The 67894-nt window shown below is 32.9% G+C and overlaps 1 protein-coding gene across 1 annotated transcript; it reads right to left on the bottom strand.

Moving 5' to 3' along the window:
• Positions 1-18175: 18175 nt before the first annotated feature.
• Positions 18176-66279, bottom strand: LOC128551396 (uncharacterized; the record flags this gene model as incomplete). Its single annotated transcript, XM_053532243.1, has 5 exons — positions 18176-18333; positions 22544-22648; positions 60854-61259; positions 63579-63692; positions 66094-66279. Coding segments are annotated over 5 exons (969 nt in total), but the record flags the coding sequence as incomplete, so codon positions are not given.
• Positions 66280-67894: the final 1615 nt, after the last annotated feature.

Raw genomic sequence — 67894 nt, 5'->3', positions numbered from 1 at the left:
GATCACTAATATGCCTCTATTTCAGTAGGCAGTTTGAGTCAGAGTTTATTTCAATGACTATGATTTAATAAACAATCACCTACATTTAGTATTTTACTGTTTTCAACATTGTTCTATTTTAAACTTGGCTATACTGTTCTCATTTTCATAATTTTAATGTGAAGTTCCCACATATTCATGTTAAAATAAGTTCGCGCTTTAATTCTATCTAGTCAACATTCATTTGAACATATATTCTAGTTTATGTGTTAATGCTGAGTTGTCTTGTGTTGAAATCTGTCATTATTTAAAATGATTCTGCCACTGCATTGAAATGTTAGATTTCAGTAGTGTCTGTAACCAAATCTATGTATACTGTAATATTACCTGTTACCAAAATTTATGGTTCTTTAGGACAGAATTGATGATTTTGTTTGTGTTTATATTGTTCTTGGTGTTAGATAAATGCCTAACTTTACCTTCTGGTGGGTTTTTTGTGAAAGTTAAAGAAAAGTTTCTTGGCTTATATTTCTTTTGTCTGATACCAGCTTCATTAATGTTCTGAAATTTTTGGTCAAGATGTTTATCACTTCCAGTTAAGTTTTTTACTTTCAATGTTTATAATCTGTTATTGATGTTACAGTGAAAATAATCAAAGTTTTGAAGTATTTGTTTGTTTTTCTTGTATGTTATACACCTAGTGTAGTGTCTGTAACTTTTGTTATACCATATGATGGAAAACATCATAAAACAGTGATGCATGCATGTTTACTAAAAACTAAAATTGATTTAGGTAGGAGATAGTCTAAACTTTGAAATTTACACAAAAGAAATATTGTATGTAAAAATTTAATTTTTCGAGAAAGTGGGACTACTTTCAGCACCAATACCGTGTTTCAGCCGATATATAACAGTTAAAATGTGTAATTTGCATGCAGATCAGAGTAGAAAATGTCAAAACAGGGCTAAACAAGGCTGAATTTAGGGTAACTGCTTCAAAATTATGTTGCGACAGCTATTTTTGACAAAATCTGATGCTTTGTCTTATGGTACTGAAAATGCCGTAAAAACTTGGAAACTATTGATATCAAGCTAAAACCTTGTATTTCTTCATGCATTTGGGTTTCTTGTACATTTCAAATGAAACTGGCACACTGTCAGAGAAAAAAGTTTTTCTAATAGAGAACCTCCTTTTTGAAGAGTATTCAATTCCTACCATAAACCTACTTTTACTGCAATTCTTAGTGGGGCGTAGGTTCAAGCCCTACTGGGACCAAATTTTTTCCCCCTTATTTTCCTTTTTTTCTAGTAAGTTTTTACTTCTTTCAAGACTTATTATTGTTTTTTATACAAAAATGGAAAAAGATTAATCTTATAAGCGATTTCTTGCTGTTCAAAGTGAATTTACTACTTAAACAGAAGGGGTAGAGTTACACATCTTTAAAAATATTGAGTTACACGCGGTGAAAGTTCTCTGTTTTGCTTTCACTCTTAGATTATATATTGTTGAAGAAATTTAGGTAGGTTTTACGTCTTCCCTAAGGTTATTTTTAAATGGAGAAAGCAAAATTCAAAACAGAAACACAGCAATCGACCTTATTTTTTCAATGTTGAAGTATGAATTCTGTCTCACTAAATCCGTTTACTTGAGGCACCATAGAAAAAATGATATTGACATTTTTATTTTGTGTTTTATAATTGTTTATCAATAGTTTGATGTTTTTTTTATTAAAATTAATGGTAAAATGAGTTCTCTGCAAATGTTTTGGATAGTGGCTATCACTTTGAAATTTGTCTCTACTTGAGCTTGAGGAGATACCATAAGTTATACAAAATTCATAAAAAACGGCACGGTAAAAGTTGTTTAAATATTGCAAAATAGTGCAAAACACGGTTACCTTTCAGAATATACCAAGCAAAGGCCATTTTGTAAACGTTACTATTAGTTATCTAATACCTTAAGTCTTAAATGACATTGATTATCAGAAGGTACATATTAATTCGAACATATTTAGTAGTTTTGTTACCCTAAACTAAAATGATATATTCTAATTTAAAGTTTTTAGTAATTTATCACCGCTAGAGAAATCGAAAGTAAACTTCTTCCCCCGTTGCGTACCTCGCTTATGGATGAATGAGTTGTGGCTGGTTATAACTGTAGAGTCAGTGTACCCGGTGTCGGACAGTACGCGGTTTTGCACACACGGCAAATTCATGTTCTTCGTGAAAATAAAGCAGAAAATTTAACAATTCTTTGTTATTATTTTACGAAACTGAGTTATTCCCTACATAATTTGACCACAGGGGTATTTCGCCACTGGCAAGTGCAGACAAAAACAATAACAACACCAATGGAGGCCAGTAGGTCAGCTGAAAAGTTTTTAATTTCATGAAAAAAATGACTATGCAAACAGCAACAATGTGCAAATTAAATTTAAAAATCACTATTCCATCGTATATTATGTAAGTATTTACCTATTACTTTGCCCAAATAAAAAAGATTTCAGCATTTTTTGAAGGTATCTCAATCTGCAAATGTTTGATTTTTTGCTTTAAGTTTTTTTTTTGTTTTTTTTTTTTAAACTGGGAACTTAATCAAGTTATTAGAGTTATGGGGGTCACTACTAATGATTTAAAAGCTAGCTTTTTATTTTCATGTCAACTGCTTTAGCCTTTTCCAGTCCAACTAACTGTACGCTGGTCGACATATTGTGCTAGTGGGTTACTTATGGGGGATTCTGACCCAACACAAAATTATTACAGAATCAGCCCAGGACGTCAAATTATTTTGACCTTATATCACGGAACGGATATCTCTTGATCATTTATTTTTGCTACTTAGTTGAAATATTTGCAAATGAACAATGAACAACTGAGTCAACATCAATCTCTTCTGGAGTGACATTGTGACCAAGATGGTATTGCCATTGGCAAAATGGACGTCTGTACCATTTTCCCTAAAATATGCAATATTTAACTGCCGTGTGGCGGCTGTAAAAAGTCTCCCCATACTTCGATTCAGTGTTGTTATATTTTCTGGTCTTTTGGGATCATGGAGTCCATTCAACATATGTATAATAGAGTTACGCTTAAGCCGGTGCTAGTGGGCGCGATAGGTGTTGCACATTTCCTTACCTTTCATGAACAGACTCAATCAAATAGAGAAAAGTTTAAACTTCACTGGTCGCTCAACATAACTAAAACAAAAATGTTGCAGGTTTGGTTTTAACTGAGCCTGTTCATGGACGGTAGTGGAAATGCATGCTACCGTCCACGCCCTCTAGCCCCGGGTTGAGCAGAACTCAACATTTACACATGCTAAAAGTACAGAAAGCAATTTAGAGACATCCGCAGATGTATTTAAACGGCAGTGCACATGGACCTTCAATGATACACGTGTTGAGGCGTGTAATTCCATGAAGAGCGGCGTTTGGTCCCCAGATAAAGAAAAGGGTTTGCCCCAAACGAGAAAACAATGGGCAGAACTAAACTAACTGGAATTTAGGAAGGGGGTCTGAGGTTATGGAGCCTGCGTATCACAGGAACTGTCAAAAGACAAAATTTAAAAGCAGGCACCATATCCAAGGGGTGATTATACAATACCCATAGCTATGAAACCGAGTCTGCTATTATTCTTCTTGGTTGCATTCTTTGCTTCCAAAGGATCTTTTTACAGATTTTATTTCGTATATGCATATCCAAATCTTTTCAGTCTGTACATCCTGTTTAATTCTGAATTGTTCATGCGCCAAACATTATTACCTCTACGCCGTTTGTCTTTGTAAAGACATTTCTTGTTTCATTATTAAAGCTTTGTTATTGTGAATTTGTCGAGGATGACCTACAATGAATACGCTTATATGGGGATGTATCGAAATGTTCATATCATTTGTATTTTTTCTAACATTCAGGAACAAAACACGTATTTGCCTGCCGCCACTTAATTTTCTCGTTGTAAATGGATAAATTAGTGTTAAGATATCTCGTAATTTCGTCATACAGGTACTCACTTTAACAGATCGGTCACCGTTGTATGCAGTTTCAAAAATACTAAGCCCGGCCGTCGGCACAGGTTTTGTCTTACGTCCGAGTCGGTAGTTCACAGAAATAAAAATGCGTAAGTACGATCAAATTTGAAGTGGAATTTATGAAAAGCGTTATTTTCACGAGATTTCGATTTCAGGATCCGACAGGGGACAAAAGTCATTTTCATCAATATATAAAATAACATTTCATGTTTCTTCATTTTGCACAGTCATTTTAAAACATTTAGATTTCATACTTGAAGCTTATACTATTCAAATCTTTTTTAAGAGCTCGTCTAATTATTTCCATTGGATAAAATTCTATGAAATGTATGTGTATAAGAAGTGTAATGTAAATATTTTGAAATAAATGATAATAAACAAACTGTCCTCATTCGATTGTTTGTTTTGGGTTTAACGCCGTTTTTCAACAGTATTTCAATTTACAGAGAATCAAGTAACGTTCTCACCAACCGCTTGTTCGAAGATTCCGTTTCATAGAATCTGATATCTGATCATCGCCTCACAAATTAATGATTGAAAAAGGCAGACATATTGGTTTAGCCAAAGAATAACGTTTTGTATACATTGTAAGAGTTGGTGAAGATGAATATCACTTTACGATGAAGTGTCCACTGTACGATGGTATTCGCAAAAGATATTCCGCAAAAATATTATGATAAACCAAGCCTTAATAATTTTTTTCTGTTGATGTCATGTAGGAATGAAAACACAATGAAGAATTTGGCTGCATTTATCTATCATGCCTTTGAACTAAGAATAGAAATTATAATCCAGTTACCTCTTGAAATGTACATTGAAAAAGTTTGTTAAATTAACTTTTGATAATTTTATGAAGATTAACATCAAATTGATGCGTAATTAAATTGTAATTGATATTGTGCATGTTACATGACTAGTGTTAAAATATGCTATTTCTATGTACGTACTGTGTCATGATGATGTATACGATGTAAGCTATTGATATGTATATATGTTATGTGTATGGACCGGAGGCCTTAATGCAAAAAAAAAAAATAAATAAACTGAAATAAATAAACTGATGTCTAAAATAATATGACGCCCCAAGTCTCGGATTGAAAATAATTCATCGATTGGGAGAAAAGTAAACCAAGTACTATATACGACCCAAAATTAAATAAATATACCGAACTCCTACATGTGAGATGTGTTCAGTTTAAGTATATACATATGCGGTCTTATTTACAGATTTTGTGAACCATCCTGACTAATATTTCCATGTGCAATTTAAAATTCATTTACTGTTGTAAAATGATTTCAACTATGTTTATTAAAGCTGTTCGAAAGAGTCCGAAGAAGGTACCGAAGAGGGACCTATTTTAAATGTTTATAATGTTATCAAATTTTGATTTACATATAGTAGTCGCAACTTGACCGCTATGGTTGGCCTTTTGGCTGAGTATTTATATCGATTGTTTCAGTGTAGAAATAAGGGGTGTAGCCGTATATCTAATTAGTGTGTTAAAATATGTACTTACGTTGGATCAGTTAAAATTTTCCAATACGCACATTTATTTTCATTTTCTCGTGCAGCTCTTGTTAACAATATTTACTCGACAATACTGTGTTTATAAGATGCGTTACCGTACAAGCGTTTTACGTACACTCCTTTTCAGTAATTATGTATTATAACACAAAGGTCAACCACCGGGGTCAAGTTGCGTTCACTATATGGTAGTTTTGCAAGTTTGATGAACCGGAAGTGATGGCGTAACGTCAGTTTTCCGGAAAACGTAGAATAAAGACTGGATTCGGCATACGGAAATGAAAATCATTTTATGGATCATGGTCAGCTTTTAACAAGAATTTGCAAGAATTCTCTCCCTTAATTATTGACTGTGTTAAAGCAATTCGCTTCAAATTGGATTGCCTCCCTTACATTAGATAAAGTCATGTCATTCATGACCTAAATCAATAATTCTTTGTCATGGATTTTGCATTGATCTAATATTTTGCTTTAGGTAATAAACGGAAATTAAGCTCGCATGCTACTCCATAGAAAGCAACAAAACATGTAGCCAGTTTTTGATATAAATCCTTTTGTTTTATAGATTCATATAGAAGTATTATTCATGTAAAGATATAAACGTTTCTGTAAAAAACCATTATGTTAGCTTATGATATTGCGAAATTCGTGTTGTCATGTAACAGAAAATGAAAACATTTAAATAAATTTCTTTTTTTTTGAAACTTTGAATCCCGCCAAACATTGAAATCCGAAAATTATTTCATAAACGAGCTTTCCCACAAACACATGTATACATAATAGTTTTCCTCGAGAAAAACGAAACTTGTGTGAAGATACATGCATTCCCATTTTGACTGATTGTTCTTGTCCATATAACGGTACTTTTGTTTAACTTTCATGCCTAGAAGTTTACTCTTTAAAACATGATAAAATAAATTAATAAACTAAGCAATACTGTATTTGACAGGCAATGGCAAAGAAAAACCCGAGCAATTTAACAAACTTACAAAACATACATGTTACTAAAACACGCACACATGTTTTATTAACTGGTCTTGATCCAAGGTTTTTCATAGAATATCAAAGAAAGAAAGAATCTCTTGAATTTTTTTTCAAGCTTGGATTTCATTTCTAAAATAGACATGATATTGCGCGTCTGTTAATTTCACCATTTCTTTGCACATCGTGGAAACCATGCTGTGTCTTTTGTTTAAATAAATGTACACATTCTCTTGCCCCTCTCACCAGCTTTCAATGAGCGCCTAACTTGCAAATTACACTATTTCATTAGAAAATTATTCTTTGAAGTAGTTTTTCTCCTGTCGTCGAATGTTTCAATATTCCAAAGATATTTAGCTTTCAGTCAAAAAATATGTAATTTATGTTGATTCGTATTGTTCTCATTAACAGTTTGGTGAAAAATCAAAGCTCTGTTCTATTCTGTTCTTTTCATTTTTTTTTCTATTTTTTTTTTTGACTAGTTAGACAATTATGAACGTTATTATTTCAAAAGACTATATTGAATCGTACGTCAGTTGTTGGTATATGCAGTTCCGTAAATTAACACGATTTAAGTTACATCAAAACTTTAAGAAATCCACAAGTTCTTTATTTCTTGATATACTTTGAAGTAAAATGGAAGCACTATATGTTCAATCTGGAACAACCTTCCTGCTTCAATATAAGCGACGGTAATACTTTTAAAACAAAATTGGAAGCAAGAAGATGTTCAGTTACAATAAATATTTTCACATTAAATTGAAGAGAAGAAATTGTTTACTGTCATATCTGGAAAATATTCACAAACCAAAAGACATATTTGAAATTAATCATTAAAACTAAATTTCCTATATAATATATTGCTCAAAGTAATATCAATAGGGAAACCAATATTGATTATCGGATAATTTTCAAGGGGGACAACCTACTATGATAAGCCAGTCAAATATAATAAAAGCTGGGGATGTAATCACAACCTGTGAGTAAATTTATTATAATGGCACAGTTGCTATATTTCTAAAGTCAAAATATGATATTAAAACATATCACACGTTAAATAATTCAAAATAATGTCTTAAAATTAGCATGAAATGTCCGGTTTACTTAAAACATGGTCAAATATCTCCAAAATAAGCACATGGACCTATACATTGTATTTCATCTAATTATAAGCCATATCTTCATTTACAACTGTGAGAAGTTTCATCAAAATCTACATTGTAGAAAAATTTCCTTTCGCGAAAATGTCATGAAAGTTATGATTTTCCCATAGACTCCTATTACAAAATATTGCGTGAGGTCCCTATTTTTCAAATCAGTTTAACAAAAAATCAAGCACACGACCCTATCTTTTTTTGCTGATTTTTCTAGATATATTCTGAAGTTTTGAAAAATCAGAGTTTAATCAAATTCTACATTGTGGAAACAATCTACAATAAATACTTTACTAAGGTCCATTTATCAAGTACAAAAAAGTTTGAGTGTCCAGCACCAGCATGCAGTGCTCTTGTTTTAGAATTATTGTCATTCTTCGACTTCGAGAGACCACTTAATGAATAATCAAAATGACTTTGTTTCGATTTAAACTTTTCAAGATAATTTATATCAAGAACTGGCAATAGTCGAGTACGCTCTCTGCGGGCATGACTGTTTCTTTTTTCTTTTAAAATATTATTTAACAAACTGTATATGGCATATTCATTGATCTATCGAATATTTTGTATAGATCTATTAAGAAACGATGAAGACATTTTGAACATTGATAAATGCCTACGTTCAAAAATATCGACTAAGATTCTATTTTGCATCAAAACGGTCTTTAGAATCAAAACGTTACTGATATATGAACATCTAGGGCCTACTCCAAATACCCAGAACAATTTTCTAGAGGGGCCCGTGTCTACCAGGCCAGATTCCAGTGGGCGGTGTCCATGCTTGTACGAATGTTCACTGTCTGAGACATTAAAAAAACCTGTAATCTGGAAATCCTAGTGGATGGGGCCCCTGCCATCTTCCAACTCTAAGGCAGATATAATTGCAATCTAAATGCATATAATATGTAAATGTCGTTCAGTATGGACGACACAGCCACGTTCAGTTTGATCGTTTTACTTAGATACATGGCAAATGACTGAAATTCAAACATAGATAAATTTAATTCAGATATCTCTATCAATAATCTTGTTTTACGATGTTGGCGTCATTATCAAAATGACCTATCATAGTGTGACAATGTCTTAATGCCATAATGTATACATAAAAGCATACAATTAATTCATAGTACAGCTACTGCGACCCTATTGTAATTCATAGTATAGACTTCAAGTATGAATCCTAAATATTTCAAAATGACTGTGCACAATAAAGAAACATGAAATGTTAGTCTATATATTGATAAAAATGAATTTTATCCCCTGTCGAATCCTGAAAAGTCGTGAAAATAACGTTTTTCAAAAATTCCCAATAATAAAGCTTAAATAAAATGAAAAACCTGCGAAGGAAAACATAACCTTGACTGGTGAAAACCACCATAAAAAGCGCCTTGCTCGCACGTAATTATGCCACCGGCCAACGCTTACGTTGGGACTCGTTTTCGTTTTGTTGGATTTAACGCACCGACACATGATAGGTCATATGGCGACTTTCCAGCTTTAATGGTGGAGGAAGACCCCAGGTGCCCCTCCGTGCATTATTTCATCACGAGCGGGCACCTGGGTAAAACCACCGACCTTCCGTAAGCCAGCTGGATGGCTTCCTCACATGAAGGATGCAAAGCCCCGAGTGAGGCTCGAACCCACATCGATGATGGGCAAGTGATTTGAAGTCAGCGACCTTCACCACTAGGCCACGGAGGCCCCACGTTGGGACTCGGTGTACATGTGAACTCTTCTTTTAATAAGACAGATTGGAGAAAAGAAGCAAATGCATCAATGTTTTGTACAAATATAATTTCAATTAAGGCAGGAAAGTCACGGTTTCAGTTGATTTAAATTAGATTGTCTAGCTACTTGTGGAATGATTTATGTGAATACCTCTTCATAATAACATGCTTACCGTAATACATTCAGAATATACAATTTTGTTATTAACCAATGAATTTTTATGAAATCGTATATTACACTCGCGACGGATATGGAAAAAAATCAATAATTTGACTACATAGTCTTGACGTCAAATATGACGTCAGGAATAACGTAATGATGTCATCTCGACGTTCCAATCAAACTCCCAGCTGTCTGATGCTCATAAAGCAATTTCTTTTTCCACGAGTTTATGTTAGGATCACAATACAGTCTAATACCCATGCAGAGAATACTTCATCGGTTATTTAGCTAAACCTATTTGGTAAGCGGATAAAAAAAACAAGACTATTTAGATTCCTTTGATTTGCAGTGTATTAATCAAATCTTCCAGGAGCTTGACTATCTTTCAGAAAATAACAATGAGTGTGCTTCCTCTATTGATAATGTTTTGTCTGATATTTCTGATGTTATGTTTTTCTTAAGCAGCAAGAAAATGTAATACAGTGTAATATGACAGCAAGAGTGCCAGAATATCTCAATATACGCCCGTTACAGCAAACTTCTTTACATTTGCACCTGTATTTGCATATGAATTTTTTGGCCAAAAATAAAAATGTTATAATCTAAGTTATTTAAAGTAACATCAAAGGGAAGTTAACCTTTAAAAAACAAGTGAATGAAGTATTGCCATGTAATTTAAAGTCCCCTATTGGAAGGCATCTAATTTTTTCTACTGTTATTTATAGTAACTTCAACATAACATAAGTCCACATAAAACTCTTTACCGGGTAGAGATAAGTCAAAATACACCTAAGAATTGGATGTAACATGCATGTTGTACTACAGAAAAGTGGTCTCGGTTTTCATTACGGCCAGTAATAAAAAGTTACGATATAAGTTATTTATAGTAACAACATAGGAAAGTTATTCTAAAACTAGCTTGTCTCATAGTGGTGAACATTTGTGCTCAGTTACTTACATCAAAATCCCTCCGTGCAAAGAAAACATGCTCCGGACAAAGTCATTTTTGTATTTGACCTTTGGCCTCAAAGTGTGGCCTTGATCTTAGACCTATGGACCTGTTTCTTACGCATAGCACTCCGTCTCATTGTGGTGAACATTTGTACCAAGTAATAACAAAATTACTTTAGGGATTGTTGAGTTAAGGACGAGACAGTAAAAAACCTTTTGGCCTTTGACTTTCAAGAGTGACCTTGACCTTTCAGCTGGGGGGCCGGGTTTGTGCATGACAAGTTGCCCCATCTTGTGAAGATCTGTGCGAATTTAAATCGTGTTTTGCATGACAAAGTTATAGAGCTGACAGGAAAAGAATCCTTTTGACTTTTGATCTCAGGGTGACCTTGACCTTTAAGCTAGAGTTCTGGGTGTTGCGCATGTTACGTCATCTCATCGTGGGGAACATTTATACCAATTAATATTGTCATCCCTTGAATTGGATGATATAGTTATGGTCCGTACAGGAAAAATCTCTGTTGACCTTTGACCTCCAAATGTAACCTTGGCCTTTGAGCTAAGGGCCTGGGTTTTACACATGACACGTCGTCTCTTCATGAGATTTGTTCATGCTATGTCATATTAAAATCACTTATTGAATGACAGGGTTATTGACCGGACACGAAACAGACCCTGTTCATGCCATGTAAAGATCTGACTGCCATGAGTGATCTTGACCTTTGAGCAAGGGGTCTGAAAGCTGTGCATTGTCTTATTATGAGGTACATTTGTGCCGAGTCAAAATCCCTACAAAGATGGAAGAGTTATGGACTGGACAGGAAAAAAAAAAAGCCATGTTGATCTTTGACCTTCAATTGTGACCTTGACCTTAAAGCCAGTGGTCCGTATTTTGAGCAGAACATGTCTTCCTATCATGGTAAACATTTGTGCCAAGTAATATTAAAACCCCTTCATGAATTACAGAGTTATGGACCGGACACGAAAATGTGGACGGACGGAATGACAGACGGAAAAGCGCATTCCTATAATCCCCGAAACTTTTTTTCAACCAGTAGGGGACTAATAATAATAATAATAATAATAATAATATTAATTCTATGTAATGTAAGTCAGTCCACACAAAACTCATACCCAGGTGGAGATAGGTCAAAATACACCTACGAATTGGATGTAACATGCATATTGTACCGGAAAATTGTGTTCTCGATCTTTCCCTACGGCCAGTAATAAAAAAAAGTTACAATGTAAACTATTTATAGTAAAACAAAGGGAAGTAATTTTAAAGTCAATGGTGCCTCAAGGTGGTGAACATTTGAACAAGTTACATCAAAATCCCCCTATGCATAAAGAAGAAATACCCCGGACAAAGTCATTCCTGAATTTGACCTTTGGCCTCTAAAGACCTTAGACTTAGGGATCTGCTTTTCGCGTGCCATTTTGTCTAATGGTGGTGAAAATGTGTGCCAAGTTACATAAAAATCCCTTCGTGTATGAAGAAGAATAGTCTGGCTACCGACCATAAATTTTTTTATTATTTTATGAAGAAATAATTCTGTAAAAAGTTCTGACTTCATCAGTCATGGCTCTGATTATCTCGCATGGTTTGAGAAGACAAGGGACATAATTATACAAAATTTGAATAGCTTCAGGAGTTATCTCCTTTGAACAAAACATATAATCTGACCACAGACTAGAAGAAGAAATCTTCATACAAAGTTTGTGGACGCCGCCATTCCGCCCGCCAGGGGCGTTCCTATAATACAGACAGGCGTATAAAAAGAACATTGAATGCATAATGAATGTTTCAGATAATTTCTTGGTTGCAAAAAGAAAAGCAAAAATGTTAGAAATTAAATACTTTATGATAAATAATAACTAATTTATCTATCACATTTTATTTCATCATGCTTTAAGCTTTAGTTATATCTTATTTATAAATAATTATGTAATGTATGTTACATGCTGATTTCTCCTTCAAACAGACGTTTAAACCACAGGGGTACATCACATAAAGGTTTTAGGATGGTTTTGGGTATAGTAACCCCTATTTATAGACAAGGGATCCAGCTGTCAAAATGGCAATGTTGATATATGGTCATTATCAACAGCTGTAAAAGTCTCATTTGTTACGTTAAAATACCAGCTGATACGCTCTCACACTCCTTAAATATATATATCCACAAAAAAAAAACATTCTCATTTCTTGCTGTCATAAACCGTTTTTGCACAGTAAGATGCGAAACTCGTACTTTTTAATAAAAACGTGTAGTCTTACACGATCGCGTTCACCGTTCGATCATGGAAAATCACCTGTAAAACTCGTGTACGGCAGGCGAACAAAAGGAAATGAATGATGCTCCTTAAAAAACGATCAAAATGTATCTCACAAACCTCGGTATTGAACCACAAGCGGGTCTATAAGTCCTGCAATGCTTTATTATTTTCATAACCGAAAAACAAATCTCGCCGGCTCCACCACTGCGTCACATGTGAGTCACGTGGACTAGGTGCTGTATCATCTTACCTGATTGGCGAGAACCAGTTGTTATAGCCAATCAAATAAGCGTGTACAGCATCTAACCCACGTGACTCACATGTGACACTATGGCGAAGTTGGCGAGAATTATTTTTAGCTACGAAAATAACAAAGCATTGCAGGACTTATAGACCCGCTTGTGGTTCAATACCGAGGTTTGTGAGATACATTTTTATCGTTTTTTAAGGAGCATCATTCATTTCCTTTTGTCCGCACTCTAAGTCGAATATTTCTCATTCGATTTTCACCAAACTTAAACAAAATTTGTTTGACCATTAGACCTCGGCCAAGTTCGATAACTAGCCAAATCGGTCTAGGCATTTTGGAGTTATGGCCCTTGAATTACCAAAAATCGGCCCTTTTACTCTTGTCCGCACTCTAATTCGAATATTTATCATCCAATCTTCACTAAACTTGAACAGAATATGTTTGACTATAAGACCTCAGCCAAGTTCGATAACTAGCCAAATCGGTTTAGGCATTTTGGAGTTACGGCCCTTGAGTTATCGAAAAATCGGCCTTTTTACTCTTGTCCGCACTCTAAGTTGAACATTTCTCATCCGATCTTCACCAAACTTGAACAAAATGTGTTTAACGATAAGACCTCGGCCAAGTTCGATAACTAGCTAAATCGGTCCAGGCATTTTGGAGTTACGGCCCTTGGATTACAGAAAAATCCGCCTTTTTACTCTTGTCCACTCTCTACGTCGATTATTTCTCATCCGATCTTCACCAAACTTTAACAAAATGTGTTTGGCCATAAGACCTTAGCCAAGTTCGATAGCTAGCCAAATCTGCCTGGGCACTTTTGAATTATTGCCCTTGAATTACTGATTGGATCCACTCATCCAGACCATCTAATTGGATCCACTCGTCTAAACCATCTAGAGAAACTAGACATTTTTCATAGGGGCAGTTGTGGGAGACATGCGCTTTTCTCAAAAGCATCTCTAGTATTGTAACATTAAGTTGAACTGTCAAAATATGTTTCTGGATTTCATGTTTATCTTATATTGGCTGTAACAGAATATAATGAAAGCCGGGAACAAATTTTGACAGGTCAAATAAATTGTACAGTATTCATGTGCAAGTTAGTTTCTTAACATAAAATACAGCTATTGAAAAGCCAATGTCTCAGCTCTTTTTTTAATACTATTTTTAGCTCACCTGTCACATAGTGACAAGGTGAACTTTTGTGATCACCCTTCGTCCGTCGTCCGTCCGTCCGTGCGTCCGTCCGTCAACAATTTCTTGTCTGCACGAAAGTGGTTTCATTTATGATTTTATTTTAACCAAACTTGCACACCACTTGTATCACCATAAGATCACGGTTCCTTTCTTAAACTGGCCAGATGCCGTTATGGGTTCAAGAGTTATGGCCCCTGAAAGGGCCAAAATTAGCTATTTTGACCTCGTCTGCACAATAGCAGCTTCATTTATGATTTGATTTTTACCAAACTGGCATACAACTTGTATCACTATAAGATCTTGGTTACTTTCTTGCACTGGCCAGATTCAATTATGGGTTTCAGAGTTATGGCCCCTGAAAGGGCCAGAATTAGCTATTTTGACCTTGTCTGCACAATAGCAGCTTCATTTATGATTTTATTTTAACCAAACTTGCACACAACTTGTATCACCATAAGATCTCGGTTCCTTTCTTGAACTGGCGAGATTCCATTATGGGTTCCAGAGTCATGGCCCCTGAAAGGGCCAGAATTAGCTATTTTGACATTGTCTGCACAATAGCAGCTTCATTTATAATTTAAATTTAATCAAACTTGCACAAAACTTGTGTCACCATAAGATCTCGGTTCCTTTCTTGAACCGGCCAGTTCCCATAATGGGTTCCAGAGTTATGGCCCCTGAAAGGGCCAAAATTAGCTATTTTGACCTTGTCTGCACAATAGCAGCTTCATTTATGATTTGATTTTAACCAAACTTGCAAACAACTTGTATCACCACAAGATCTTGGTTCCTTTTTTGAACTGGCCAGATTCCATCATGGGTTCCAGAGTTATGGCCCCTTAAAGGTCCAAAATTGGCTATTTTGGCTTTGGCAGCCATATAGAGACTTCATTTATGGTTTTATTTGATACAAACTTCCAAAATATCTTCAACAACAATAAATCTGGAATTCCATGACAAATCAGATCCAATCATAAGTTCCAGAGTTATTTTATATCTGATTACCTCCCCTGATTGTAATCTCAGTAAGTACTTACAGGACTTATTTGAAATTTCATTATTGTTATTAGTTGGACTGAGACAATCAGGGTAGATAACTATGGACTGATTTTATGTCAAATTACCTCCCTTTATTTCAAATTAAAATTGTTATATCTCCATAACTAATGAAGATACTGATCTGAAATTTCATTTATGTCAACAGATTTATTTGGCAGATCCTTCTTTTGTCCACTTACAATATTTTTTTTAATTACTTCCCTTTTACGTTACTATAAATAGCTTATTTTTAGTAACTTTTTTATAATTGGCCGTAGGGAAAACACGAGACCAGTTTTCTATGGTACAACATGGATGGTACCTTCAATTTTAGGTGTATTTTAACATATCTATACCTTGTAAGATTTTTTTTTCTTTTTGGTTAAATTTCTTCCCTTTGCTGTTCCTGTCCTTTGGACTTAGATATTTTTTCTGAGGACCTTCTTGTCCTCAAGTGCAATGATAACAGGTGAGCGATATAGGGCCATCATGGCCTTCTTGTTATAGTTTTATGACCAAAACTGACCAAATATGACTGATTATTATCTATATGGTTATCCTTTTCAAAAATGAAACAGTGAAATAATATAAAGTTCAAAATAGATTTTTCATGGGAATATTTGTTATTTTGAAAGAGTTGGTCCTGCTGAACATTTGTTACCTATGAAAAAATGTCTAGAGGAGGTGTGTGTGTGTGTGTGTGTGTGTGTGTGTGTGTGTGTGTGTGTGTGTGTATATGTATGTATGGAGGGGGGGGGGGGCTATGGTAGATGCTTTTAGGCCCCATATCTATTAAACCATTCCTCATAATTTTCAATTATTTTTAATCCAGACCAAACGATTTTCATTTGTTTGAATCTATACAGGAAATTGCCAAATCTTTCCAATTAATTATATTACGTAGTCTAACGTTAGACATACATCATGGAGGTAGATGCCCAAGGCTGCTTTACAAAACAAGAGGGTCATGATGACCCTGGATCGCTCACCTGAGTAATTTTTGTCACATGTTTCAAATGGCAAACTGATGCTAAAATATTAAAGGTAGGTCAGTAGAGTAGGTCACATTCATGGTAACTGAAAGTCAGTTCAAAGATCAGTGTGCAAAACTGTACATACCATTCAAATTTTAAGGCTGTATCTTAAAAAAAAAGTAGGTCAGTAGGTCAAGGTAACAGTCAAGTGATCCCTAATCGCTTGAGATCATTAAGTACTTATAATTAAACAGTCTAAGAAATATGATCTGGTAATTTTTGAAGTATTTCTTTTCCTATATAACACATAATTATAACAAGTGGCCCAAGGGCGGGGCCCCTTTTCACCCTAGAGGCATACTTTGAACAAACTTGTTAGTGATCCACCAGGCAATGCTACATACCAAATATCAAAGGCCTAGGCGTTGAACTTTCAGACAAGAAGATTTTTTATTTTCCTTCACAAGTCTATGTTAAACTTGTTACCCCCAGGGCAGGGCCTGTTTTCACCCCAGAGATATAATTTAAACAAATTTGGTAGACAAATTCTAGGAAAGGCAACATACCAAATATCAAAAGTGTAGGCCTTACAGTTTCAGGCAAGAAAAGATTTTTAAAGTGTTTTACCTATATAAGTCTATGTAAAACTTGAGACCCCCAGGACAGGGCCTCTTTTCACCCCAGGAGCATAATTTGAACAATTTTGGTAGAGGACCACAAGGCAATGCTACATGAATATCAAAGACCAAGGTCATGTGGTTTTAGACAAGATTTTTAAATTGTTTTCCTACATAAGTCTATGTAAAACTTGTAACCCCCGGGGCGGAGCCTCTTTAAACCCAAGGTGCACAATTTGAACAATCTTGATAGAGGAACATAAGATGATGTAACATGCCAAATCTCAAGGCTCTACGCCTTGCAGCTTTGGACAAGAAGATCTTAAAAAGTTTCTTTTGGTTGCCGTGCAGTTCTGCATGGAATTTAATTCTTTGAACAATTTTAAAAGGGGACAACCTAAGGATCATTCCTGTGGAGTTTGGTGTAATTCTGCCAAGTGGTTTTCAGGAAGAAGATTTTTTAAGAAAATGTTGACGGACGCACGATGCGCGACGGACATTGAGCGGTCACAAAAGCTCACCGTGAGCTAAAAACAATGAATGTACTTGTAGCAGTCATGGAGTATTTATGGATGCAAATACACAAAAATTTAGTACATTTTTTTCTTTGTCTTATTTATGCAGAGCTGAATCATCAGTAACAAATCGGGATAGTAATAATTTCCGTTCAACTGTTTTACTGTCAGTGTCAAATATTTGATCGTTCCTATAAATGGGTATACAATGCCAGGTATACTGGGTAAATGTTGAAACAATCCAGACGTATCTGTATGAAGATAATTCGTTAGATAATAAAATTGCTGGCCCAAAAGCCTATTTTATATATACCTTAATACCACATATATGTCGAAATGCAGCTTTACACGCCTAAATATATTGAGACTAATATAACATATAAAATCTACATATTCACAGAGCACAATTGCATTCCATTGAAAACGTGTTTAACTTACTTTCAGTTGAAGACAGGATGCCTTGGGTCTGTAAAACACAAGACCGTTCTTATATATCAAGAACAAGTAAATGTAATCGTGAAAGGGAAGTATCACTAGAAATGGAGAAATGAATAAATACAGATCAATCACGTGCCGTTACAGTGGGTTCATTTTGAAATAAATGAATATTGTGTAGACTTGAAGATATATAGAATAATATATTTTCCGGCAAGTGCCGTTCGAAGCAGATATTTATCCAATTTATCTTACATTTCAATATCTTGTTGATCTTGATCATCAGCAATGTATAAGAAAATCCTAAAACTATGTCGTTTGCGGCAAACTAGTTATAGTGTAGAAATATTTCGAATTTTACCTGATGAAAAGCAGTTTCCAGTTCACTGTCTTGTTGATCTTGATCATCTGCTCTAAAATGTAATGGAAGCTCATAAATGTTTCTATATTTCCGTTCTTCTGTGTTTCCTCTGGAATATATTACTTTGTCAAACGGGCTCAGTTGCCTCTCATCCATTCCTAAAACAGAGGAAACAGTTTTGGTGATGGTAAAGTTTTCTGACGGGTTTAGCTATTAGCTGTTTGCTTTTCGTAAGAGGATAAGTTACCACAAATACACGCGTGTATGCTCAGTTATTATTTATTCATGCAGGTACCTTAGGAAAACAAATTTGACTGAGTTGTGTAACTAACTACAAAACGAACACAGCAAATGCGAATATTAATAGCAATTGATCTTTCATGAAACGTCAGCTCTACAAAGATTGTTCCGGTGTAGTTTCAGTAATTTTACACTTGCTCGCGGTAATTGAAACGATCCATTAACATGCAATTCATTAAAATACAATGCTAGATAAACGCTTGTATCAGTTTTTATATTTTATATGTTTTTAACGCTACCTCGTTATTTCAATCATTTTGATTTCAGAGCAGACAATTTTCATTTGTTTGAATCAATACTTGAAATTACCAAATCCTTTCCAATAAACGCATCTGTAAAATAGTATTGAAACTCACATATACGATAGTATGTTTTCAAAACTAAGGCATGTATATTATTAAGGCAGAAGCCTTAGACTATTTTACAAAGAAAATAAACATAGCAACCGTATCACACAGAATGTATCAATGCTTTTAGCACATTTCTCTTTTGAATTCTCTACCTTTTTTTCTGAAGGGATGAATCAATTCATCACACGGGATTAGTAAGAAGTTAACAACTTATTTACAATGTATGTAAATCATTACCATATATCATATAATTCATGAAGACGTTATGAAGTCTGAAATGTCTGGAAATTTGTAATTGGCGATTGCTTTCAAATGCTAATATATGCGTTTTAAAGACTACATTTGATTTGATTTTTAAATTAATAAGGAAAAATACATAAAAATAAAATGAAATATTTTATCATAATAAAGGGAAGTAATTAATAAAGAAATGAAATACATGACACTTATTTGGTACTACAAAAACTTTTCTTTTATTACACATCTGAAAAAAGATGATCCTACTGGGGACCTTGATATTGGAGCCATGGGTCATGGTCTTGCACATGACGCATTTACTCAATACGGGGAACATTTGTGCCAAGTACTTTAAAAATCCCATGATGAATGGGAGAGATACGGATCGGACAAGAAATAGATCATGTTTATCTTTTACTTCTAAGGGTAACACTGACCCTGGAGCTAGGAATGCGAGTGTTGCGCATATAAATCATCTCATTAAGGTCGATATAAAATGTTTGAGACCACCCCTCGGGTAAATTTTCAGTTTGGAAATTATATCCGACAGACCCATAATATTCATAACATATATATACGGAGTTGTTACGAAGAAGTAGAAAATACTTTATGTAGAGGTCACCTTGTTTGGTAATATGAATTTTGTCAAGGGGTGGTTTCAAAAGACTTTACTTGAACCTTAAAGGAAGCATTTTTGTCAATCAATGCTTTCAAGGGACCTTCTTCTCTGAAAGATTTATTTAATATTCGATCAGTTTTCTTTTATTGCCATATGGCAGCCGTACAATATCATTTCTAGACCACTGGAATCATAGAGTTCATTCGATAGTTTTCTAAAGCAAAAGAGCTTTAGACCGTATCCGTCTTTCCTTTGTTTGGTAGAATAAATCAACATAAATTTCACAGACCTTTACCACAGCAGCCTTTGAGTGACATTTTGGTGGCTGTAGAAAGTCACCAAGTACTAGAACTCGCTAATTCATTATTATTATTCCATTATTATCTTTTTTGAGGGGGGCGGGGTGGGGGGTGGAATCACGAAGGCCCTTAGGCCCATGCTTATGTGCTGGAGGGGTGTTCATCGTTTCATTACCTTTTATGAATAGACTCAAACCGAGTTTGGTATTACTTATTTTCTTTTGTTTTCTTTGCATGTTCTCGTATATTTGATTGCATTAATGTTGAGAAATAATGTTTACACTGAAAAGTTAAGCTTTGAAATAAGAGAAGACATCTGCGGCCAATTGAAAAGAACTTTTGTAAACGTACATTATTTCCGGGAGAATTATTTCATTCGGCTTCAGTCCATTAAATACTGTTTTCAATTGCTCAAGAAACTTATAAACTCGTTTCTGATAGTACCTTTTATTACTTCCAAACGTGTATTGGGTTCCCTCATTATTAATTTGTACCTTTTCATTAATTTATTCACGCATAACCTCTTGGTTAACAAGATATAATATAATACTATTATTTCATTTGAAATATCGCGGATCTTTTTCTGATTTTACTAAGTCTACGATTGAATAATCTGAGCTATGTTTGGCAAAATAGTACATTTTGAAACTTAAAACAATATAAATTAAGTTTTGAAACAAGAAACACGGAAATACAATCTAACCTACAAAATATAGGCGGTTTTGTAATTAAGTGCAATTTGTAGCTTTTACTTTCATGATTAACTACTCGCCACCAAATATGGAGACCATTCTTTTCAATAACCCTATTTACCTTTACTGAATTGTCTGTTCGTGTCACGTCTTTCGTTTAGTTTATTCATACCACTACATTAAAATCTCCACCGACAAACAATGGTTCAATGCTATTCTAAAAGTATAATTTAAAATAGATAAAAAATGTCCCTTCATTACTGTTTTGACCACAAACATTTTCAAAGACAATTGCTTCGTCTTCATTTTTTTCAAAGTTTAAATAGTTGTAGACGATTAGTCATTGTCTAACGTTGACATTACAGAAAAACCTGCTTGGCTATTGATATAGTTAACACATGAAATATGAACAGGACTTCTCTTTTCATATGATGGTTGCTCAATATACAATACCATTTGACCTTTATACAATATTATTCTGAACTTATATTTTCTGTTTAAAAATAATCCACTAGTTGATATCGTGCGTAAATATGATATTGCAAAGAAACAAATTCAGTTTACAAGTATATTCAGAAGTAAGAGATCAGTTTCCACTTTGTGTAAGTGTTAACGCAATAGTTAAAGAGCTTTGTGACTATATAGACTCAATAACGTGTAAATTAATCACTGTTTCCGCTGTACAAAATGGTTAATGTACGGACAGGTAAGTTTTCAAGACTGCCGTTACTTATGACATTGACGGCCAAAAAAACTGATTAAAAATCAGAAGATTTCCAATACACAATTAGACAAATTGATCAAGTAGCCTTCAAAATATGGAAAATTATTTTGATACAGGAGGAAAACTGCCAAGTGAATACGCCATTTCTTGACAGACGACATATTTTACAGCCAGAAAACTGTAGTCTTAATGCGCCATTAATGTAGAACTAAGTAAGTAACAAATTTACAGATTTGTCTAAAAGCTTTTAACAAATCACAAAATGTATGGCACTGGATATGGACAACACAGCATATGTTGCACCCACCAACCACCCACCCGTCCCACAACTATAAAGTTTGCGGTCCCCAATACTCACGACATGACATCACTATTCAAACATCGGTTTTTAAAGATTGAAAGCAAAACCTAAAGGGTCGCCGTTTTTACTACATGAAGCCAGTTGGATATGTCGTTCGCAGGTATTAACGAACACTATATTAAAGCATTCAAAAATTCGATGAAACGATCGAAAACGTGCATTTCAGTCAACAACTTATTGAAAAAAATATATAAAGAAACTCTATATGAAAATCATTTGGAAGCATAGAATGCAACCAAGAAAAAGAATAGCAGACTCGGCTTGACTGAGATTGTTCAGGAAACGTAAATATCTCATGCCTCCTAGTCCATTTTACCAATACCATCTTACGACTTAGTCAATTCGACCAGCATCTCCTATACGTAAAACGACGTCAACGTCAAAGCTTTATTTTACTCGTGTAATACCAACTTTATGTAATGGCTTTATTCTCACGGAATCAAACATGTGATAAGATATTTTGCTATACAGTGAAACTGCTCGCAATCAGTATACAGGAATTTTAGAAAACATATTCACAACCGCAGTTTGAAGATGCTATTTTATAGATTTATCATAAAACAATTCTTACTAAAACTATAAATAGATTGATATTTTGATAAATAAATAAATACAGATAATTTAAAATCTGATGTCGTCAGGATAGGTTTATATTCAAAATATAATTGTATTTAGGAATGTGCAGACGTCTCGACGTAATGGAAACTACGAAAATCTACAGAATAATGTTGTTGACGGCAAATCACTTACAAAGCCAGAGATAATATATTTTTTCATAAATTTTACCTGACAACATAGATTCAAGTGCAATATCCAGTTCATCTCGATCATCTTCTCCAAATTCGAACGGCCATTCGCAATCGATTCTACACTTCTGTTCTTGTTTGTTTCCTATGAAAGACAAAATTAGAATATAGATTGAGGTCAAGGGGACACAGTTCGAGGGTTCAATACAATAAGGTCGTAACTACATTTTTGAAAATTTAACAAGAGAAGAAAAAAATCTATACTGTTTTCTTCAGTGTTCAGTCACATACAAATTTACTTTATTTTTTCATCTTAAATTAGAAATTTTATATAAAACATTAAACAACATGAATGAAATTTGAAAAACAACGCCCTTATTGCAAGGTTTTTCCTGTAAATGGAGTAATTTTATATGCAAGATGGGCGTAAGTGGACTTACGTCTCTAATGCAGAAAATTTTCTGTTGAAGTTGGTAAAATTGTGCCATGCAACATGGAAGTATGTACAAAAAATGTAAATACAACTTAAGCATATTTGCACTTTTATACTCATTTTAAATGGAACATGTAAGAACATAATTGAAACTGAAGAATGTAACAGCCCATTTTAAAGTATCAGACTTACAGCAAGAAATCTGGAGAGACTGTATATGCAAAATGGGAAAAAGTTTTCTTTTGCAGTAAAATTTCAATAAAAGTTTCTGATGAATTTACCATTTATTTTTCACATAAATAGATATTATTATACAATAGGATACAATTATAAATTACTATTTCATGTCTGCATTTTCAATAATTAAACTGAATATCTCAATTTTTTCTCTCCAGAGCTGAATAAATATCTTTTTATTTGGCACTATAATAAAGGGGAAAACAACAAAAAATACTTTAAAAATAGTGAAATAGTATGTAGAGAGTCTATCAAATATTAAATCTGTCAGTCACTCTATTTCTGTAATTTCAACCTTGCAAGTTCTATCAAAGACAAATGAAATTTAAAGTATATCTGTACAGAATGAAAAAACCACAAAATACTGGACATGACACACAGAAGATGGCATCAGTTACCACAGCAAAGTGACAGCGTCTTTGCTGCATATTTTAACATGGCAATGCTCCAAGTTTATTTAATGAATAAACTGAAATGGTGAGCGGTGTTCTAGTGGAAAAGGTGTCAACGGCTTCATCCTGGGGTCGCGGGTTCAAGCCCCACTGGGATCACAACCATTGATCTCTCATATGACGCCAGTACTGGTTTTCCAGGAAGTGTACGCAAGAGTGATTCCAATAAGCTTGAAACTTTCATCACAATCAAGCTAAAACAAATTAGTATAAACTAAACTAAAACATTAGATGTAGGTATATTGAACACAGGTGCTCCTACTTCCTGCCACATCATGGTTTCATGACTGGGTGAAATATCTTAAGATACATGCAACACAATGAAATGTTTCATCACTTTAATGTGTATTTTTCACTAATACTCCAGTCCCTGAGGACCTCCAGTGTGCAAAAAATCTACCGGTGTAATGAAGTATTTCGACCCCCATAGAATAATGAACCCCCGGTCATTATTCTATAGAAAAAGTGACCCCCGGTCATAGTATTATGACCTCCAGATCATAGTACTATGACTCCCCCACGTGAAATAAAACTGAACCTCACGAAAAATATTGACTCCCATAAAAAAACGGCCCCCGGTCATTTGGTCAAATTTAGTGATAACTCATGTATCTAAGGCCTAATTGCTGCATTTTATGCCCCCACTCGGGGGAGGGGGGCATATAGATTTGCCCTTGTCCGTCCGTCCGTCCTTCCGTTTGACCATTAGCCCCAGATACCATCACTTGACACAGAAATCAGAGCATTCCGCAACGGGAAAAGGAATTCTATTTCTAGACGCTGTATCTTGGTGTATACATTTTTTCAGGAAAATAACAATTCACAATACGTTCACAAAACACACCAGTGTCAATAATCCCTGCAAATTTCGATATGAAGTAATTCTTCAGAAGAAAACTGCACAAGAAACTGCTAGCATAGAACTTAGTATTAATAGAAGTTGCAATACTTAGCAGTGGCAGTAAAGTACGGTAGCGGCAACAATAGAAAGTAGTAGTAGTAGTAGTAGTAGTGGCAGTGGTAGTGGCAGTTGCAGTAGCAGCAGCAGCAGCAGCAGCAGCAGCAGCAGAGGAATAAGTGACAGCAACAACAGCAGGTATAGTAGTATCAGTAGTAGCAGTTGTAGTAGTAGTAGTAGTAGAAGTAATTGTAGTAGTAGTAGAAGAAGAAGAAGTACATGTAGTAATAGCAATAGAAGTAGCGGCACCAGTAGTAGTAGTACAATCAAAATGTTAACTATTGGCAATGGAGGGTATTAGAGTTGTAGATCTAGTAAAATTGTCCGTTAGGTTTGGTGGGGATCACTTTTTAATAGATATTGTCGTCGAAAGTGTTTTTAGGAGCCGGTATTTTACACGGAAAGAGTAACTTTTTTAAATAGAATAATGTCCGGGAATCGATATTGTATGAAAGTTCGAATGTAGTAATTTCGGCAGTGAGTATTTTACATGGAAGGAGTCACTTTTTCTATAGAATAATAACCGGGGTCGTTATTCTATGAGATTCGAAGGGAGTCATCTTTAGGAAGTCAGTATTTTACTTGGAGGGGTCAGTTTTTCTATAGAATAATGACCGGGGGGTCGGTATTCTATAGATTTTTCAAAGGGAGTCAGTTTTTTTATAAGGGGAGTCACATTTTCTACAGAATAACGACCGGGGGGTCGTTATTCTATGGGGGTCGAAATCGAAATACTTCATTACACCGGCTAATTTATATACGAATCATTAGATAAATGTCTGAACTGTCAGAAAAATTTGTGTGGAGTTGCCGCATCATGGTACGTTTTTAGAAATCCAAGATGGCGTCCAAGATGGCCGCCAAAATTATGAAAAAACAATATTTATCATTTTAGTCAAAAATTTATGGAAATTCGAATAGTTTTTAATCTTGGAAAAAAAGAAAAATATTCTTCAAAATCATGCAAAAAAAAAATGACTAAAAAACTAATGCTGCTGTATATTTTCACTGCTCATATTTATAGTTTCGGTGATATTTACATTTTTTTAGTTTATGGTTTAAAAAGCATTAGTTCTATTTACATTGACATCTTTTTTCCTGATATATGGATGCCTGACTCTTGATCTACTATCATTTTAGTGGGTGGGATAAATGGAAGGTAATTCCTGATTTGCTTTAATTACTGGTTCTTTTATTATTTTTCCTCAATGTTTCTTAAAAATATATGGTATTTATATGATGTTTGCCTTGATCTTATGCATGTGTAATCTTTACAAATATATCTTTGCTTCGAAATTCGACCATGTATCATCGTTGCCATGGTAACAGCTTGAAGAATATAAGAGAAAAGGTTTAAATATTTGTTGTTTTGGTGATTTAAAAAAAAATAACCAACCAGTAATTTATATTTTTATCCAATGCCAGTACCTATAATTTAAACTAAGAGAAGTAGATACTTGTATTTTAAAAATGTGTATTAGTACTCGGATATTTGAAATTTTAGATAATAGGGGATATTGTTTTTGTTGTTATTCTGCTGAGCTTTGTTTATGAAAAACGTTATGTTGAATTAGTACTGTATGTTATCAAATTAAATTTCACAACAAAATCTGATAGACTTAGTCGAAAAAAAATCTTCAAAAGTGTAGTAGTCGGATGATCAAAAAGGTTGGATGAAATTTTAATCATTGCCACATATTTAGTGACTCGAAGTTGATATAATAAACGCTTAAAATAGCAAGTACATTGTTTAGATTTGTGGTACCATAGATTAAAACGTAAGATTTATTGATAGCTCATGCAAAACAACGGAAGGAGCATAATTTGATTGTAAAATATTAATTGTATTTAAAATTCCATTTCTTGAAAATTCCCCTTCACAATAACATAGAATCCAGAATTGCCACAAACTTTCATGCTAAAATACAGAAAATCTTTTTTGTATAGTACTCTTATGCAATTTATAATTATCGATTTTAATCTGTTTTATTGCTCGAAAACTTTTAATAAATGCCAAAATACATGTAATTTTAAATAAAATACCTTATGTGAAAAGTGTGTGTAACAGTAAAACAGAAAAAGTAGAAAAAGACAGGTCGCCCAACACGACATAAACGAAAATGCTGCAGGCTCGGTTTGATGCACAAAGCATTAATACTTTTCCTCTTAACATTTAATTTATTTCTCTTGAAGGTTCCTCATTGTAGACATTTCAGTGTTGTTATATTTTCTGGTCCTTACAAGTCCTTACTGGTTGAAAACCAGTTTCGGGGAATATAGGAATGTGCTTTTCCGTCCGTCATTCCGGCATTCTGTCATTTTGTCCGTCCAGCCGCATATTCGTATCCGGTCCATAACTCTGCCATTCATGACGGGATTGTAATATTACAGTCGAGTCCACTTAATACGAAATCGCTTGATACGAATTTTCCGATAAATCGAACAAAGTCCGGATTCCTTGGCCGAGTCCTTCTATTTCCTTTGTAAAATTATTTCGGTAATTGCGAACTCGCTTCATACGAATAATCGGTAGCTACGAACACATTTCGATAGGCCCAATTAACTCAAATGTTATCATTTTCTATGTTTTAATTAGAATCAATTTTAGGAGTCGGCAGCCATTCCGCCCTTGTTACGATTGACTATTTAGTATTTTGAACTGTACAGTGCTGATATTTAATCGAAGTAAAAATAAAAGTATTGTCAACATTGTACTTAGCACAACTGTTACCCATGATGAGACAATGTGTCATGTGCAAAACCCAGGCCCTTAGCTGAAAGATTAAGAGCAGACTTGAAAGTCAAAGACCAAAAGGGCTTTTTACCTGTCCAGTCTGTAACTCAACAATTCTTGAAGGGGTTTTAATATTACTTGGCACAAATATTCACCGCCATGAGTGTCATGCGCAAGAACCAGATCTCTAGTTCTAAAGTCAATGTCACACTTAGAGGCCAATGGTCAAATTCAAATTCAAGAATGACTTTGTCCGGAGCATTTCTTCTTCATGCATGAAGGGATTTTGATGTAGCTTGGCACAAATGTTCACTATCATTTGACACTATTGTTTTTTAGAATTACTTCCCTTTGTTTTACTATAAATAGCTTATATTGTAACTTTTTTTTAAGTACTGGCCGTAGGAAAAAAAAATCGAGGCCATTTTTCTGTAGTGCAGCATGCACGTTATATCCAATTTTTAGGTGTAATTTTGACCTATCTCTACCTGGTAAAGAGTTATGTGTGGACTTATATTATGTAGATTTTTTTAGGATTTATTTCTCTTTGTTGTTACAATAAATGACAGTAGAGAAAATTAGGTGTCTTCCAGTTCTTGTATTGCATGATTGTTAATCATAGAGTTGCTTAGATAGCGTTAGAGGTATAACACATTTCATTTCTCTTGAACAGATCACTTTACTTGTGATTTGGTTACTTGGTTATCATGACAACTTCTATGTTCTTACAGATTATATGCTTTAGAAGTGTTATAACTAATATTACATAATACAAGGTTGATAAGTATCCTTGTCATACAAGCTGTCAGAAGTTTCAACAGTGTGCAAATCGACCTATGGTAATGGAAAGATGCAGATTTCATCAACAATATTACTTGTTTCCTTACTTACAGATATATGTTCTGTATGATAAGAGCTGTAGTAGCAAATTGGTGCAGAATTTTGTATATTTGATTTGAACAAAATGAGAATGGGAGTACAATAGATAATAATTTCAGCAATAAGTTTTTGTATTTGTAATTCTAAAATTGAAAAATTTTGATTTCTTTGAGCGACAGATAAATCAAACAAAGCAAATGAACGAGTATCTGCTTTATTTTCATATTGGCTGAATGTAACTAAATGTTTTCCCTTGTATGTCATGCTTTCTGTGAAAAAATCCAAAAGATCAAACAGGAACTTGGGAGTCAAAACTATACATAATTTAAAAATGAAAAGATCTATTTCAGCTGTACATTAAGAAGTTATCTATATATGCAAAGAGAAAGTGACCTTGAGGTATTATTTTGATAATGGCGTATGTATGGCGAGAAAACTAAGATGGTAGAATTAAAGCTGCTGGCCCGCAGAAAGGTTTACGGATTCATTCACAGCACTGTATGGTTATGTAGAAAAAAGTAAAGCATTGCAAACGGTTTATTATTTTTCAAATATAGCCATATAGAGCGGTGAATCCGTAAACCTGTTTTCATAAGCCATTTTCTCAGAACGTTACGTAGATTTTCGCTGATTTTGTTGATCATGCGTTTTCATTTTACAGTCTTGTTCTAAAAATGTTGCTTTTGTGAAATTTAATATTTTCGACCAAACTGAGGGCGAGCAGCTTTAAGAAAACGGTAGTGAAAAGTAAAAACAATTATAGCAATTGCTAGAGACTTCTGCTTATGCCCTTGCTAGACAACGTAGAGATGTTGCAAATTTTATTAGTTATCATTAGTATTAATTATACCAATTTTATATAGCACTCTTTTCATATAAACATACGTTCAAAAGTTCTTTACATAAAAGCATCTATATAATGTCCAATAAAGTAAATAAACTATAATAAAGTTAATTTTAAATTAAATTATGGTAATAAGATACGTAGACTTTTAGATTAAAGGCAAGCAGATAAAAACATGGAATAAAACACTATTTGCGTAAATAAAATAACTGATCTATCAAAGATACAGGTTAGACCAGAATAGAACAGAAGATATCCTGCATTTTGAACAGACAGAATTAACCAATATGATGCCTGTGAAATGCATCAAAAGCATGCAAACCGTGCCGGATGGTTGTGTCAACCCCCACCTACATCTATCATGATACATCCCACAGAAAAAAACACTGTTTATTTTGCTTCTCATTGCTTCTCACGCGTTTAGTTACAGATGCACAATGTACACTCCCACAAGCATGAAAATAAAAAATTTCTAGAAAAAGACAATTGAAGATTTACCAGACTCGAAACAACAATTTGACAATCATAGCGCTCTTTGAAAATACAAGGACAAACCTTTCCATTACATGACTGGTGCATATAGGGGCATAATTACATGCAAAAGGAAGTAGATAGATACACCGTCTACTAAAAATAAAAAGTAATTTGATGGCGCTTCAGGTATTGGCTCCAAATTTATCCTTTACGAGGCAGATACAGAATAACTTGACCAGAAGTACAGAGCGGTACAAAGCACTCAGAACAGGGTGAAAAAGAGAGGTTAGATATGGGCATGTGCTTCAAATTTAGCAAAGTGTTTTTGTAAATAGAAAATCCTGCTTCTTTCACTTGCCCCAAAAAGCAGGATTCGTTTTCAATGTAAGGGGTCAATTGAAATGAATATATTTGTGTTGTGTTCTAGCTACTTTGGTGGTCATCTTGTGGATTGTTACAGAAATCCAATCTTAAAGTGTTATAATTTCACTTCTGCTTCATTAAAACATTCATCTTATATATTCAAATTATCCAAAAAATCATATATCCGAGTACTGGTACACGTTTTATATACATAAATTTTCGCAAAACTTCTTCTCCTGGTTTAAATTTTGAAGCATTGGCGATTGATAAGTACAATAATATTTAATACTGATTACTTGTTAAACTATTTCTTTTTGTGAAATAACAAAAATAAGCCTTTCTTATATTTTCCTGAAGTTGTTACCATGGCAACATTGTCACAGGACGAAGTTTTCAAGCAAAGAGGTCTTTTAAAAACAAACACTTGTACAAGAACTAGGTAAACATTATATAAACACCATTTTGTTTAAAGAAATGTTGTGGAAAACTAATAAAAAATCAGTAATTAAAGCAAACCTGGGATTATTTTTTTATATACCCCACCCACTTAAAATAAAAACATTTTGATCATCCCAGTACTGGTACACTTTTGAAGATTTAGTTTTTGACCAAGTCTATAAGATTTTGTTCAGAAATATAATTTGATAACATATAGTACTTATCTAACATAACTTTTTTCATAAAACAAAGCCCATCAGAATAACAACAATAACAATATCCCCTATTATCTAAAATGTCAAATATCCGAGTACTAATACACATTTTTAAAATATAAATTTCTACTTTTCTTACTTTGAATGTTTAGGTACTGGCATTGGATAAAATATAAATTACTGGTGGGTTATTTTGTGGGGGACAAAACAAAAACAACAACAAATATTTAAACTTTTTTCTCTTATTTTCTTCGAGCTATTACCATGGCAATGATGATACATGGTCGAATTTTAAAGCAAATGTATATTTGTAAAGATTACACATGCATAATATCAAGGCAAACATCAAAGAAATACCATATTTCTATATTTTTTAAGGAAATATGGAGGTAAATTAATAAAAGAAACAGTAATTAAAGCAAATCAGGGATTACCTTCCATTTACCCCACCCACTTAAATGATAATAAACCAGGAGTGAGGCATCCATATACCAGAACAAATGATATCAATGTTAATAGAACTAATGCTTTTAAACCATAAACTAAAAAAAATTTAAAAATCACCGAAAATATAAATATGAGCAGTGAAAATATACAGCAGCATTAGTTTTTTAGTCGTTTTTTTCGCATTATTTTGAAGAATATTTTTCTTTTTTTCCAATAAATGTACAAATAATTGAGAGAAAATGACTTAAATGGGTGGCAAAAAGTGTTTGCTATACTTTGTGAACAACAAGATCAAAAACTATTCGAATTTCCATAAAATTATGACTAAAAATGATAAATAGTGGTTTTTTTTTCAAAAGTTTGGCGGCCATCTTGGACGCCATCTTGGATTTCTAAAACCGTACCATGATGCGGCAACTCCACCCAAATTTTTCTGACAGTTCAGACATTTATCTAATGATTCGTATAAAAATTAGCCGGTAGCCTTTTTTGCACACGGGAGGTCCTCAGGGACTGGAGTATAAGTCAAGGACCATAACTCTGCTCTGTTATGTACAATCCCTTGATGTTTTCTGACTCTAATTCGAATACAACTTGAATACAGGCAACATTAACTTGTAAGCCCTTTATGCATAATTTTGACTTAATCAAGGTCCATAATCCTAGTATGACCGAAAGAATTCCTTAATAAAATCCCAGATGCACAAATTTACATGCAGAATAATATTCCTATTCTGTTTCATTATCTGTGACCCATGGTTAAATACGTTTATATATATTTGTGACACAACTTTTACACTCATTGTATGTGCATTAAATGAAGGGCCATAACTCTTGTCTTGCTGAATAAAATCACAAACAAATCCTCAGGCATAGACCTTTAAGTGCTGAATAATAATGCTGTAATCTCTAAGGTCAAATACTTTCTGAGTTACTGTGATGTGACACAGACTTAAAATAAATTGTTGGTCTGGCTGTGAGAGATTCAAATCAAAATATCAGCTAGGTGCACAATTTCACTTAATGGAACTTGATGATACTTTCTCAAATACTTTTTTGAAACATCAACGACATAAATTGGGACAAAAATACAAGGGCAACATAAAGTGTCCCCACCCTATTCTTGCTCATGAAATTTTGGACGGCGAAACAATCTGAACATAATGACTGTTTGACTGTAACAATGTAAATAACAAAAGAATCTGTGTAGCTGCAGATTTAGCATGCTTATCATTTGACACATTCCACCTGAGCACAGTGCACAGTGCACAAAAACAAAAATTGGTTTGTTAAGTAATTAAATATTTAAATGTAAGAAGATATAACTGAAAGTCCCAGAAAATTTGCTGAAAATGACATAGAAAATATGTGGTAAGTACCAGTATACAAAACAAGAGAACCGCCTTATATTTTTTTGTCTCTGTGTAATAGAAATATTTCCTACTCATGATTTTCTATGTACAAAAGGGGCCATAATTCTTGCAAAAAGCAATATAAATTTACAGTTATTGTTGTGCTGAGTCAGTTTTTAATGGCCAATAACTACTCAAAAATTTAAAGCAATAGCTTTGACTTTTAAGTATAAAAGTTGAATAAACACAAAACCTAACTAAGAAATCTCATGTTTTCTAAGTTCAAACGGGGCCATAATTCTGCAAAAAGCAGGATAAAGTTAAGTTTCTTGCTTTACAGAGTCAGCTACTGATGGTGAACAAGTGTTTAAGTTTTAAAGCAAAAGCTTTGATAGTTAAGCAGAAAAGATGACCTAAACATAAAACTTAACCAAGGAATCTGGTATTTTCTAGGTCCAAAAGGGGCCCAAAAACTTGCAAAAAGCAGGATAGAGTTAGTTATTTTGCTGTAGAGTCAGCTATTGATGGTGAAAAAGTGTTGCAATATTTAAAGCAATAGGCTTGCAAGTGTAAGGAGAAAAGCTGACCTAAACATAAAACTTAACCAGGCAAGCCGACAGCGACGCAGACGCAACGCCAGTGTCTATCAAGTTTCTTTTTTTCAAATAATCAGGTGAGCAAGAAAGCTTAGAATATTACCAAACAGGCTTATATACAATTCTAATTCAGCAGTATGCTTCATGTATTATTATGTTACTGAATAATAGTCACACTCGAGCTTTTAAAGACTGTATACTGTTTGTCTTAGGCTGGGGTTGTTCACTGTAAACTATAGCCTGAACTACTGGCTTTTGATGTATGACACTTTGCTTATTTTCAGTTCATTAAAGTAACTAAATTTGAAATTAAATTGCACGTTTCTACCTCGGTTTGAATGTTTTATTCTTTTGGTGCCATATAACACTAAATGGTACAGAATATGGAGGAATTTTTCCTAGGCCAGTTGCCTTTTATATTTTTTTGTGTTTCATTTCTAACTTTATGTTTGTAATTGAACGAGAAGCTGGATTTCCCCTTTTTAAGTACAATGGTATTTTCACCTAGAGATTTGTGGACTATATTCCTATTTTAATACCATCTCTTCTAGTAAGCAGGCACAAGTAATACAATTTATTTGTTTTCAAGAAAATAATTTTCTTAGCTCCCTTACAATTTTCAAGGGTATAAAACTATTTTAAATCATGAATCATCTTAAAGAGCTGGAAGGTTATAGAACATGGACTTATTTCAACCATGGAACACATTTAAAAAATCAAGGAAATAGAAATATTTCCTGCCATGAAACATCTTTAAATATCTTCAAGAACAAGGATGCCCTTTTAAAAATCTTTTAGAATACAAAATATAGACTTATTTCAATCATGATACACCTTCAGAAGTCTTCAAGAATACAGTTTATAGCCTTTTTTTATTACCAAGCCCAGTTAATATTTCAAAACTGTTAATTTGATTCTGGATAAAGTGTTATATTCAATTTGTTTTTCGATTATAGAAATCTTTCTATTTGACAATAATTATTGTGGGGGCAAGAATGGCTTTCACTTTTGAAGTATTCGGCTATTAGTGCATTTTTAAGTAGTAGTAAGATGAATGGGGAGTCTATCATTCAACTGTAGCTAAATTTGAGGTAAACACAGTAGTGAGTACTATAGCGGTTTTGGCATTTTGACCCAACCTTGACCTCTAACCCTTGGTCCAAACTAACCAATGCTGACTCAGTATCCTTGATACTGTAACAACCTTTAGTTTGACCAATTCAAAAACCCACAGATTTTAACAAACTACTGTGAAAACCTCTAGTTTGATAGACGTGAGTTCCTGGAAGCTGGAAGCTCACACAAAGTTAAAAACCACAGGTTTTGAACCCAGTGAAAAAAAAAGTTTTAAATACATATAATATAAATGAGTTTACAGAATAAAATATATTGTTTGAAAGAAAGAAAATTTACTGATAATACAAATCCTCATTATGTTACAGCAAAAAAAAAAAAAAAAACACGGGAGAAAAATGATAATGGCTACCTGTTCATCTTGTGGAAGAATGAAATCAAAGTTTGTTAAAAGTACAGGAGGTAATTTAGATATTCATAAAGCAATGTTACCTTTATTACCTACGAAAGGTTTAACACTTCCAGGATATAACTATTGTGGACCAGGAAATCCTTTAGATAATGGACCTCCTGTTAATGAACTGGATGCAGTATGCATGGAACATGACTTTTGCTACGACAGTGGTGTAAAAAAGGTATACGTGACAAGCAAATGCTTTCCAACTTAAATAACACTCAATCAAAAACATTTGGAGAAAAGATTGCAAAACATTTAGTTGTAAAACCAGCAATTAAAACGAAATACAAACTTGGACGTAGGTCCTCGGGAGCTGGAAGGTCACTTGGAAAAAAGTCCAACAAAAAGAAAAAAAAACCGAAAAAGGTGGTAAATACAAGCTCACTCAAAAAGACCCCCGAAATAACATGGAGTGATGAATTAGCAGAAGAATTACATAAACCAATTAAACGAAAAAGTTTGCAACGAAGAGTGATAGTTAGTAATATTGATGATATTTGGTCTGCTGATTTAGTTGATATGCAAGCTTTTTCAAAATATAATAAAGGTGTAAGTTATTTATTAACCGTTATTGATATATTTAGCAAATATGCTTGGGTCATTCCATTAAAGAATAAAACTGGAGAATCTGTTACTGAAGCATTTGAAAAAATAATTTTTGGAGCTTCAGCTCCTGATGAGCTTCACGCTCGGCCTAAAGGTAGAACACCAACAAATTTATGGGTACATGAAGGAAAAGAATTTTATAGCAAAAAGTTTGAATCATTTTTTAATAAAAATTAGATTAACGTGTATCATACATTTAATGAAGGCAAAGCTGTAGTAATCGAAAGAATTAATAGAAGTTTAAAAAGAATAATGTGGAAATATTTTACAGCAAATAATACTTACACTTATTTAGATAATTGCAGGAAATGGTTGATAAATATAACAAAACAAAATATCTAGTATAAAACTGACACCGACTGAAGCCAGTAAAAACCTAAATAAAGGTACTGTTTACTTTAATTTATATGGTAATTTAAAGATACCAAAGAGTTAACCAAAGTTTAAAATTGTCGATCGGGTTCGCTTAAGCAAACTTAAACGACATTTTGAAAAAGGATATACACCAAACTGGACAGAGGAAATATTTATAATTTATGGAATCAATAATACAAATCCAAGAACATATACTATTAAAGATTAGAATAATGAAATAATTCAGGGTTCATTTTATGAGCAAGAACTTTTACCTACTAAACAAGAAGTTTTTAGAGTAGAGAAGGTTATTAGACGAGACTATAAGAAAAAAACAGGCTTAGTTATAGTGAAAAATTTAATAGTTGGATTCCATTTAGTGTAATTAAACTTTAAAAAGTATATTATATAAATGAGTAATAAAAATTTAGTTTCTAATGGAATAGAAATAGAAACAATAGATCAATTAATAGACCACTTGACTTAACTTGCTGCTGCTTACAGAAAAAGTTACAAGTTTTGTGGAAAAGTACATACAGGATTACAAATTACAGCATGTGTCTTTGGTTGCTCGACTGCATCAGTACTTGTTCCTGCTATTCCTATATTTGTGGCATTTGCTGGCGTTGTTCCATCAGTAATTACAATATTTATTAAAGGTAAAAAAGCTGTTTTAAAATTACATCATAAAAAGATAAAACAACTAATAACAATAGCACGAATTGGAAAATTAGATAAAGAAGATCAGAAAAAAGTTATTCAGGATATTTTTACAATACTGTTAGAAATGCAGAAAGAAAAAATCTATTCAACGCCTCTTGAAATGTACAGTTGAATATCGTTAACTCGATATCGGTTAGCTCGATACTCCGGTTAGCACGATGTGTTTGAGTCGGTCCCGATTTTTGCCCTTTCATCTTAATGTAATTATTTATCATTACCTCGATATGATTAGCTCGATATTTTGTTTAGCTCGATGAGATTTTTCAGTCCCGTCAACTTACCTGTACTGTTTTTACACCTGGTTTCGCCGATATCAGTTTGTCAAAAAATACCCATGTTATTTGTAAGGTGTGAAAATCAACAAATTATTGTCCGGCGATGTATTAATCATATTCAAGTTAGTTTGTGTGTTTGTTTTGTTTGTTATTTAATCTTTAATCCAATTTAAATGTCAGGAATTTTGCATTTAATTCCCAATAATTAGTGTTATAAAACACCGTGCAAGCAGGAAAGCTGTTTTCAAATATAACTACTAATTTGGATGAAATATTTTCTGTTTGACGGAGTAAAAATCTGCCATTTAGGATTGAGTAACAATATGCGTATTTAACTGGCAAATTTTCGTTATTGAAGCACAGTCAAAATGACTACTCAACTAGGAACGTTACCGCTGCATTCAGACTTGTTTAGGGAAGGAATAAAAATGCTATGTTTAAATGTATATTTTGAAAAATTAAAAAGTTTTATGTTTGTATTTAATTAAGATGTATATGAAGGAATTTAAACTTAATGGAAATAAAAATAAAAAAAGAAGAAGAGTTGTATCAAATTTAGATTGCTGAATTTTTTGTTACGTGCGTTTTTTTAAAGATTTTTCTATAAGTATATTATATAAATGGCTAATAGTAATATAGATGATGATATTTCAATAAAACTAGCTTGTACTTTAGGAAGAATACGGAATGAAGGAATAATACATGAAATAAACTCATATAAAAAGTAAGGAAAAATAGAAACGTTATTAAATCAAAGCTTAATCAATTAGCTAGTGAAAATTTTAAAAAAGTAAGGAAAAATAGAAACGCTATTAAATCAAAGCTTAATCAGTGAAAATTTTAAAAATAAGTAATTGATAGATTGGAAAATGTTAAAGATCCTTATCTTTTTGAAAAGAATATAGATTTATTTGAATGGGATTGTGATGGTTTATTATGAGAAAAGCAAAATATTGAAAAATTACGTGATTGCCCCAGACCAAGACCTAATAATCATCGAAACAATCCTAAAAAGATAATTGCAACCGATTGTGACACTAATGAAGAAAAAACATAAAAATATTTACGCAGCATCTAAAGACATTGGTATTAATTCTAGGTTAATAAAAATGTGCTGTGAATGGAAAAACAGAGTAAAAAGTAGAATATCAAAAACTAATGGAAAAAGATATAAATTTAAATATTTTATTTCTTTTTAAACTTTATTTCTTTTTTTTTTTTTGCTTCAAGGCTTTTTTTCTAAATATAATATATAGATGGCTGTAAGAGAAATTGAGTGGTATTTAAATCAATATATTAAGAAATTTGAAATTAAAATTACATATAGACAAGATCCAAAAATTCAGTTATATTTGAATACAGAAGACTCATTTGATATTCTTAAATTTGAACTTGAGACTTTAAAAGGTATAAAAATAAATGTTGTTTGAAAAATTACTTTTGCGAAAATTAGTAAAACAGATACAATATATAAATCAGCTTATTTTCAATCAAAGGCTTTAATTATTATGAGAAAATCTAAAAAAAAAAACAACACTTTTCGTCAAGCTTTTGATGAAATAATAAATAAGATTGGTAATAGGATTTCAGAAGGAAGCGGTTGTTGATTAGAGTCAGTTGATGATCATTATATAAATAGATATAGATATAATCCATTAGCTGCTTCAAGTTATTTAGAATTACCAAAGCAATTAAAACATCCAATGAAAGGATTGATAAATATAAAGAATGATGATAATGAATGTTTTAGATGGTGCCATTTAGCTTACAATCTTCCTGTTAAAAATACCCTCAAAATATAAAAAGCATATAAAAAAAATAAATTATAAAGGAATAAAATTTCCTGTAATGTTAAATCAAATACATAAAATAGAAACTCAGAATGATATTTCATTTAATATATTTAGTTATGAAGATAATAGTGCTTATAACAAAAACACATTATGTCTGGATAAAAGATTTTAAAAGATTAATGTTAAAAAAAAATATGAACATAAAAAAATTTTTTGCAAATCATGTTTACAATGTTTTTCACAAGAAAGAATATTAAATGAACATATACCAAATTGTTTAGCTATTAATGGTGTTTCTGTAAAAATGCCAAAAGAGGAAAGTAAAATACATTTTAAAAATTATCATAAATGCTTAGCATTACCTTTTGTAATTTATGGTAATTTTGAATCAATATCTAAGAAAGTATTAACTGCTTTGCCGTCACCTGAACCTTCATTTACTGAACCATATCAAAAACATATAGATTGTGGTTATGGTTATAAAGTTGTTTGTCGTTATGACGATGAATATACTAAACCAAAACAAGTTTACAGAGGTCCTAATGCAGTTTAGAAGTTTATTGAAAAAAAAAAATGCTTGAGAAAGAAGAGTATTGTAAGGAAATATTAAATGAAAACTTTAACAAAGATTTGAAAATGTCTAAAAAAGATGAAGCTTTTTTTCAAAAACAAACCTCTTGTCATATTTGTGGAAAAAAATATAAGGAAACTGAAAATCCAGTCCAAGATCACTGTCATATAACAGGAAAATTTAGAGGAAGTGCTCATTCAGAATGTAATTCCTGTTATTTTTCATAATTTAGGAGGTTATAATGGTCATTTTATTATGCAACAAATAGGAAAATTTAAAAAAGAAATAGATGTTATTCCTAATGATATGGAAAGATATATGGCATTTATGGTAAGTGATTTGATTTCATAGAAAGTTTTCAATTTATGTCTCAACCATTGGACAACTAAGTAAAAATATTCCAGAATTTAAGTTCACTTTTCAAGAATTTAAAAATAAAAAATAAAATGATTTATTAAAAACAAAAGTTATTTATCCATATGATTACATGGATTCATTTGAAAAATTCAAAGAAACAGAATAACCTCTTATAGAAGAGTTTTATTCAATTTTAAACGAAACGCATATATCTGACAATGAATATGAGCATGCTAAAATGTTTGAAATAAATTCAAAATTAAAACAATGGGAGAATATCATGATCTATATTTAAAAACTGACGTATTACTTTTAACCGATTTTTTTTGAAAATTTTAGAAAACTATGTTTGGAATATTATAAACTTGACCCTTGCCATTACTTTAGCAGTCCTGGGTTAGCTTAGGGCGCAATGTTAAAAATGACTGGAATAAATCTGGACTTAATAACTGATATTGATAGGTATCTATTTATTGAAAAGGGACTGAGAGGAGGAATAAGTTATATAGCTAATCGTTACAGCAAAGCAAACATTATATATATGAAAGATTATGATCCGAAATTTAAATCTAAATACATTATGTACCTCGACGCCAATAACCTCTAAAGTTGGGCCATGTGCCGACCTTTACCCTCTGGAAATTTTAATTGGGTTACTTTTAAACAATATAAACACTTAATTGCAAAAGGTAAAACTAACTTTAAATTGAATATGATCTTGAATATCCAAAAGAATTACATAATCTTCACAATAATTATCCTTTAACTCCTGAAAAGATACACATTCAAGATCAATGGCTTTCAAAATACAGTAAAAATGTTAAAAAAGAATTTTGAAATAGGAAAAGTAATGTAAAAAAAATAGTTCCAACTTTAATGAAAAAAAAATTGTTGTCCATTTTAAAAATCTTGAACTTTATACACAATTAGGATTAAAGAGAATTCCTATAGTTTTTTTTCCTTTCATAGAATATTTTTAAATTCACATATATGATAGGAAAATTTGTGCTGAAAACAATGAACAAATAAAAAATATGGGTCACCGGGCTTGTTTTAGTGAAAAATTGTTTTGAACACACCCACTGTTACTGAAACTGACATCGATTTTTCAAAATTTTCATAATTTTCTGCTTTTTTATAAATATCAAGCAAAATATACCTCAAGACAGCACAATATAATTTTCTATTTTATTCTTTTTACAGATTTTATAATATACTTATTTGATATCATAGTAATATTTGTAATACTTTATCCTTACAATAATGGATACAAATGAAAAGAAAAATATTGTTTCATATGCAAGGAAAAGTATAAAGATTTAGCAAAGCTTTTATTCACTGACACTGATTCATTATGTTATGAAATTAATACTGAAGATGCATAAGAGGATTTTTATGAAGATTCAGAACTATTTGATAACAGTGATTATGATAGTAATTCAGAGTTTTATTTTGATTACAACAAAAAAGTAATTGGAAAATTCAAAGATGAAGCTGCCGGCATTCCCATTGTTGAATTTGTTAGATTAAGAAGTAAAATGTATTCATATTTATTAGAATATAAAGTTAACGTTTAAAAAAATGTAAAGGAATTAAAAAACATGTTGTAAAGAAAACAATAGTTCATGAAAATTACAAAGACACATTATTTAATTCAACCCAAATTAACCATACTTTTAAAATTATTCGTTCTGATAAGCACAATCTTTCTAGTTATAAATATAAAACGTCCTTATCATGTTATGACGATAAAAGATATATTCTTGATAATGGTATTAATACATTAGCTTACAGCTCGGTCACAAAACCATAAATTGTTAATTGAATATTCTTAACGTTTAACCCATCTATATAAATAACTGAATTTGTTTGAAATCAGCATAATTAATTGAAATAGATTCATTTTTTTCTGTTATTTTTTTGCATAATATCTTTACGAATTTATTTTCTTTGTTTTTTAATTCCAATTTAACATCTCCTTTATCTAATTTAATTGCATCTATAAGAAAGATTAAAGTGCAAGTTTGTTTGATTGTTACACTATTACCAATTTGAACTAAACCAGGACTAGCATTACCAACTTTCCATTGCAGATGTTAAAAACAAAGGAGGTTTTCTTATTATTTGCCCTACTATTTTATTTACTTTTTCATTTATATTATTGAATATTCCCATTATATAAAATGGAAATAAATGGAAATAAATGAATTGACTAGATTAACCAGATAAAATCTAACATAACTTCCTGGTTCTATAGTAAATTTATCACCAGCAGAATTTGGATAAATATTAAATATCACTCCTTTGCATAAATTAATTTCAATATTTTTCTTGAAAACAAATGTTGTATTTTTAGCCTCAGGTGTTATATGCTCATATCCGTTTGTGTGACCGCCACGAAAAAGTTAAACGTTTTAATCCATTACCAGAGTATTCAGAGTATACAATGATAATATTTATTTCATTTATATAATTCCCATCTTCTTGGATTTGAAATATACCATTTTTATTTTCTTAATAAAACTTATTAACTCGTATTCTAAATAATGCAAAAAACATTTTGGGTTTGTAATGCCTGTCGTAACTGTTTATCTTCAATAAAAAGAAAATCTTATATTCGGAAATGTTACATGTAGTTGTCTGCTACTGTAGTATTCAAAAAGAAATATCTCACGTTTTACTTTTTCTAGTTTTTCTTCTATTACTTTATATTTATTTTCATGTTCAAGAATTACTTCAGCCAAATCATCGACTCGTTTTGTTGTAGCAACTTCAGAAGCAGACAAATTGTCAAGAGTAATTTTTGTTCCAGCTAATTGTGTTTCTTGTTTTAAAAAACATTTCTTACTTCTGTTATTTCTTCTGCATTAGTGGTAATTGCTTCAGCATTAGAGGTAATAAATTCTCCTTGTTTAACTGACTTTTCGACTACAAAGTCCAGATCATTTTTTTTTCAATTTTAGCATTAAATTCGTTAACATCTTTTTGAAATATTTCTGTAAGTGTACTTAAGCCCGCGTACTTTAAATCGTGACGTACGTCGACATTACTTATCCAGTTTTGAAGTTGTTTCTTTAAATTTTCTAAGTTAGAATTTAAGTTAGAATTAAACTCTTTTCTAAGATTATCTAGTGCTGTGTCATAATCATCACCTCTCTGTGAAGCTGCCTTTTCGAGTTCAGATTTATATTCTGCAAATTTATTTGAAAATATTTCTAACAAATCTTGATTCTTTTTTGTAAAGTCAGTATTAAGTTTATTTTTTTCTGTTTTGACTTCTAACTGATACATATTTTGTAACACTTTCTCGGCTTTAATAATCTTGTCTTCTTCATGTTTAATCATACTATCTTTAACTTCCTGAACTTGATTGTATAAGTTTTTAAAATTGGTTCTGAATACTTCTTTTATCTGACTATCTGTCAAATCAGATTTCTTTTCAAGTTCTTTAATAGAATCAACCATAGCTTTCATTTCTTCTTCAAGTTTACCTTGTAATTGAACTATTAATAATGAATTGTTTTTTAAAAAAAATTCTGATTCTTCAATATTCTTTACTTCTTCTTCTAGTGTCTGTTTAATACTTTTGGTGTCCTCAAGATTATAGTCTTCTATTACACTTTGATTTCTTTTTAAACAAAAACCACGTTGAAACTGCATCACTGAGTTTATCTGGATTTCCTAGGTTTATTATTTCATTACCTTCCATATCTAATGGTCTGTTCATTGTGTTATCAAGTTCCTTATTTTTATGAAGATATGAGTCCATGTCATTTTTAAGCTTTTTGAATTGATTTCTAGTGGCATAATCACTTAAATCAATATCAAATTTAACTTTACTTATACTGCCGGGTTCACTTATTTTTTTACATCATTAAAAATTCCAATTATATAATTATTATATAATTCCCGTAAAGTTTTTTCTTAAAAACTTCCTTGGTTTGTCAACATATAAGAAATCATATTTTTGTTTTGTTGCATTAACAAAAGAAGCACGATTTATATTCTGTTCATTACAAATCATATCATTTTCTCTTTTACCTGGATTTTCAAACAAAATATAGTGTGAACAGTTAATTCAGATATCTTTTGGTATTTTATAGTAAGACTGACTTAAAATAACAGAACAGGATTTGTGACGCCTTTGAATTTATTTTATTTTGAATCTTTTTTTCTTCACATATAAAATGGTCAAAGATTACTTTTTGTTTTTCTGATTCAAGATCTTTAAGGTCAATTATTTCATTATTAGACAAGAAACGCGTCAATGCCACGAAACCAGGTTTTCAACACTTTTCATAAGAATAAACAAGAGTGCCAGAATGTCACAATATACGCCCGTCACAGCAAATTTCTTTACTCTAGCACCTGTATTTGCAGATGTAATTTTAATTTTGTGGTTGTTTAGTAATCATTGTAATTCTTTTGTTTTTCTAAGTCCACAAAAAAACCCCTTACCAGGTAGAGACACCTTAAAATACACCTAAAATTAGAAAGTAACAACTATGTTGTACCACAGAAAAGTGGTCTTGGTTTTTCCCTACGGTCAATTATAAAAAAGTTACAATTTAAGTTATTTATAGTAACAACTAAGGGAAGTTAATCTTAAAAAAAAAAAAAAAAAAATACAAAAAAAAAATTGTAAGTCCACACAGAAATCCTTACCAGGTAGAGATTGGTCAAAATACACCTCAAAATTGGATGTAACATGCATGTTGTACTACAGAAAAGTGGTCTCGATTTTTCCCTACGTCTAGTAATGAAAAAGTTACAATATAAGCTATTTATAGTAACAACAAAGGGAAGTAATTCTAAAGAATGGAACTGCGCAAGACACTTCGTCTCATGATGGTGTATAATTGTGCCAAGTTACATCAAAATCCCTCTATGCATGAAGAAGATATGCTCCGGACAAACTTTTCATTCTTGTATCCTTTGACCTCTGTGACCTTGACCTTAGACCTAGGGACCTGGTTCTTGCGCATGACACTCCGTCTCATGATGGTGAACAATTGTGCCAACTTTCATCAAAATCCCTCCATGCATGTAGAAGATATGCTAACCCTAACCCTAACCTAACCCTATTTTTAGTAACAATGACCTTGACCTTGATCCCAGAAACCCCAAAATCAATCCCAAGCTACAACTTTATGTAAGTTTTCTATACACCAAGTTTCATCATGATAGCTCATTCCTAAGTTAAGTTATTGACCGGAAACCCTTTTTCTATTTTAAGTAACAGTGACTTTGACCTTGACCCCAGAAACCCCAAAATCAATCCCAGCCTATGTCTTGATATAAGCTACATACATACCAAGTTTTATTTAAATATCTTTACCGAAACAAAAGTTATTGACCGGAAACCCTTTTTCTATTTTAAGTAACAGTGACCTTGACCTTGACCCCAGAAACCCCAAAATCAATCCCAGCCTTTGTCTTGATATAAGCTACATACATACCAAGTTTTATTCAAATATCTTTACCGAAACAAAAGTTATTGACCGGAAACCCTTTTTCTATTTTAAGTAACAGTGACCTTGACCTTGACCCCAGAAACCCCAAAATCAATCCCAGCCTTTGTCTTGATATAAGCTACATACGTACCAAGTTTTATTCAAATATCTTTACCGAAACAAAAGTTATTGACCGGAAACCCTTTTTTCTATTTTAAGTAACAGTGACCTTGACCTTGACCCCAGAAACCCCAAAATCAATCCCAGCCTTTGTCTTGATATAAGCTACATACATACCAAGTTTTATTCAAATATCTTTACCGAAACAAAAGTTATTGACCGGAAACACCAGTTTGACGCCGCCGCCGCCGCCGCCACCGCCGCCGCCGCCGCCCGCCCGCCCGACCGACATCTACCCCAATCTAATAACTCAGGTTTTCGTTGAAAACCTGGTTAAATATTCAAGTATTTCATTTGGATCTACTTCAATTCTATTTGCAATTTCATTTAAGTGGTCTATTAAATCCTGATATTTAGATTGTTCTAGGTTTTTAGCATACAGTATAATTTCTCATAATATTACATTATCTTACATTATTATATAAATGCTAGCAAAACTAAAAGAAATGAGAGAAAAAACAACCTTGTTGAACAAAAAGTAAGGGCTAAAAGAGAAGAAATAATGAGAGAAAAAATAAGAAAAACTACTGGCCGAGAAATGTATAGTGAAATTTATAAACCAATCACAGAAGGAATAGAAAGTCAAAAAGAAGAATAGTCAAGTCAGTTAAAAACATAACCCGGAATCAAAGAGCAATTAGCGTTACTTCCGAAAAGTATATCAGAAGATTTGACACAAGGTATTAATGAATTAACTAAAGGATTGCAAGAAGCAGAAAAAATCCAAAATACAAGACGCAGAAAAAATCCAAAATACAAGAATATATGCCAATAAATTGGGGAGATGAATTTAAAGAATTAGAAGATTATGAAAGGGAAAAGATGGAAATACCTGAACACCGGTTCCAACAATTGAAATATTTAAAGAATCTGTGGGTAATGAAACAACTGATGAATCAGATGAATCAGATAAGTATAAAAAGGCTGAAAAATTGGAGGCAATACCGAAAGAAGTTTAAGTTAATTTTAATAAACCTGTTGATATGGAACTTTTAGATGTAGAAAAAAATAAAACACCAAGAGATTTGTTTAACTTAATTCGCATCAAACAAATAACTGAGGAAGGCTTAAATAATATTATTTAACATGCATCGAAGGATATTCAAAAATTGGGTGATAAATCTGGTGCAATAAAGAGAACGAACAACCCCACAAAACTCGAGCTAAAGCAAAGGGAAGCAATTATAGCTAAGTCGGATAATTAAAAAAAATTATAGAGATGTGGTTACAGGTCTGAAAATGTATGTGACAAAATATTCGGGAAAGGGAATAAAACATTACAATCAAAAACAGAGTTTACTTAAAAAACCAAAGGTTCTGAATCCATATAAAGTTTCACCAAATGGAGAATATGGTAATTTATTGATTGATTTTAATAAACTTTATCGTCAAAACAAATTGAATGCAAAGGATCGAACAAATGGAAAAGAAGTTATTAACGTTAAGGTAGATAATGATTTGATTGATTTGATTAATAAAAGATATAACAATTATTAAAAAAAAAACATTCAATACTTTCTAGGAAAATATTTAAAGAATTAACAGAAAATTCAGGATTACCTATCAATAAAGATCTATGAAATTTAAAAAAGTAATTAGGGGTCAAGGTTATGCCGTTTGTCCATGCTATCCAGAAGAACTAGTTAATAACTTAGAACTTATTTGTGGTTCAATTGATGCTAGAAATTATAATGAAGAACTGAAAAATGAAGGTATTAGCATAATTGATGAACTATTAAAAATGAATAAATTGTTACCAGAACTACATGAAATGTTATAAGAAAATATTTTTCTTGAATATATAAATGGAACAAAAAATAGTGCTAAGTTCTGAAGCTGTTAAAAACGATAACAAAAATACTCCTTTACAGTCAGATTCAGCCATTCCTTAATTTAAGATAAAAATAAAACTTATGCTGTTGGTTTGGATAGTATTAACACTATGACTTACTCTTGGCATAATATTAGTGATGAATACGTTAATAAAAGAATTCGTTATAATAATGGTAAAGAATGGAAAGATATCATATTTACAAAATGGTTCTTACAGTTATACGGGCATCAATAATTATATCAGAGAAACAATACGTAATGGTGATTTTAAATTTGATAAATCAGTCATTGCCCCAATAAGTTTGGAATTTGATTTAAGTAGTTTAAAAATCTTAATTTCAATTCATGATAATTTTAAGTTGCATTTGGGAATATCGAATTTTTATACATTGCTTGGATTTGACAATTTTTTTTTAAACAAAACTGAATGGGAAACTACGACACCAAATATAACCAACTCTGTAGATAAAATTTACATTCATTATGATCTTATTGATAATTCACTTGTTGATAGTTTTTTGGTGATATTATCTATGCTTTAAGTACTGCAGATTTAACAAGAGCTTATCCATTTATAAAAGAGCCAAACAGAGTCGGATATTCTGAAATAATAAAAATGTTATAAATTTAATTAGAATATATATTACAGATGTATTTGGTAGAATAATTCATTTTAATGGAGTTGAAATAAGTTTTACACTAATTTTAAAATAAATATAAATATATAATGTACAGAAAGGTCTATGACAAAAATAAAGGAAAATTTATTTATGTTGATGCTCAAACCGGAGAAGAAATTATACAAGGTTCAGGTATCTTTGACACTTTAACAAAATTGTTTTCATCTTCTGTTGTCAGGATCTGGGGCTTTAGCTCAGCGTAAACATATTAACAGATTAATTGATAGAAAATAAAATAATATATAATATACATGTTTAGAACAAAACAAATGAATAGGATACACTTTTAATATCCGTTTTGGGAAATAATGTTAAACAACAAAAAAGTGGGTATCACTTTACAATTAATGATAGAAGTTCATATTTTGATTGGTTTGATGGTTATTTTGAAGTAAGTTTTAAAGTTAATAAACTTGCTAATGTCAATAATTATGCTGATGGCGATCGAATTGCTTTAATTAATTATGCAGCTTCAATAACTGATCAGCTACTAGTTAAATAAAAAGGAAAACTTGTCCATGATTGTAACAATTTATATAAGGTAGTAAATGTAAAAAAATTAGTTGAACTATCTAAGGATTATGCAGAATCAACTGGAACAAATGAATTTATTTATTTAGATAAAAATTCTGTTGCTGAAAGCAGAAAAGAGCAAGATACATAATATAATTCAGGTTTTGCTGCTAGGAAGTTATCAATCGAGTGTAGTAAGGAGACAAACGCTAAAATTCTGTTAAATAATTATTCATTTTTTCAGGGCTTGGAACAAAACATGCTACCCCCAGGCCAAATCCAAATAACACTCCAATTAACAAATGATGATGAATTAATTTACAGAGCTAATGCTGCTGATGCAGGTAGTGTAATTGTAACTAAATTAACTTTGTGGGTTCCACGTTTAATTTTCAATCTATATGGACTTAATTTAATTTCTGAAAGATATATGGTTTACAGAAAGCAACAAGTTGGAAATACCTCAGAGAAATGATAACACAATCGACAGATAAACAACAGACTAACATAACTTTTAGAATAACAGCCGGTGATAATTGCATGCTGGAATCTTGCCGTCTTGAAGTTGGTAATGGTGTTTTTTTTATCCCGAAAGGAATATACAAGTATAGCAAGAATTTATGATGATGTTCTTAATTATTTTCATAAACAAATAAATAAAACTAACTGGAATGGAAGTCTCTTAAATTTATCAAATTTTCAAAATTTGTTTGGATATGTTCATTTTAACTTAGAATTTAAAAAGGAAGGAATAACAGAAGATCCTAACCATATTACATTAACATCTAAATTAAATATTTCGCCAGCAGCTAATATCCGTGTTTACTCAATTGTATTGTACGAAGATACAGCTGAAATAATTACTTTTGGAAATGAACTTGTTATTGTGTAAATGAAATATATATGTAATATGAGGTACTCTTGTGATAACTAACTTGTCAAGGTATAAGCTAATCATTCATACATGTATTTTACTCAACATTTTATCATTCAAAAACGTATAGACGTTCACTGTTTCATACGAGAACCTCATTATTGCAGCTTCTTCCGGGTCGTGAAAATGTATGACATTTCACCAAAACGAAAGCTGTTTTATGTATAACATAACTTTCTAATCTACATGTCAATGACAAACGAATGAATGCATCGACTGCTTACCTAAATAAGATGCAGAATATTCAGTTATTCAGAAATCTTACAAGTATTTACTTCGAAAAACTGACACATTTTGTTTGACTGTCGGCGCCATATTCTCTTGTAAACATTGTCGTCATATTTCCTGTTATTGGTAAAAACTCTACCATACTGTATCACCGATCATTTATAGTTTATATTGTGACTTATAAATGGTAGCAGCCAGTTTTACCCAGCGTAAGATTAAGAACATTATAGTAAACCCAATGGAAGACTATTTCTTGCTCATCTGATGTGGCGGATGGTTACATAGAAAGGGAAATGCCGCAGAGTTCCTGATTGGTTGAAAATGGCCATTTCGGTGGAATCCGGGACTCTGACTGGATGGACGGTTAAATTACCGCTTTCAGCCTTGGAATCGAAGTATTATGGCGCGGAACATATAAAAATTCATGCGCATCCGGAACGCCAGCTTTTCACTTTTTATTTTCAGCCAGGACCACCCAACATTACAGTCATCAAATTTCTTTAACAAATCATTATAAATTTAACAATACTAATGTAATATTATAATTAACATTTTCCTGGAGGATCAGAGAACCATACAGGAGCCGACCAGCAGCAATGTAAATATAAGTTTAGATAAAATACGGATATCACACAGACTTTACCAGAACATTTGATTAGATCTATTAAATCAGATTAAAATTTCAACTAATATTACTAACCTTACTAAATTTTAGCAATTATAATTAAATATAATTATTCGTTAAACATATAGCTTATTTATTTCTCCCTTTATTAAATTCCGCTCGACCCTCAGTAAGTATACGGAAATTGTCGTCTGCCGTCGTAGCCGAACGGACGTTAGGAACAGGACCGAGTATCAGTCGTTTTTCCCGTTACAATATAGATAAAATATATAATGGCATAAAATTATATTGAATATAAAGTAGATTTTGTAACAGACGGACAGAAAAAAAATTAGTACAGGCCTATAATAATAAAATTTCACATACTTTTAGATTAAAATATGAACAATTGCGTGGAAACTTTCCTTTACATTTAACAAAAACACAGATCAATAAAATCAAAAAGTCTAGAAAGGAATAAGAAGGGGTTAGAAATTACAATTTCAAAAAAAAAAAAAAACAAACAAACAAATGATCAGTCAAGGTTAAAATGGAGGATTCTTGGGAGCTTTGGCTGGTCTGTTAGGTCAAACAGTACTTCCGGTAGCTGCAAAAATAGCTCCAAAAATATTAGGACCATTAGGCATTGGAGCCCTGTTCGGTCTTGCCAGTACTGGTGTTAGTAAGTTACTTGGAAATGGTATGATTTCGGTAGCTAATGATAAGAGAAATATGATATCACCATATCTTACACCTAATCAAAGAAAACAATTAAGGGGGACTGGTGTAATAAAACTAACTTAAAAACAAAAACAAGACGGCGGTTTTATTCGTACTGTTCTTGCTAGTCTCGGAATACCTTTGATTACATCTTTGTTAAGTGGCAAGGGTGTTGCAAGCAACCGACAAGTCCAGGGTATACAGATAGATTCTCAACGAAGACCTTACAGACGAATTCCTATCGTAAAAACAAGTAAAATTTATTAACAAACCTATTTCTAACTTTGAAACTGAACAATGGGTGAAACAATTAAACATTAAAAACTTTAGGGGTGTATTTAGTAGAAATAATTTACCAAAAACAAAAGGACCAAAGACAAAGTCTTCGGAAAGTTACACTTTACCAAAGACAAAGTCTGAAATTATAAATTTGGACAACTCTGTCGGATCCGGAACACACTGGGTATCTTATGTAAATAAAATATACTTTGACCCATTTGGATTTCCTCCGCCGAAAGAAGTAATCAAATATATACCTGGAGTAAAGTATAGCAGCATACAATATCAAGACAAAACAAGTGTATTGTGTGGTTATTATTGTTTATTTTTCATAAAAATGTTACAAGAGGGTATAAACATTTATGATTTATTGTATAAAATACTGAAAGTAAACAATCAAAGAGCAAATGAACAAATAATTATTTCCTTTTTCACACATTACTAACACCGCTAGAGATCTTCAGTCATGCGTAGGATTATACCATAATCATACGATTGAATGATTTCAACAACATGAAAATATCATAACATTCAGTCATGCGTAGGATTATACCATAATCATACGGCTGAATGATTTCAACAACATGAAAATATCATAACATTCAGTCATGCATAGGATTATACCATAATCATACGGTTGAATGATTTCAACAACATGAGAGTATTATGATATTCAGTCATGCTTAGGATTATACCATAATCATACGATTGAGTGATTCGGTTGTTTGTACAACATTACCAACGTAATACTTGAAATACTTGTTTGATAGTGGTAAAATTTTTGTAAATATATTCAATAGATAAAGCACATTTTAAAATTTTATTATGTTCTGTTGCAAAATGAAGTAAGCGTAACAAAAAATCAAAATATGATAAAGAATAAGCAAAACCATGCTTTTTAATGTTTTTATAAATCCTTCCCTTTTTGATAATATTTTTAAATCTTTCAAAACTTCTCCTTTTGTGGGAGAATTTAAAATTACATTTCGTTTGTCAAAGTTGATTAATTTATTAAGTGTTTTCAAAGTTTCAATATCCTTCTTCGTAATTACATATTCAAATAATTCGTCTCAGGCCTCGTTTGTTATAATATCATTTTCATTTGATAAAACAAATTGTTCCAGGTGAGCAATGTATGGAATCAAATGTTGGCAAATGTTATCCCTGAAAATAAAAGAAGAAAATTATGTTTTTATGAAATAAGTTCAACGTTAATAACAAGTAAATCTTATATTTTTTAAAGTCATGTACCACTTACGTATTCTGCAACGTATAAATAGATTGTTTTCATCAATATCAAAATATTCAAGCGGCGGGTAAATAGTCAGACACAGAAATATGTTTCTGAAGTTAGTAAAAGAAAGAAAAATAAAACTTACATTTTAGTTGTTTAAATACTCCTTCTTTCCGTCGTACAAATTAGCCGTAATTTATTAATGCAAACAATGTTCTGACGCTGTTAATCAACTAAAGCAATAAGTTATTACGAAATACAGAGAAAACCGGGTGCAATAATCTATATTTAAATCCTTCTCATAAATTGCTATATTTAAATGCTGGAAAACCGATATTTGTTCACGCTTGCTGATATGATAACAAAACTAGCTAGTAAAGTCAATGTTGGTTTTAAACTGGAGGCTTAAACTATTCTGTATTTTTTTCCAGTCCGGACGTAAAGCTCTCGTTAGAAAACCTGTTGTTTTTTTTTACTTTGTATGAGCTTCCAGCTTTCAGTGACTCACGTCTGTCAAACCAGAGGTTTTCACAGTAGATTGTTAAAACCTGTGGGTTTTTAAATTGGTCAAACTAAAGGTTGTTACAGTACCAAGGCTACTGAGTCAGCATTGGTTAGTTTGGACCAAGGGTTAGAGCTCAAGTTGGGGTCAAAATGCCAAAACCGCTATAGTACTCACTACTTTAACACATCCATGCACACAGGATGAATAGTACCTTTTGTAAGTACCACCTGTTATTAGTATGAAAAAGTAAAAAAAGCTTTTCTTGACTTCAGTGCCATAAAATGTAACAATACTACATTTACTTTAAGGATCATCTATCAGGATAATGCCCTTAATATTATATGATGTCATCATGATGACATCACAAAAGATATCTGTTTACACAAGCCTGTATTGTAGGATAGATAATCTACTGGATACTTTTGCATGCAATAAGGTAGTAAGTCAACTTACTTCCATAGTGCATGTAAAAATGTAGGCCATCTGAGATACGCCCTTATTGCAATATCAAAATAATGATATAAATAATTGAAACATTTTGTTTTAGTTTCCACAGTATATCAATTAGGTAAAAATAAAGTGAAAGATCAGAAAAGGTGATTTTTGGTAAAATATGTAGATACGCCCCTATGCAATGCGTTTAACCCTCGAGTTTTCCCTTCCAACCAACCGAATAGCAATAATGGCTAGCAATTGTAAACAGTGATATTCAATCGATAAAAAGGTGACAGTAACGACAATAATTGCGAATATAATATTTTTATCCAATAGGCCTTTAGACAGACAAACATGTAAAAATACGGCTCATCTCATGCGTGCGAGGATAATTTTATTTTGTATTGCGGAAAACTAAGTCTACCTTAATAAATGTGTGTGTTTGTTCGGGTGTAACGTCTTTTTCAACAATTTTTCAGTCATATAAACGACGGTGTCTACTTGTAGCAGTGAGCACAATGCCCAACTTTATAGAGCTGCCTCACTGGAATATCACGCCGTAGACACGTGGCATGATACCCCACCCAGTCACATTATACTGACACCGGGCTGACCAGTCCTAGCACTATCCTCTTAATGCTGAGCGCCAAGCGAGGAAGCTACTAGTACCATTATTTACGTCTTTGGTATGACGCGGCCGAGGGTTGAACCCACGACCACCCGCACTTAAAGCGGACGCTCTACCACAAGGCTACCGAGGCAGTCTATCTAAATAAGAGTTAAAAATAGTTAAATATGAGGACAATAAAAATGGCAGAGTTTTGAATTCTAATCGTTATTTTTTTACTATAGGTATATATAGTTAAAATAGCAGTCATAATTATTTGAGAGAAAATGAGCTTCTTAGACAATTTATAAAAAGAGAAAAGAATTGCCAAATGATCATACCGATGTTAGAGGATGCTTTTGAATTAAACACAAGAAACACACATGAAACATAGAAAAAGTAAGGAGGGTTACAGTGGAGCACCGACAGTCGCAAAAAAATTGCTACGCTTTCCTATTTAAGGGTGCGATGACTAATAAAGTGTAGGACTCCATGATGCTTTTCTCCTAAATCCTACATCCAACAGTCTTAAAGTTTTCTTAGTCGTGCCCTTAAAACTTGGGCTCTTATTGCTCTGACTTCAGATAAGGTGTTGAATACATTGGGGTAATTTTACCTTAAATTTACCTTAATTTTATGTTTTGCTTTATTTATCTGTTACTTATGTTAGAGCCTTCCTCAGCGGGGATTTTATTTACATTGTGTTGTTTAACTTGTTGAAAATAGGGTAAGTGCGAGGTTGGCATGCCCTAAACGCATTTAAACCCCTCAGTTTCCTTTATTTAGGTTACTGACCGTTCCAAGGCGGTGCCCCTATTTTCAACAGGTTGTTTTGTCTGTCTTGTATTGTGTGTTGCGTATGTTTTCTTGTTTGTTGTAAGCGTTTTTCCTCCGCCCCACTACCCCTTTTTCCCTCTCCTTTCCCTTGCATTTACGATACTTTTTGCATCCCCTCCCGCTTTACTTTTAGTAAGTTTTCGTGGCTCCTCATTGTTTTGGCAGCCGAATCCCAAGACGGTACTTGATTGGTTTTTCCTACTTGTGTGGGTGCGTTTGTAAGCTTGTGAGTCTATAACGGTACCCGACTGTTTTCTTATGTGTTGCTTGTTCGTTTCTCTATGTTATTCAGTTGATCGTCGTTGTGTGTTTATCTTTGGTACATGAGTGTCTGCGCTATTGTGATTTACGTCAACTTTCCCCTTCGGATTCCTCCCCCAACCCTGACCCCATTTCGCCCTTTAGCATTTCCTTCCCCTTTATCAATATTTAGCTTATATTAAAGACGCTCGCTACAGTTTCGTATTTTTTTTCTCAAAAATAGATTTTGATGAAATGATTTGTATTAAAAGATCATGTTAAGATGTATTGAAAAATGAAATAAAAATACTAGTTCACCAGCTTTGTTTCAATTTAATTTGCCCCTAGATATGGTGCTATTTTAAACATTTTTCAAAATTTCTGTAATCCTAAAGTATCTTTCAGTAAAGTACAATAATCAGCATAAATTTGATTATCTAAGCATTTTTATAACGGAAAACAATATATCTATTTGAAACATGCTCAGAGAAATCAAAAGAACATGATTTTGTAAAGAAAGGAATACTTGTTCAGCAGACCCAAGGGCTATTTTTGCATATTTTTGTCAGTTTTAAGTTGGTACTTCTGCTATTTTATCGAGTTTCACATAATAGAATTTAATCAAACTCTGCACATACCTTTGGTTATGTCTACCTAATCTAAAACAAAAAGAAAATTGATAGGTCACCATATTAGATTTCGCTTAAATCAAAATACAACGAGGTGGGGTGTGGCGGGCATTTATACAACGCAGGTTGGTACAAAATACCCTTTCAGGGTTTGAGCAAATGACTTAGAAATATATATATAAAATTATCAAACGGCAGATTTCTTAATAAGCGGATTTTAAGGTGTTTCTGAAGCATTTTGACGGCATAGAACGATGAAAGTTTCCGCCCTTTTTTTAACAAAACCTGTAGCTTACGAATGTACGGTACGGGTACGGTACGGGATTAGAAACAGCTGTGACTCAATGCAGAGATTGAACGCTGGTAATAAATAACAGACTCCAGTATATGTCGGATTGAAGCAATTTGAACTAAAAGTACTTTAAATGTATATATTTTGTAACTATGGTGATACTTACCCTAATCTTTAGTCAGTATATTAAACATATTGTACACTAAATGCATGCGAATATAGGAATAAGGTCAGTAATTCGGTCGAAAATGTGCTTCCGTGGTGTATTCGAAAGAAGTCCATAATAAATAGATCCTAATTTTCCCATTTTTTTGCGCAAATTCGTGTAGAACGAGTGCTTTAATCACTATTTTCCACTACTAGAATAGAATACATTCTGCATGAAATGAGACGGTTTTCATGTTCATACACCCCACATGGCAAGTTTTGCAGATCGAAACCGGAAGTATGTGTTTATTGCGCGGACGAGAGCAAATATGCGCCATTTTTAGGGTAGCAGACCACAACTGACTGGCATTTCACTAGGAACTACATAACCCCCTATTTTCTTTTCATTTTTTCGTTAATTTGTGATAAAACTTCCATGAAAAATAGGTGTAGGAAAAAGTGATGTTCTCTAAAGATACGTAAAGACGACCTGAAGTTGTCGTTTTTTATATGAAACAAAGAAGGATTTGAATTACTGACCTTTAACCTATATATACAATAATTTGCCGTACGCGGCATAGACTGCTCTAAGTCTGCAGTGAGCTTCATCGAAACCAAATTGGCACGGTGTTGGGGTAAATATCGACCCGTCTGGAAAAACTGTAGAGAGTGCCTTTAATATGTACTTGTTTGATGTTTGAAGAAGCCCGTCTGAAATATTTTTCGATTACAGCTTCTTTTTGTTGTGGGCCTACTATATAAATGCGTGGCTCTGGGGCTGTGTTTTTGGTGCTCTGTGCTTCCGAGAAATCTACCCTTACCTACTATCTTTTAAATCTACATGGATAGACGGCCGTCCCTGTTTTGTTGAATTTCGACACCTCATGTGAAACGGTATTTTTATGGTGATTTTTTTTGCAATGATATGTTACTAATGTGCTTCTGGAGAATTATTGAGCCCGCCCGCTTAGCTCAGTAGGTAGAGCGTTGGTCTATGGATCGCAGGGTCGTGAGTTCGATTCTCGGGCGGTGCGTATGTTCTCCGTGACGATTTGATGAACGACATTGTGTCTGAAATCATCGTCCTCTACCTCTGATTCATGTAGAGAAGTTGGCAGTTAAACATCACAGGATAAAGTGTTTTTGATTGTGAATGATTTTCCGCTTCTGAAATTAAATGTGTTTCCCTCCCAAAGATGTTGACAAAGTCCACAGTTTGATCTACCACATTTCGTTACTTTTGGAACTGATTCGTTTTCATCAAATTTGGCCCTTGTTAGTATTTTCTTCAGATTGTCAGACTGGCGTTTACTGTTATTTATTTAAACTAATCTTACTGGGTTAGTGGACTTGCTGTGGCATGTGCGTGTTCGCTTGTACTGCTAGGCGCTTTGCCGTAATTGGTCTGGTATATTGTGGTGGTGGTTTAGTTCGTATAAATTCTCTCTACTATATAATAATTTATAATGCGACCTTGTATCCTAGCGGATCTCACGTATGGGAAAGTCAACTGTCCTGAATATAATTATATCCCTTAATGCAAATTATCTATATATATATATTCAATGTATCCTCGAGATCCAGATATCTTTAAGAGAGAGAAAATATAGCTTCTCTGGTCCCAATCAGTTAAAAAGACTGAAATGTCACTACTGATTTGTGAGACATGAAACAGAGATTTGAGTATATATATGTAAATGTTGAACCAGAACGACTGTGTAGTACAATTCGGGCTCGTATATAAAGCAGCATCGAAACTAATCTTATTGGGTTATTGGGCTTGTGTGTGGCATGTGCGTGTTCGTTTGTACTGCTAGGCGCTTTGCCGTAATTGTTCTGGTATATCGTGGTGGTGATTTAGTTAGTATAAATTCTCTCTACTATATACACGGTGCCTATACCACGTGACTTTTATGGCTATGGGTGGGTATAAAAAACATAAACAGCCGTCAATTCAGGTAACATTTTTCATGATAACTTTCTTAATCCTGCACCAATTTTTATTATAAGGTCGAGGGCCCGGCCATAAGAAAGATACAATCACGACCCATCAGTTTGAGAAGAATAAATTCGTATTTTTGTCGAAAAGTGCAACCGCGCATTTTTCAGTCAGATAATCGACGTGCTATATGTGGGTGCATTCTGTTAATAAAACTCTTAAAAATGCGTTCAGCGACAGGGCAAATGGAACCGAGAATGTAATTTTACCTTGTTTAACAGTTGCAAAATGATTGTTAAGAAATATAGCGTATTCCTCTCGTTTTTTTAAATAAATGAAAACATGTTATGTGTGGGTGCCGCTAAATTTATGCTATGTGTGGGAGTAAACTCATAAAAAGGATACCGTTGCTTGAGATACTTGCACTAAGTGAGTTTTAACTTACTCGTGTTACATTCATAGAAATGAGTATTCATCTAGCATAACTGATCTTTTTATTCGGTTAGGTAGGTAGGAAAGACTTTTTTTTTTAAGGGAGACTTTTCGGAAATTATTTTTGTGTCAAAAAATGAATACAAATAGGGGGGTTATGCCTCTAGAGTATCAGTAAGTTGATTTATAACATCACTGACCATGTTTAAAGCATAAAAAGTGCAGTTTTGCAACTTTTTGTCAAAAAGTTGAAAAAAATGCTCTCTAAGGCCATAAAAACATTAAGGGTCGGGCAAAAATTTAAGGTAGGTAGGGATGCCGGAAACAAACAATTTTTTTTTTACGATTTAGAAAGTCACTGTGTTATAGAGAATAGCGCGTCAGATTCATTTTTGTTATTGGTTACGAGCACGTGTTATAAAACATCTTTAAACGTTAAAACTCTGATATATGTTTGAAGCACAATTTATGAAAACGTTATTTCCGATCTCCTTCAGTTGCGTTAAAGTGTTGTTTTTTTTTATCTTGATGCATAAACAACGTTTTTTCATAAACACGCAATTGAATCATTGTCCCTAAGGTAGTTTTAAAGAGCAGTATGTGTGACAATATAGTGTAGAGCATAGATCGTAGCCTTGGATGCTGCTCCATTGTAAATTCCGCTGCTCACCTAGTTCGTGGTCAGTTGCAGCTAAAATGGTATTTATTGTAGCTTTGCGCTATACGTTTGAAACAATACAAATTACCACTATTACAGGGTTGTAGCTCAAACCACTTTTCAAGCATATAGAAAGGGCTTCAATGCCTCGAACGAAAGTAAAGTACCTGCGGTAGTGTATGTAAAAAAACTGCTATTAAATTCATACCACACACATAACACATGGAGTCATTTAATCAGAGTCGTTATTCATACTTAAATGACTGTACGTCAGCATTGCGTCCTAACTGTTCACACGAAAATATAAACACATAGTTAAGAAATGATATTTTGACAAAAGATTACATACAGAAACAGTAAAAAGGTAAGACAATACGGTGAACTCTTCCATACCAAACAACAAGGTGAATCATATTGCATGGAGAGTTTATTTGCCTGACTTACCCATTTTATTATTGAAAATATTTTGTATATAAACAAAATGTAAACAATTTTCAAAATATCATCTGTGAATAATGCTAACATTAGGTTTGACATGTATGTTGTGATGCACTAAGTTTGTTTGTTTGTTCGTTTGATTTCAACGCCCTTTTTCAACAGTCAAAGTCATATGAGGCGGGCAGTTCACCTAACCATCGTTCCTGGGAAGTACCAGTATACTAGACTCCCATTCTCCGTAAGCAACTGCATACTTTCTCACACATAAAGAGACACAGTCGGTAGCTGGAGATCGAACCTACAGTCCTCTATCAATGAGAGGTTACAGTGGTTTGAAGTCAGCGACCTTAACCACTCGACCACGGAGGCAGGTCACAGTAGATAAGTATAATGGAGTGTCCTTTATCATTAACAAAGTAGAAGACAATCAAAATATTGGTAAAATTATGTCTGTTAGATCATTTTAAGAGAAGTTCCTTGGACAGTTCACCTCCTTCATAAAAAACAATTTTATTCTTAATTTGTTTGACAATTTCTTTGGAGCCTTATTTTCTGCAATGGTCTTGTTAGAATGAATGTAGGCGCTTACAAAACCAAAATAAAAAAAAAAACAACCTACGATAGATATTATCTCACAACAGACCTGGGATGAACTCTTCTAAAATCACAAACTGAAATTTTAATTATCAAGAAAATTTAATGTAACTCATTGAGTGTTTCTTTAAAATTATTTGGCTGTACTTTTAGCGATAGAAGCGCTACAGATTGGTTTTGTAAGCGCCTACATTCATTCTAACAAGACCATTGCAGAAAATAAGGATCCAAAGAAATTTCTATGAATGTAACACGAGTAAGTAAAAACTTACTAAGTGCAAGTATCTCAAGCAACGGTATCATTTTTATGAGTTTACTCCCACACACAGAATAAATTTAGCGGCACCCACACATAGCATTTTTTATTTATTTAAAAAACGAGAGGAATACGCTATATTTCTTAACGATCATTTTGCAACTGTCAAACAAGGTAAAATTACATTCTCGGTTCCATTTGCCCTGTCGCTGAACACATACCACGTCGACTATCTGACTGAAAAATGCACGGTTGCACTTTTCGACAAAAATACGAATTTATTCTTCTCAAACTGATGAGCCGTGATTGTATTTTTCTTATGGCCGGGCCCTCGTCTTTATTTGAATAAAATTGGTGCAGGATTAAGAAAGTTATCATGAAAAATGTCACCTGAATCGACGGCTGTTTATGTTTTTTATACCCACACATAGCCATAAAAGTCATGTGGTATAGGCACCGTGATATATGTAGGTAATAGTAGATTTCCTGCAAGGAAACGGCACAGCTAACACGGTCTTAGCCATGTAGCGCAAAGTTTGCACACAAAAAAGAGAAACTGCATTGGGATTATATAGCAGACGCGTAGCTTTAAAACACCAACAACATGTACTCTAATTATATTTAAGATGCAAAAATGAGTATGAGGTAGACAATGGGTGGGGTTGCTCGGGCAAGTGGAAAATTGGTAAATTATTAAACAAGAAAAACCACGCTCCAAAAACGCAGTCTCCATAAACTATAGACAAACACACTCATAGTAAAAGGATAGATGTGGTAAAAAAAGAAGGGGGGTAGGAGTGCGGAGGGAAGAAAAGTAACACCGCCAACAAAGAAGACAATAAACATAAGTACGAAACAAACTTAAAGCATGTTGAACACAGAGGCACCTTTGAACGGACAGTAACCTATATAACCTATGGGGATTTAAACGCGTTCAGGGCATGGTAACCTCGCACTTACATTAGTTTCAACAAAGTTTATCAAGACAGTGTAAATGAAATAACTCCCTGCCGAGAAAAGCTCAAGATAACATTATTTACAAAATACTCACCAGCATCAACAAGATATTTCATTATCTTTGTCTTGTCGTTTTTGGTAACTTCAGTCACCGGAAGTAAATAAATAGCAAAAGAAAAGTCTTCTAGTTTTTCGGCTTCTTCCAAAAGAAGAGCAGCTTGCGAATGCAGCGTGACAATGGCATCACTTTCGAAACTGTATACATTTTCTGTTTCACTAACTGTTTTGATGCGGAATATATATGTTGCACCAGGCTTCAAGTTTGCCAAAACAGCTGTTGTACTTCTATACTTTTCTGGATGTATACTCCATTCGCAATCGGTCTCTTCTTTGTAGTGTACTTGGTAGTAGTCAGTGTCCCTTAAATCAGACGATTGGTCCCATGACAAAGTTACGGATTCCATCTCCACTTCTGTTGCCACAGGTTTACTTGAACAACCCTAATATTAAAGGTTCAAAATAATACATAGGATCGTCAACACTTTAAAGTAATATGTCTGTGGTTTTGTAGGAGAGTTTATTAGTTTAGAGTCGGGCAAAATATTCAAAACTGCAACGTTTTTACATGTACAATTCAATACAAAAGATTACTCTGTATAAAACACAAAAGATATTGTTCAATAATTTTTCCGACATCACGTGAATTTTTCAATGATAAAACAAAACTACAAATACCGATTATAGTAGGAAACGTAGTTATTTATTTGCGGCGCAATATTTTTATTCACACAAAATATCACATATAAAGCTTGTCAATGTCATTCAAACATCAATCCACAACATCAACAATTCTCAGAATACCAAATCAGAACATCATTTTTCTCAAAGAATGTGTACCCTAACAATTGGAGAGGGTAGAGTGCAAAACTAAAAAAATTGAAGTGTGGTGTGCAAAACAGGTTAGCATACTCTATAGCATATTATGTAGAAATACAACTACAACTTCATGGTTTTAATCATGATAAAGGCAAAACCAAAAACATATCAAAGTAATGTTTGTATTCGTGTGTATGAAAATATAACAATTATAGTGTTATTATTAATAACTGGTATATTTTCATACACTCAAATACAAATCTTACTTTGAATATTTATCTAATAAAGAATCTATAATGAAACAACACAAGAAACGAAAATAGCAACCCGACTGTTGAACTTTCTACTCAGTATGCAAACATAGAACAACTCCAAATAGAGCCTAAGTAATCTATGTATTATATTTGTAAACAATCTACAACTGATTACTATGGCACTGCATTCATGCAATCTGATAGCTTGTCTTGATTTTTGAAGAAACCGCGATAGTGGATGCATGGAATTAAAAATAGAACGAAGACCTCAAACGACCTGCGCGAAATAATCCTTCGCGAGTCCTTTCCAAATTTGCTTTTCTATTTTTAGCATACAAAACAATATCTTGCACGACCATTTCCGCGCGACCTTTCCATACTTGCTTTTCTATTCTGAGCATACAAAACAGTATCCTGCGCGATCCTTCCGCATTTGCGTGTCTTATTATTAGCATAGGAAAATAACAAGTGAAATTTTCGATCAGCTATTAGCTGTTTCCATTACCTAAAAGAAGCTTAAACAAATTTTAGCTAAAACTTAACTCTAAACATGGAGTTTTTAAATTTAGAAAAATATAAGTTAACAAAATAACAACCTATGTTTTTCGAAAGTCTATTAAGATGGTAACAAGTCTCAGACCGAACTGTACTAGTTAAAAACTCTCAGGTTTGTAGAGAATATCAGAATAGTAACATGTGAATTGGATAGTTGACTCACTGTATCAAATTTTTATTTTCAATAATTACATTATATTTGGTCGTGTTTCCTCAAAGTTGGCACGGGACCTTAAATTTAAAAAATCCACATATTTGCATTGATACCTTAGCGATAAAAATCAATAAAAGATAAAATTGAGAAATGTCAGCAGGTCAAAGAGCGGATGTACTGCAAATTCTTAGCACTTCATCAGCTGATTCAATTGTTTTTACGATAAAAAAAGTTAATATTTCAGTTTTAAGAACGCTACATATTGTGATAAAATGGCCAAAAACATGCACACCAAGCGCGACCTGTCCCGTCTTTTCTGCATAAAAATACCTAAAAGATATGTGTATTTTCAAAGCATGTAACCTGATGAAAATACTTGTGGTAAGAAAAGTGACCCATAATCGTTTACCTTTTTCCAAATGCAAAGATGATTTTAAGACATTGTTTGGAATTTCCTATCTGAATATCGATGGGTGGATGATCGTTTCCGTTTCATCCGTATTACCTCAGGTAAGCTTTTAGACCCAATCGTCTACATGGAGCAAGGAAAAATAATTCAAGTATACATTTATTTTACACAACAATCACTCGTCTGCAGGAAGACACCGCAAAAAACAGTTGAATGTAAAGGCCACCTATTTCATTCAAAGAAAAGGTACCCGGGTCACAATACGAAACTGGTCCCTGTCACTTAAATGTACCCTTTTGAGTAAGCATACTGACCCACTACCTGATCAAAATCTTTTTGAAAAATTCTGTACTGCCTTAAAAGGTTTCCCCGTACTTTGGTCTCAGTAATGTTAAATTTTCTTGGCTACCCAAATCATGTTTTTGAAAACTCGAACCCAGCACCACAACAAGCTTCTTTTTCATTTGTAAAGAAGATAGTGTATCATCCTGGCAAATAAATTATTCTTTAAAGCATTTATATGTGATACACGTGTTCAAAATATTATCGCTTATTATTATATTATATTCACCTGTTTCTTCAGCAGTTCAGTTTCTCTCTGAAGACGCATCACTTCGCTTTTGAGACTTTCATTTTCAGACTTTAATGTGGTCACTTCATCTGACTCTTCTTCTGATATCAGTTCCTTTTCATAATAACATTGCAATGATTGTTTTATTACTTCAAATTTACGTAACTGCGCTTGTTTATTACTTCAAATTTACATCAACACCATATCAACATTCAGTTTCTACTGTAAACTCTCTTCAGGGTGTTTTTAAGACTTCCCTTCATTTAACATCGTTAACTGTAAATAAACTTGTCACACAGAGTTTCTTAATAATTTAAATTTTTATTTGCAATAGTTAATAGTTAATAGGAATCTTGCACATTTCATTACCTCTTTTAATTTTTTCGGTCGCATTATTTGTTTCCAAGTGATCTTTTAACGTTTTATCAACAATTTCGGCAAAACGAAATAATTTTAAGTTAGGGTGTTTGACATTAAGAGAGCATGAAGTTACAATATTTTAATTAGGAAACGGACTTGTGCGTTTCTAATTATTACAACTCTAACAGACACATCTATACCTGTACGGGCATTAAACGATATTGCCGAAGCAATTGACGCTTCTATAAAAAATATTTAAGAAATAATAAGTTCCTGAGTGTGGTTTATCGAAGAATAACATAGTTTTGAGTTTTTATGCGTAAGAATATATCACGAAGGCCATAGGCCTGAGTGATATATGGTTTCGCATAAGAACGAAAAACTCGGGTTAATCTACGATAAATCACAACTGGGAATTGGGTTTAGATTCTAACACGACATACTAGTTTCAACAGTGTTAGAAAATACGACCGTGATACGCATCTGGATCGGATGACGTCATAACACGCGATTGGTTTATTGCAGAATAACCCGAGACAGATTTTGCTCTATATGCATGTAGGTTATTCGGTGGTCGTGTTAGAATTAATCATTTGTCATTGCTTACTGAAATATATTCTTATAAACGTACTACTTGTTTAGAAGTACCGGTCCCATTGTCATGAATCTTCGTAGTTAAATCTTAGGACACATATTACATTCAATTCAGTACGTCTTGTGATCAGTATAATATGTGCACAGGTTAGTTACATTATGAAAAAAGCTGTGTGTATGGAGGTTGGGGGTGTGGCAGTGTGGTAGAAGGTGACGGGATACTGAAACACAAAAAAAATGAATAGTGGATGGAGGGGGGATTAATATGGGCCTTTGCACTCTGAATGCCGTCTCATCACAACCTTGCCATTTTGCAACTTTCAAGTCAATACCTTTAAGAAGTTATGATACGGACACGAAAAATGACGTATTTATCTTGGTTCCTAATTTGTGACCTTACCGTTTGACCTATTGATTCTGTTTATGCGATTGGCACATCGTCTCACTGTCACCTACCTATATGCCAAGTTCAAAGTCAATACTTTGAATGGTCCTAAGCTATGTTTCAGTTATGATATATGACGGACTGGCAGGCTGACAGACGCACCTATCACCATTTAACAGGGAAATCGAATAGAAATTATGGGGATATTTTCAAACTTCTTTTATGTTATAAACAAGGCTAACATCAATATTCCTTCATTTGTTCTTCATCCCTGTTCGGAATTGGACAAGTTTCTATCTCCTGGTTGGTACATCAACATTCGACTTTTTCCTTATGAACTAGATATATCACGTAGCCATAATTATACTACTTCGAATGACTTGGCTCTTTCACGTGCTATAGAGTATGATGTCGTCAAAATAGACACCATGTTCGATGAGATCGAACACCCTTTTTACGGTCTGAAAGAACCCATTTTAAAGATGTTCTGCGATCACGGAATGACAAGACAAATACTTTTTTCACAAAATAACAAGTAAAATTCAGCGTGGCTAATTGATGGGACGTGTGAAATCTACAGCCCACAGATAGACAGTAGAGACTCTTATATACTACATAAACAGATCTTTGCAACAATGCGAGGCATGTTAAAGCATGTGGAAAGTGAGCTTCTATGCCACCAGGCCGAGGAAAAACAACAATAACATTTGTGCCTATCGATTTTTTTTTCTTTTCGGGAATAAAGTATGATACTAAATTTATTTACACCAGGTACTGACCTCCATACACAACGACACAACTTGTTGTTTTTCTAGGAAACAATGCTCGATAATACGCTATTGCAACAGGTGAACTAAAGTTATTCAGAGCAATTTCAAGTATATGGTGGCATCCCTGACCGATGCCACCTCTGTACTTCATTTGTTTATCTTATATCACGTAGCGACAAGCACCCTGATGTACTCATTATTTGACTTGATTAATTTACTTCCAACTGTTACGACAAGATTGAACGATCACTTTTAGAAATAGTATGTCCAGATTTTTCTTTTTTCACTACTAGTGAATTTTGTAAAATTTCAGGCAGATTGGAAAATACAAAATTTAATGTTTAGTGACAGTAACCTATTTTGTCACGAAGATATCCAGAAAAAAGAATTGGAATTCAGTATATACCTCAACAAGCTCTAGCAGATTCTTTGTGTCCTTCATCAATGTATCTAAACAGACATTCTCTGCGTCGGCAATTTTACCAATGGATATGTCAAAGGAAAGTGCGGTTACCTTCATTTCTAAGGTCATTTTTACCAAATGCATATATTCAGTCCCCTTGTATTCACAGCATAGGTCTGTGTTTACGAGCTAAACAAAAAAAAAATACAGATGATATTCAACTGAGCTACGGAGTGATTCTGTTACTTGTCATAGAGAAAAGTGTTAAATTATACGTCAATGGTTTCATTGGAAATCACATTGAAAGCTTAAACCATTAAGCTGTTTTTTAGTTCATATACCATCCATTTACTTGACTGTATCACTTCGACATCTTCTAGACTATCATATAATGACAATCACTGAGACTTGTAGTTATTTCGGTAAAGAGCAACATGAGTGGTTATCTAAATATTATAGCTTATATATATACAATCAAATTAGTAAGTATCAGAGAAAATGTGCCGACACAATTTTTCCATCATTTGATACTCATATTTGTAATTTTTGAACATTAAAAACTTGAAATATTGACCTTTAAAAAATAAAAATTAAAAAAAAAAAAAACAATAAACGATGACTATCTTATTTATATTTTCCAAATGGCACATTTCATATCTCGTCCCTTATGTATGCTGGCATTGACAATATTCGCATAGGCATGTGCGAGTGTCATATAGCTTTAAATAAGAAAATTTAATTGATTATATAAGTTAAGCTTTATAAATCATATGATTTTGATATGTGTATTAAAACCTACATAGTAGTTGAAGCAGTCAGTACATCATACGATCTTAATTGCTAATAGTTGCACGCAGTTTTTATATTTATATCTGTTTCGATCATTTTCCGGACATTTTCTTCAGTCATTGTTTTAATCACTCCCTATCTTTTGTAAGTGAATGTAGCATATGTTTTTTTAAAAAAAAAACAACATAAAACACATTCCTCTATGCATATTATTGAATAATATTTGAAATCAATACGCCAGTGTGATTTTTGCATTATCGAAGTCCTTTAAAGCTACGGATGTTTCGTTCATATAAGAATTAATGTTTGTCAATTTTCACAGTTGATTTATTGAAGAGAACTATTTTAACGCAATATTTTTCTACACCACAAATGACAGAGACATTTGTGTTTAAAAAAGAAATAAAACGCTTCCTGTCAGCCAAACTGAATGGTCGAAATCAGCTTTTGAATAAAATAATCAGAAATAATGCAAATCATTGTGTTTTCGTGATAATTTTTGGTGAAGATCATTCACATGGACATTGCTAGTTGTAGATGCGGTACAATCAGCTTTATTTAAATAGGAACACGATTGTTATGTGGTCTGTTTGGTAAGCATGCCACTGGAACAACAGAAGAGTAAGGGTGAAATTGAGCAGATTGCACAATCTATGGCGGTTGTGCTTGGTTAAAATTTACATGCATTAGAGGCGATGATTGAGAATTGTGCTAAGAATAGTGACTTGCAAGAAGTAAAAAGTAATGTTTTGTCAATGTATTATAAATTTGGATAGTAGAGAGCAGTATTTAAGAAGTATTCAAGAAGGGAGGACTTTAGAACTGGTAACTTTAATCCATCTGGAGATCTTATGAATTTTGTTATTGACTTGCTTAACCAAATGGTGGATTTCAACCCTGCAAGCAATAAATATCGCACTAATGAAACTATTAAGGTTGCAGTCCCAGTCAGTAAGGATGGCCAGCTATATATTACATCTCATGATGCTGGTGATGAGGAGCCCATCAATGAAAG

This window comes from Mercenaria mercenaria, unplaced genomic scaffold, assembly GCF_021730395.1.
Source record: "Mercenaria mercenaria strain notata unplaced genomic scaffold, MADL_Memer_1 contig_1054, whole genome shotgun sequence".
NCBI lineage: Eukaryota > Metazoa > Mollusca > Bivalvia > Venerida > Veneridae > Mercenaria > Mercenaria mercenaria.
This window is presented reverse-complemented; position numbering and strand designations above follow the sequence as displayed.